At 42.3% G+C, this 61,370-nt stretch overlaps 2 protein-coding genes across 4 annotated transcripts; one reads left to right on the plus strand and one right to left on the minus strand.

Moving 5' to 3' along the window:
- Window positions 1–493: 493 nt before the first annotated feature.
- On the plus strand, window positions 494–20,235 carry LOC124149033. The gene is made up of 7 exons (XM_046520363.2): window positions 494–893; window positions 4,203–5,965; window positions 6,712–6,843; window positions 8,460–8,620; window positions 12,723–12,840; window positions 13,716–13,851; window positions 14,243–20,235. The coding sequence occupies exons 1-7, from the start codon at window positions 731–733 to the stop codon at window positions 15,514–15,516; spliced, it is 3,747 nt and encodes a 1,248-aa protein (XP_046376319.2). The 5' UTR covers window positions 494–730; the 3' UTR covers window positions 15,517–20,235.
- On the minus strand, window positions 19,309–36,339 carry LOC124149022 (carnitine O-acetyltransferase-like). Of its 3 annotated transcripts, XM_048389983.1 has the most exons (15): window positions 36,235–36,339; window positions 35,215–35,395; window positions 34,540–34,620; window positions 31,697–31,815; window positions 31,287–31,340; window positions 30,355–30,523; window positions 29,845–30,016; window positions 28,698–28,879; window positions 28,227–28,327; window positions 27,324–27,446; window positions 26,164–26,286; window positions 24,832–25,030; window positions 23,695–23,832; window positions 22,078–22,301; window positions 19,309–22,033 (listed from the first exon to the last, which is right to left on the minus strand). In XM_048389983.1, the coding sequence occupies exons 2-14, from the start codon at window positions 35,335–35,337 to the stop codon at window positions 22,089–22,091; spliced, it is 1,797 nt and encodes a 598-aa protein (XP_048245940.1). In that variant the 5' UTR covers window positions 35,338–35,395; window positions 36,235–36,339; the 3' UTR covers window positions 19,309–22,033; window positions 22,078–22,088. The 3 variants fall into 3 exon arrangements, with proteins under 3 accessions (XP_048245940.1, XP_048245941.1, XP_048245938.1); XM_048389984.1 differs by having other exon boundaries at window positions 19,309–22,301; window positions 31,697–31,725; XM_048389981.1 differs by having other exon boundaries at window positions 19,309–22,301.
- Window positions 36,340–61,370: the final 25,031 nt, after the last annotated feature.

Below are 61,370 nucleotides of genomic sequence, written 5' to 3' on the forward strand. Positions count from 1 at the left end.
GTTAGTTGCCTCTTACGACAAGCATGGGTTGCTGAAGACTAGTAGCAACATGTACTCAATCACTGTAACATGTACATTTCAACAGTCAATGATATAGACACCCTTAAGTTCTGATGTTAATCATATTACAGGGGGTATATATCATCCGCGTGTTTGTCTGCATATATAAATGTATCATTCATATCAGAGACCGTATACTGGTACCTATCTGTAAATGGTTTTTGTGCATATCCATTTTGCCCCCCTTACCGCGCAGAGACAATGATTTAAGACAGATTTGACAGAAAGACTTGATCACTTGATTTACAAAACAAAAACCGCGAAAAGGTCTTTTGATAGAAATCGATCCTGAAATGCGTTAATTGCGTTTATTTTGAGCGCTTCGTTACAAATAATAGAAGTCAAGAGTGGTCTCCCGTGCATATTCGATCCGATATTATCCGAGGTTAAACAATCTCCGTTACCACTCGTCTTTTCCGGAATCAGCCGAATGGTTGCTGACGAAGGGACACGGATTAACGCGAACAAGTGGAGCCCTCTACCGACAAGATGTGAAGATCCGGTTTTAGCTGACAGCTGAGGTGGTCCGAATGTTTTGGTATGCGTCTGTTTTCCTCCCAAACTGAGGAAGTGTGGCGGGCAATGCTGGTCTTGTATGGATCATTAGAAACCCTGTGATACAACAACATCGGAATAAGTGGTCAAAAGGACGCCAGACGCACAATTCACGATGACAACGCCATACATATCAGGAAAGCGAATGCCTCTAAAAGCGACATTCGTCGCTTCTATTTTGAGAGGCCCCGACATGTCAAAGGTCATCAGACGAGCCCCGATTGCACCCCGTGGAGGGGATGTTTTTGTTTTTTGTATTGAAAACAACGCTCCTCGAGGTAAGTTGTCGAAATCCGTTGAACTTATTCTGGAATAATTGATACGCATGACTCGGAATGACTCGTCATGGTGTTAACGCTTGAGCATGGCTGAGGTCCATGAACAGACGAGATTTTATAGTTGATTTATGTTTGTCAAACTCCTTATACTCAAAAAATTTGAATCAAGATGAGTGTTTTGAAAGAAAGATGTGTGAATTATTATTCTGTAGCGATGTGGCCATGCCAGTACTCGCGGTTGTTCGAGTCCAAAATGTATCTAAATTTTCATTGTCAAATGCTTCCTCGTTTGAGAAGGAAATGACTGAAGGGGGAATCCCCGTGTGTCGAACTTACACGCACGGTTCAATCGTGATGAACAATACAGTGCCCACGAAAGTATCTCGAAATACAGGACCATGTAACAATAAAAATAAAAAAAGTCGCAAAATATCATAGACGAGGCAAACAAGTTTCTGTGGCGTTTAATCAATTGCATCTATTTGCTAGACCCTTCAATGGCAATACAATGAAACAAAAACAAAACAAGAATGGCAAAATGTATTTAACGTTTTGACACTAAACTAAAACATGATTTATGAATCCATAACACAATAAGGTTAACCACATCAAAATGAAACGTGAGTTGTTCTGATGTTTTTACCACAATTATATTTCTTAACTCTAAGCAGGTCACTACCTGCCTATTTGCATATGACACATACCATACATAAGTCTTCTATTATAATCTGTTTCAATATGTCGATTATCAAATGAGAAGTCATCTTCCCGAGGCAAGGGTGTTTTAACTGACAATGAAAGTCCAGTGTCCACCCTTGCGGAACTAGGCTGGAATTTCAGAGTAATATTTTGACTGGACTAACAAACCAAACAAGTCAGCATTGTCCAATCAAAATCGCATAACTAATCACGATTAAAGACACATTCTATTACAATATTGATCTTGATTATCGATCAGATCGTCTTGACTGTTTGCTACCATTTTGTATGCAAGTAATGTGATAGGTGGAATCTTATTGGTCAATAGGAGGGACAAAGAAGGGAATACAGTAATTCGTAATAGCCACCAGTGGTGCTACAATATTTCAGCCTTGTGTGGCAATGGTGGAAACTGGACTTTTATAGTTGGTTAACTTCCTTGCCTCGGGAAGATGACGATTAGTAATCCGATAACAAGAGACAAATGTTGTCAAGGAGATTCCTTATTGCCAGTTATTTGCATTCAATATTGACGTACCATTTCTATAACAGCATTAGAAATTGATACTATTCCTAAAATTCTTATAGTCCTTGCCAAACAGCCCACTAGTTAAGGCATGATCAGGACCAGTCGAATTTTTTTTTAAGGGTTTTGCTACATGTTATCATAATAAGGACTCGTTGGCTGAAACTGTTAGCTTCTATCGTTGCATAATATTTTGTCACTATCAAGTGTTCTGAAGAGAATTGAGGGGGTATTTAATGGTGAGCTTGACCTGTGTGTATTTGAGTGAAATTGCAGGCTCATAACTTAATTAATTTTCAATAGAAATACAGAGGCAGACAATATGTTTCAATTAAATATTTACAATGTTGGTACATGTATCAGTCCAGGTGACAATTCTTAGAGAGAGAAAAGATGTTTTGCCTTGAGGACCCTAAACATGCAAAAACATGTGAATGATAGCACAAAAATATCGTGTGTTATACTGTGACTTACAAAGCTGTGAAGCTGAGAGCCTAAGTGTAGTGCGACTTACATCTGTATCTAGTGAAAACTCAATATTATACATGTTATACATGATCAAGATAAGCGACAGATCAGCAACTGTGGACTGCAGGCTATTGTGATGACTGTGACTAATTAAACATTATGGCAATGGCAGTTGTGACTGTGACAAGTCACTAATCATGCTAATAACGTACTTTTTGTACCAAAGAAAACAAGTTTCAAATGTTGTTTATTTATTATATTTTGATATCCACTTACCTACCAGATACCATGTTTAAGAAAAAAATAATACAAGTATACCTCCTTACTTACCGTATTCGATGTAATAAGCGCCCACAGCGATACTTACTAATATATTGGCTAGTGAACAATGCCAATTAGCACCCCTTACGATTGATCAATGTACACAAGACTTATTTATTTGTGTATAATACGCACTTGTGTGATATATGCACCCTTAATTATGAGCAATTAAATTCTGGAAAATATATCTGTCGTGTATTATACGCACATACTTGTCTTTTGTATCATTTGTGGCTGTCAGCATAAACCACGAAATTTACGATCTTTTAATTCTGTTTTTTTTTCTCACTAAAAGTATATTCTAATAAGAGCCCCATATTTCTAATTTTGAGAGCGCCCTGGGCGCTTATTATGTTGAATACGGTATATCATTTATCAGTTTCTTGTATCAACAACATTTAGTTATTTACTAGATTTACGATCATGCTTACTACATGTACTATTAGATCCTAGGTATCAGCAATATCTCCGCATTTTCTGATTGATTAAATGATTCCCATGGTCAGTAATATTTCTAAAAACAAAACAAAAGTCACATTCATACATGTCCTGTATTGGCGGGGATGTCCTGAGATCTTTTCTTTAGTAGGGTCTAGGGAGAACAATGATCTGATTTAAATGAGATTGAATTCGACCAGTATTTGAACAGTTGAAATAATTTAAACATAATAAATATTAAAAAATTACATCTTGATTAAGTTGAAATAATGCAAACAATTACTTGAGAATCTGTGAGGAGTTATTATTAAACTGAATACGTAAGATCATGAAGATGGCTTTCATTATCTGCCAGACAGTCAAGCAGGTAGGGGAAACTTTCACACATCCCAAGAGAAAAGTTACCTGCCATAAGCAGGCAGTTATTTCACACACTGAAATGGACAGAAGCAGGGAATGAAATGACCACAGTGTGAGAAATATTAAACCTTGGGCTACTATAATATGTAGAACCATGATAATTGATAGAACATTCCCCTTCTTCTGAACAAAACTGGTACGTGGGGATATGATTTCAATAGTCTTTTTACTCTTATTAACATGTGAGATCTCATACAAACATGTCAATTTTGCCAGGATGCCATGGGAATGTTGTTTCACGTCCCAGACAGAATTGAATTGTCTTGAAGAAGCTGGATACCTTTGTTTAGGCAAGTTTCTACTTTGGATTGAAAGAAGAATGAGAAATGCATAGTGTGAGATAGGATAAGTATTATCAATATAAAATTCACAATATATCATTGATATACAATATACAAGTTTGTTAAAGTAAAAACTCATTTATTTAATGATTTCAGAGGCCTGGAAAAATGACAACATCCACTTCCACCATGATGGGACAAGGGGTCAACCCAAGACGAATCCTATTGTGAGGAAGGTATTTTTCTGTGCAATGGTTGGAGATGGCAGGTGGACTCGGGAGTTTATGAAGCATGTGTATACCTTGTATCACAATCCCAACAACTATGTGGTCATTCACTACCTAGGGGATGAGTCCATATCACGAGCTGTTCCTCGGCACAGGAAACCCAGGAGCAACTTGAAGAAGCATACAACTTGCTCCTCTACAGGGATTCAGGTAGACACATCCGAATTGTCTCCCCGTGATGAGTCCTCAGATCATCAGGATGAGGGTATTCTTAGTGGAGATGAAGTTGACCATGAGGATGAGGAAGAGGACTACTCAGGAACAGTGGACTCCAGTGAACCGACAGTGGAGATTGATGTGGCAGAGGAAGATTCAGGTGTCCCTCAGTCGCATATGTTACTTTCCAGTAGTGGCTGCCAGTCGGATAGTCATATCAGTAATGTCACTGAAGCTTCCACGTCCACTGGGCTTCCATTCACATCAACTCCTATTGCAGGAGACACTTACCACGAGTCCGTTCCATTCGCATGTCTGGACATGATGCCTATGACAAATCCATTGGGACTCCTCTCTGAAGTGACACTTTCTTGTAGGCCTTTAGATAATACTACCCATCTCTTTAATCCTAATGAACCCTCCACATCCTTTGCTCACATGAACAGTTACACGGGTGGCGGTGGAGGTAGTGTGTATATTAGTACACCAAGCGAACCTGAACCTAGGTCTGTAATTCCAAAGAAAAGACTTGCAATGAGGGTTGAAGGACAGGAGACTGATGCTATGTTTACAGTGGGGGAAATAGCAACACATGGAACCCCAACTGTACACCATGTTCAGCCAACAGGCCGTCTCCCCAAGAAGAGGAGGCTGGAGTTCACTGAGAGTTCTCCCGTTGATCCAGGTCCCAGCTGTGTGGGCGACCGTTACCATGTACCTTCTGATGACCCTGGAGATGCTACGGACACGGGTCAGTCCAGTGACCAGCATCCAAGTGCCCAACAGCCAGATGGCCATTGCAACAGAACAGATGTGTCCAACCCGTCTCCACCTTCTGACAGAACAAGCAGGCCAAGAGTGAGCCATACTTTGAGAGAGGATTTAGAGAGCAGTTTTCATACACTGGTGCAGAATGTGAGGAACTTGGAGAACATGTTAGGAGAGCCTGGGTTGTGGGAGTCGAATAGGGACACAAGAGAGGTAGGAACTGATCCTGAGGATTCCCGGCCTACTCTGGAGGAGTTCATCCAGGAACTTGTGGCCAGTGGCCAGCTTGCTTTGATTGTATCACATGTCATGCAGATGGCATCCAGCTGGAAACAGAAACCTAGTGCTTTCAATTCACGGACCAACCCATGTGTGACGCTGGTTTATCAGATCTGTCAGGCATGGGGAGAGGACATGGTGACTGCAAGGTCAAGGTTGATGAATCTCCTTGGCAAGAACTCAATGTCGGAGAGTGATGTAAAGAATTACTATCACTTGGTGACTGCGTGTGTTGTTGGGGCGTACCGGACAGAAGTGCCTGTAGCTGTGTTTCTGACAACACTGAGCACCTGGCCATCACACATGGAGGAATGTGACACACGGTCAGATGTGGAGGTGGATGAATCTGTCCGGTGTGCTGTTGCTAGGACCTCACTGACTGGTGGACAGCTCAAGACACTGGAGAAAAACGATGCCATTGATGCACAGGTTCGTATGGAATTGTACCCGTGTACCACAGGGATACAAAATATATAATTTTGTCAAGTGTGCCACATGGCACTCTTTAAGACTGTTTAAGAGTTTGGTATGTTTTGAATTTGAAACTGCAAACATGAAGATAACAATGAATCATCTTCAAACGAGTTGAATATTTCACCATGAGCTAAATTTTGAGCATTTACCATGTTTACAATTTGAAAGGTTTTCCCCTCTCTGTTTAATTGATATTCATATCATCCTTTCTGAATCTGAATCCCCTTGTGTATTTTGTGTAGAAATGATCTTTTTCCATGTGTTTGTCTGGCTATCTGTTTGCCGTGTCCACTCATGCCGAAGTAAAATGATTAGTTGAGAACATAATCATGTTTATCCTCATGATTGTGTGTCATTGTTGTTCCTCATCATCATGATCATAGGCGTACCGCAAGCATAATCATGCTCATGTCATGATATGTAATACTAACAATACTATTACCAGAATTATTAGCAATGATTTTGTTTCAATACATCTACAAGTGTTGTTACTGGGTGAGGTAGTCATTATTGGTGACATGATATGAATAATAATCATTGATGATGATTCTAGTGGTAAGAGGCTGGGGGCCCACATTAATTTCTAAAAATAGTGACACTGCTTTTATCATGTTTACAATGTTGACTTGTGATGATGACAGACATGAAGAGGAATAAATCTGTAGCTTGTGATATACATAAGTTGTTGTCTTGGTTACCAGGTGATAAAGGCGTACCTACAGATGTTGGCCAGTCACTGGAATGCACTTCTCCCACACCACTGCTATGTTCTCCCCATGGCCTTACAGCAACTGTGGCAGAGAGAGGAATACAACAGAGGCATGTTGGACAAGGTACTGTACCCAGGGCCCCCTTCCACAAAGCGATTGGACCCGCGAAGTTCTGCATTAGAATAGGTCTACAGCAACACATGCTTGTCGTTAACGTATCCAAATTGCGTAGATCGATGCTCATGATGTCAACATGATCAATCACTCGATTGTCTGGTTCAGATTTGATTATTTACAGATCGCTGTCATATAGTAATGCTGAGTGTGGCGTTAACAAACAAACAAACAAAGCGATCTTAGCACTACAATGATCATACTTTAATTACTAGTGTGTTAACAATGATTAAGAATGGGAGTTATGATTGTCTTTGCACTAAGATTGCTTTGTGAATGTGGCCCTGGTCCACCTAAGCATTGACTCAGGTTGACAACCCCTTGCTTGAAGTAACCAAAACCTCTGGTAATAGTGAGTTCAGGTAAGATCCAGGGTTGGTTTGACTCCTAACACACATAAGGTACTAAGGTTGATATTTAGTCAGTGTATATTCAGAGCAGTTTTTGAAACATGATGATAGGGTTTTTCTTCTTATTTGTAACATGTGTACATGGTGTAAGGTATCAATTATTTTCTAAATGTTGAAAATCAAATTTTTCTGATTATACATACATGGTATAATTTTGATAATAATGCAAATAGTGATAATGTTATTACGAAAATATCAAGAAAAATAATTGAAACATATTTAACACTGTCAAGCAGCGAGACATATAATATAAACAAAAGTATCACCTTGTTCCAACATGTCCATTGCTCTGCAGAGAAGGACCAAATGCACCATCACATAGTTTATTGGCAAGATTGATCCAAAACCTTTCCCCCAATACACACATTGGGACATTTTTGTATCCTGAGTAAGTTTTCTACCCGGTAAATATTACAGGAAATTTAGGCGAACATATTGTTTGGCCCCACTTTGAGTTCGTTATAACCGTAGTTCATTGTACTTTTGAAGTGTCATCTTGAATGGAATGGAACGCTGCTTTCTTAGTGGCTAATGCTGCCTTCCTATTAGTCATGACTCATTTGATTGGTCAGTCAAAGTTCATGAAAGGTCAGTCGGATGTGATGTGTAATTGGATGTCCTCAGAGGTATCAAGAACTTTTAAACTGATTTTAAAGAGATTGGGGTAATTTAAACATGTGATAAATCTTGTTTTGTTTATTTAATGCATTTATTGTTTATTGTTAAGCAAGTTTATCTCTGCAGCCATTGTAATATGCAGCTACCAGCTGATGCGTCTCACATCAAAACATGGGGCTGTGTACTCGCGGGCAGATGACTACAGGATACACTGATCAGTGATCACTGTGTCAGGTTAACAAGACTGATTTTGCTAATTCGTTGCAAATCAGGTGTGTCGGCGTCAGAGTGCGAGACTGTCGGATTAACAAGTCATTAGTGTCGGATAAAGCCGATTGTCAGATTAACGAGGGTCGGATTAATGAGACTTGACTGTTCAGTCAAATCAATGATTGGCCGAAACATGCAAAATGACACAGCTTATGTTTGAGGTGTCCTTGCAGAAATGTTTGACTTTGAACAGATAATGAGATGCATAGACATACAATTGAATGAAAAAAGAAAAGTAATTGAAAGGTATGGTTGCTATGGTTACAGGAAGTACTGACTGAATACACATGGATCCTGATGCCGTATCAGGCGTCAGACAATCATTGGGTGCTGCTGGTCGCCAATGTACAAGATGGAACAATCCGGGTGGTCAACACAGCACCAACTAAGCATCCCGATGTGACCATTGAAACAGCTGACCACTGGAGGTGGGTAGCCACTCACACATGCTTGATTGATTAATTCCATAAACATAATAGAAACTTTGCAACAGATATATTCATAGATCTAAAAATCCCCACAGTCACCTAGTAACCCTCCTTGAGACATTTGAGATACCAACTTAGCATGCTGAAGGAGGTGGTTTGGTCGTAATCTTTTCTAATGAAGTTTTGTGCTCACTAGACTCGACTACTGCAATAGTTTGCTAGGTATTATCTCTAAGGAGCAGAACATGGCATCAAGGATTGTGTCAAGAACCAAAAAGGACATTTGACACCTGTGCTTCTCGATGTGCACTGGCCCCCCCAGTAGGATGTTTTGACCTGCCCAATAGCCGTGATAGCATGTATAGTGTCATATTTCTCCTACAAGATAGGATGCTCTGACCTGCCCAATAGCATGTGTAGTGTCATATTTCTCCTACATGATAGAATGTTCTGACCTGCCCAATAGCATGTATAGTGTCATATTTCTCCTACATGAAAGGATGTTTTGAAATGCCCAAAAGCATGTATAGTGTCATATATCTCCTACATGATAGGATGTTTTGACCTGCCCAATAGCATGTATAGTGTCATATTTCTCCTACATTATAAGATGTTTTGACCTGCCCAATAGCATGTATAGTGTAATATTTCTCCTACATGATAGGATGTTTTGACCTGCCCAATAGCATGTATAGTGTCATATTTCTCCTACATGATAGAGATGTTTTGACATGCCCAATAGCATGTGTAGTGTCATATTTCTCCTACATGATAAGATGTTTTGACATGCCCAATAGCATGTGTAGTGTCATATTTCTCCTACATGATAGAATGTTCTGACCTGCCCAATAGCATGTGTAGTGTCATATTTCTCCTACATGAAAGGATGTTTTGACATGCCCAAAAGCATGTATAGTGTCATATTTCTCCTACATGATAGAATGTTTTGACCTGCCCAATAGCATGTATAGTGTCATATTTCTCCTACATGATAGAGATGTTTTGACATGCCCAATAGCATGTGTAGTGTCATATTTCTCCTACATGATAAGATGTTTTGACATGCCCAATAGCATGTGTAGTGTCATATTTCTCCTACATGATAGAATGTTTTGACCTGCCCAATAGCATGTGTAGTGTCATATTTCTCCTACATGAAAGGATGTTTTGACATGCCCAAAAGCATGTATAGTGTCATATTTCTCCTACATGATAGAATGTTTTGACCTGCCCAATAGCATGTATAGTGTCATATTTCTCCTACATGATAAGATGTTTTGACCTGCCCAATAGCATGTATAGTGTCATATTTCTCCTACATGATAGGATGTTTTGACCTGCCCAATAGCATGTATAGTGTCATATTTCTCCTACATGATAGAATGTTTTTAGCTGCCCAATAGCATGTATAGTGTCATATTTCTCCTACATGATAGAGATGTTTTGACATGCCCAATAGCATGTGTAGTGTCATATTTCTCCTACATGATAAGATGTTTTGACATGCCCAATAGCATGTGTAGTGTCATATTTCTCCTACATGATAGAATGTTTTGACATGCCCAATAGCATGTGTAGTGTCATATTTCTCCTACATGATAGGATGCTCTGACCTGCCCAATAGCATGTATAGTATCATATTTCTCCTACATGATAGAATGTTCTGACCTGCCCAATAGCATGTATAGTGTCATATTTCTCCTACATGATAGGATGTTTTGACCTGCCCAATAGCATGTATAGTGTCATATTTCTCCTACATGATAGGATGTTTTGACCTGCCCAATAGCATGTATAGTGTCATATTTCTCCTACATGATAGAGATGTTTTGACCTGCCCAATAGCATGTATAGTGTCATATTTCTCCTACATGATAAGATGTTTTGACCTGCCCAATAGCATGTATAGTGTCATATTTCTCCTACATGATAGGATGTTTTGACCTGCCCAATAGCATGTATAGTGTCATATTTCTCCTACATGATAGAATGTTTTGACCTGCCCAATAGCATGTATAGTGTCATATTTCTCCTACATGATAGAGATGTTTTGACATGCCCAATAGCATGTGTAGTGTCATATTTCTCCTACATGATAAGATGTTTTGACATGCCCAATAGCATGTGTAGTGTCATATTTCTCCTACATGATAGAATGTTTTGACATGCCCAATAGCATGTGTAGTGTCATATTTCTCCTACATGATAGGATGCTCTGACCTGCCCAATAGCATGTATAGTATCATATTTCTCCTACATGATAGAATGTTCTGACCTGCCCAATAGCATGTATAGTGTCATATTTCTCCTACATGATAGGATGTTTTGACCTGCCCAATAGCATGTATAGTGTAATATTTCTCCTACATGATAGGATGTTTTGACCTGCCCAATAGCATGTATAGTGTCATATTTCTCCTACATGATAGAGATGTTTTGACATGCCCAATAGCATGTGTAGTGTCATATTTCTCCTACATGATAAGATGTTTTGACATGCCCAATAGCATGTGTAGTGTCATATTTCTCCTACATGATAGAATGTTCTGACCTGCCCAATAGCATGTGTAGTGTCATATTTCTCCTAAATGAAAGGATGTTTTGACATGCCCAAAAGCATGTATAGTGTCATATTTCTCCTACATGATAGAATGTTTTGACCTGCCCAATAGCATGTATAGTGTCATATTTCTCCTACATGATAGAGATGTTTTGACATGCCCAATAGCATGTGTAGTGTCATATTTCTCCTACATGATAAGATGTTTTGACATGCCCAATAGCATGTGTAGTGTCATATTTCTCCTACATGATAGAATGTTCTGACCTGCCCAATAGCATGTGTAGTGTCATATTTCTCCTACATGAAAGGATGTTTTGACATGCCCAAAAGCATGTATAGTGTCATATTTCTCCTACATGATAGAATGTTTTGACCTGCCCAATAGCATGTATAGTGTCATATTTCTCCTACATGATAAGATGTTTTGACCTGCCCAATAGCATGTATAGTGTCATATTTCTCCTACATGATAGGATGTTTTGACCTGCCCAATAGCATGTATAGTGTCATATTTCTCCTACATGATAGAATGTTTTTAGCTGCCCAATAGCATGTATAGTGTCATATTTCTCCTACATGATAGAGATGTTTTGACATGCCCAATAGCATGTGTAGTGTCATATTTCTCCTACATGATAAGATGTTTTGACATGCCCAATAGCATGTGTAGTGTCATATTTCTCCTACATGATAGAATGTTTTGACATGCCCAATAGCATGTGTAGTGTCATATTTCTCCTACATGATAGGATGCTCTGACCTGCCCAATAGCATGTATAGTATCATATTTCTCCTACATGATAGAATGTTCTGACCTGCCCAATAGCATGTATAGTGTCATATTTCTCCTACATGATAGGATGTTTTGACCTGCCCAATAGCATGTATAGTGTCATATTTCTCCTACATGATAAGATGTTTTTAGCTGCCCAATAGCATGTATAGTGTCATATTTCTCCTACATGATAAGATGTTTTGACCTGCCCAATAGCATGTGTAGTGTCATATTTCTCCTACATGATAGAATGTTTTGACCTGCCCAATAGCATGTATAGTGTCATATTTCTCCTACATGATAGAGATGTTTTGACATGCCCAATAGCATGTGTAGTGTCATATTTCTCCTACATGATAAGATGTTTTGACATGCCCAATAGCATGTGTAGTGTCATATTTCTCCTACATGATAGAATGTTCTGACCTGCCCAATAGCATGTGTAGTGTCATATTTCTCCTACATGATAGGATGCACTGACCTGCCCAATAGCATGTATAGTGTCATATTTCTCCTACATGATAGAATGTTTTGACCTGCCCAATAGCATGTATAGTGTCATATTTATCCTACATGATAGGATGTTTTGACCTGCCCAATAGCATGTGTAGTGTCATATTTCTCCTACATGATAGGATGTTTTGACGTGCCCAATAGCATGTATAGTGTCATATTTCTCCTACATGATAGGATGTTCTGACTGTTAATCCCTATAGTGATACATATTTCTCCCATTAATTTTGATGTTTCTCCTATTTCTCCAGGAAGTACATGAAGTATCGCAGCTCCCACACTGGACAGAACCTGACAAGATGGAGCCTGGAGGACTGTCATGTGTTGGAGCAAACAGATCCACCCAGTAGCGGAGTCCATGTTTTGATGGTCAGTATTCACAGACGTCTTCACCTTCATGCAATATGTCACAAGGTCCTCATCCGACAAATATGGAACCTAGTGGTCTTTAAAAAACATAGCTGCCTCCACTCCTTTGCGTGGAACAGAATATGTCCTCAGTATGTTTGTTAAACAAGTTGACTGAGGATGGGACTGACACCATGGGTGACCTAGCTGAGTGTGTCATTGTGCCCTGACTGCACTGATTCATTTTTTACTATGTTGCCAGGTAGGGGTGTGTGATATAACTGGCATACCGGTATATTGCAATACAGCCGTCAGCAAGACATGCATATCAATACAGCCATTGTGTATCCATATTTTCCGATACAGTCAAAGAAGAATTAATCTATAATTATTTAGATCATATCTACTATTTGGCATTTGGATGGACTGGGTTCATATGTAAACAGAAAACATTTTACATTAATATTCCATATTGATGACACAATAGGTAGTCGTTTATCCATACTACCCATCTCGCAATTTGAAGTCGGGATCATTGAATGAAGTACCATTTGAACAGAACAGATATACATAATTTGGGCCCAAATACGTACTGCAGTATGTATCGCAATACAGCTTCTGAAGAAAGGGTTATGGCCTCTGAGGTTTGAAACAGCCAGAGACAACATACAGTACAGCATTTGTCATTTTAGAATGTGTTAAAATGGTAAACATGGTAAAAGTTTCACTATCTTTGTATAATTACAAACTGCAGTCATCTAGCTGGAATATTGCTGACATCAGCGTTTAACAACAAACAATTTTATTAAGCATGTTTTTTTGTGTGAAACCATTTCGTAATCATCATGAGATGGGAACTCATGTGAACTATTGCTAAGGTTATTTTTCTGTTGTAGGCAGCGGAGTCCATCCTACGTGGAGCATCACCTGTAGTAATGAGAAATTGTCATGTCCGACGGTTCCGTCAGTATGCGCTCGATAAAATTCTCAATGCAGCTAACTTTGATATGCAGGAGGAGCAAATTGGTGGACGTATGTATGCGTGATTATTAATTGATTAATCCTTTGTTGTATGCGTGACAATAACTGCAGCAAGGTTAACTTCTAGTTTACAAGTGATTACCAACGATAACAGACGATGTCTTTTTTTTAATATCATTCGCTTAATCATATTTTAGGATTATTTTTTTTCGAATTATTGTAATGTTATGAAATTTCTGGAATATCTAATCATGATTGATTGATTGATTGATTGATTGATTGATTGATTGATTGATTGATTGATTGATTGATTGATTGATTGATTGATTGATTTTTAACCGCAAATGTGAGCCAATGCTTCCAGAGTAATTTGGTCCAGATTAAGGGGTTTCATTGTTTATGACGAACAGCTGACATTAAATGTTTTTCAACTGTGTTTCAGTGGATGATGAGGAGGATCTTCTTGCTGAGGACAACCTGCCAACAGGAGCTGATGGTTGTCCAGAGTCCATGGACAGAGACATCTCCTCTCGGGGTGCTGGGTCCAGTCAGACATGCATGTCAGCCAGTGCTGTACCCTCCTGCAGTTCAGCCTCTGTGTCAGGGGTGCAAGGCAGAGAGTCACCAGTTGGGAGGACCTCACCCCAAAGTCCCCGGAAGAGGAGGCACTCATCTGGAGCTTCTGTGATTGATAGTCAAGACAAGGCAATAGATTTCTCCCTGGCCCAGAGCGGGGGCATATCTGAAGATGGACAGCCCAGGAGCTCAGATGATGGTAGAAACTGCCGGAATCGCAGTCCCACTCAGTTTGTCGGCTCGCACCCTAAAGAACATAACTATGCCAATCGAGTGTCAGCCGCACAGGGAGCAGCATTCCTGAAGCCCACCCCCCACACTATTCCAAGCGCTGACAACCTAGAGAATGTTCCAAGGCAAGTGATAAACCCTGTTCCTGTGTTCAGACCATCGGGGTATTTGTTCCAGAGTGGATATGTTCCCAAACATCCACCTCCAATGTACCCAATAGACAATTTATATCGTGGACCTGGCCCCTTCCCGAATCCCCTCTCCTCCTCAACTGTCCAGGAGAAACCATGTGATATGAGTATGCAATCTCAGATAGCTCTAGACTCTCAACCAAGCACATCCTCTCAGTATAGTTATGCGCAGATGAACTCAGAGGTTGAGGATCTAAGAGTAAACCCCTCCAGCAGCTTTAACCATCCTCATCTACCCCCTCCCTACCAGGTGTCTGAGTCAGCAGGGGCAACTTACACCGAGCTCTCAAATGTCCGCATCTCTGATCTGCAGTCAAGCAGCCTCATCACAAGCTCACTGACCATTGCTGAAAACGAGAATCTGGTGATGAAGACAATTGTGAGGGATGCCTCCCCATCCCCGTCAGCATCATCAGATAGCAGTAACATCACCATCCATGTTGTATCACCGGCGCCAGATCAAAGACTAGCTGGTGAATCATCAGAAGATGGATTTGCTCATGTGACTCGGCCTTCTACTAGTAGAGTTGTTAGTGACCAAGATCTGTTCCGGGCATCTGGGAGTGGACAAGGATCTGGGAGTGTTGAGTCGAGGGCAGCAGGAGCTGACGGTCACTCTGCACCTCCATGTAGTGACTCTGAAGACAGTGATGGGGACAAAGAGGAAGATCTTAGTAATCTGAATATGCTTAGTGCAGTAGCATCAAAAGATGCATGATCTTTGTTTTAGTTATTTAAAAAGTAACCTGTAATATTGTTCAATGAATTTATGGTACCATGATGTATGCAGGTTAAAGGAGGAGATGAGTATCTGATGGACTGCTGCAGAAGTGTCCGGGGTCCAGCTGTAGCAACAAATTCAGGGATAAATTAATACATGTATAAATGATTGTCCTGAAGCTTCATGTCTCACACAAATCTTGTAAACCTGCTTACATGTTGGACATTCAGGTAGAAACTGTAGACATACCAGGTCTTCACTTGAGCAAATGTCACATCTGTTCATCTGTTCACCAAATATGTAACGCTTTATCTAATAGTGCTTGGAATATGTGGAAGTGTGGTAACCATTCTGACTTTGCTGAAGTAAAATTTTCATCCTGTTATTGAATTCATTACGTTCCAGTACTGTATGTTCATCAAGTTAGGATCCATTGTTGTGTTATATTTTAACATGTTCACCTTGTTTGATGTGTCTGTAATTAGTTTGTGCACTAACGGACTATGTGCTTTTTAATTTATTTGTTTTAATGTTGAATTTTTAAATATAGACGCCCCCACCCCTCCAACTGTTCCAGTTTTACACTTTGTTTTGTTAATAGATCGAAACAGTCTTAGAACATCTGAATATTTGTAGACTTCCTAACTCATTTAGGAATAGTTTGATAACATAATATTATGTTTCTCACAATTACTTACAATAAGATCTAAATTGGCTAATAAACCCTGGATGAAATAAAAAAAGACATGATTATAAGAGGCCATTAATTGGATCAGGTGGTCAGGCTCACTGACTTGGTTGATGCGTGTCATCGTATCCCAAGTGTGTAGATCGATGAAAATGATATCAATCACTTGATTGTCTGGTCCACACTTGATTATTTACAGATGGCCGTAATATAGCTGGATTATTGCTGAGCATTAAACAACAAACAAACAAAAACATATTGATGAAAGGGTGAAATCTTGTACCCCGGAAGGTTGTGTTATGCAATTTCTAGCCATAGCAAGCTTACTGTCAACTGTATGAAGATTGAAGAAGTCAGATATGTTCTCAAAAACAAAAAAGTGATCATTTAAATCTATTGAGAACTGATTTGATTTTCAAATTTTGAATTTATGAATTACAATACTTCTGATCTGTAGAACAAATATGGGGTCCATTTTCAGCTGAATTTAAATAAGTATGCTTTAAATTTTCAAAGACTAAACAGCATTGATCTATGTTCTTCAGTCCAGTGTTGCATATGAGACTTGGCAGATTCATCTTTGATCAAACTCAAGTGGTATTCAGAACAAAGCATAACCTCCAACCCTACTTCAGGTGTCAGTCACTAAGTCAGATTGTCAGTACAAGTGTTTCCGTTGAAATGCTTCAATAAGTGTAACACTCTTGGGTATATATGCCTGTCACTCTTCATAGTGCTTTCTTGTAACCTCTTCATCAAACACTGTATGCACTTAAGGTTCAGGGAGTTGAGTGAGTATGGTTTTAGCAATATTCCAGCAGTTTCACTGCGGAGGACACTGGGACATGGGCTTCACACATTGTACTCATGTGGGGAATCGAACCCAGGTCTTCACCGTGACGAGCCAACCCTTTAACCACTAGACTACCCATCACCTAGGGTAGTTGCGGGTTACTGTTGTCATGGAAGATTTGATTTAAGGACATGTTTATGATAACTGATCATGAAGTTTATAGATACATAAAATACTTACTATTTCCAGATGATGTATATATAATGTATAGAGGTGTATCTTATTATGTAAATGTAATGTTTTCAAAGTCAGTGAACAGATTTGATTGAATAACTATAACTGTATTGTCTTAGTTGTCATGGTCAGATGCAATATATATATGTGTGATCATTATCTTGTAGACGTTTACAAGATCTATTTCATTATGTTTATAATTGTACAAGTAGCACGTGTGTAGCCCTTCTGTTAGTCTCCCTGTCTGTACAACAACAGTGAAACTCCTAACCAACCATCACACAGTGACACCAGTCTATCCATGTACAAGCATCCACATGACAGCTGCAATTACACCTCAACAGTAATTCTGCAGTCCACATGCAGGTGCACTCTGCATCCTAAGCAATAATTCAGATGGAAGTATTTTTTTGAATATTCATTCACAACCGAACATACAGTGGTCAGAAGGAGCTTTTTCTGTGTTCAAGAATTCAATATAAAGGTCAGTTGGTTCCTGTCATAACCCTCCTATTGAAAATTGTAGATCGGTGGTACTTTTATCAAAGTATTTAATAAAATCTATGATGGAGACCAGGACCCTCTCAATCTTGAACATTTCTTTTCGATGCATTACGCAGCGGATGTGCATCACTTTGTTTGTGTACACCGTAAGCTCACTCGAAACGGTCGTGTAAAGTTATGTCATGGTGTGGTGTCCGTCTACCTTTAGCTCTACATTTTCAACATCTATGAAGCCGAAACTGGTGATACCATCGATGGTTTGTCTCAAAAGTGAAACAGAAATCAGCCATATTGAAAATAACATTTAGTTCCAGTACTTGTGTATTATTCAATCATTCTTACATTGGGTATGTGTAAGGACATGTTACTTGTTGACATGATCTGTTCTACTCTATGGCTTCATCATGCACCATATTCTCATTGTTGCCCATCAGGCATCCGCTGTTTTATTTTGCAATTCTGGATTTGCCAAAAAGAGCCAGAATCTCGCTAGAATACAGTACTACCAAAATCAAACAAATTCTAAAACTAATGTAACAGCTGTAGGCTTATCCTCAAGCTCTAGTTTACCCCCGTTCACTATACCCGGGTATTAGTTTCTTGAATGATAATTGATAAAATGTGTTGTTTATCTGGCCACTGTGGACCTCTAATAAATAGGACAAAGCATTCTCAAAAGTAAAGACATGTTGAGCTTCACAAGATTACAGCCCTATTGTAAAAGTCCTTTTGGTCCATTATTCAGCTGTCTGCATACATCACTGTGGAAAGCAAGTATGTTGGTGTGCAATACCATCTGATATGTCTCAATCTGATCAACGGAAACCTTCAATCTTTGTTTAAAGGCAGCGTTAGAAATTGTCACTAGTCCTGTAGTCCTTGCCAAACTGCCCAATAGTTAGGTACCACAAAGGACTAGTAGAAATTTGCCATTATTAATGTTTTTACTATATATTATCAGTGAGTTCAAGAGCCTTATGGCTCTAATATATTTATCTCACTAAAATGTCAAGGTTAGTCATCAGTTCAACAACAAAAGTGCAAAGAAAATTCGTGAACTTGAAATATTCACAATAGTATTGTGGAAATAAACTATCAGTGATCTTTTGTTACATCTGGTAGATTATATTAGCTGTAGGTGGGAATGACGGACAATCGTTTACCAGCAGGCAATAATGACTATTGATGGTCCAACTTTTCATGGGAAAATACAAACCAAATAAACAGAAAGGGTAGTCTTTGATCAGTGCATGAAATATGTAGTGGGTGGTGCATGTATTCATGTTTGTGTAACTGTTCATTAATAAGCAGCACGAAATAGGTGGCACTTCAGTAGGTTTTCCGATAACTTTTTCAAAAAGGTGTATTAATTACCGAGAGATACATGGTTTGGTATAAACATAAGAATGTGGTGTTTGGGGTAGTGTAGTGGTAAAGCAGGATCGCAGAGTTCCCTGTGTAGTTGCATCCCCTATATGTGCCAGGATCTACTAATCACTGGTTCAAGTCCATCTTTGTACTCTGTGTGCTTTGTCAGCTCCATACCCAAGCTCAACGTTTTTCATGCTCCTTGGGCTTTTGGTTTTACATTCTCAGGCTGTGATGTTACCGAAATACTGTTCTAAACACAAGTCAGTCACTCGTCAAAGCATTGGCTCATCCGGCTGAAGAGCCAGTAGGAGTGCCAGGTCTCTCCAAGCCTATGTTACGGGAAGCTTTGCAGTCAATGGATGTTGGATAAATCATCTATCACCCATCAATAGTTGTATGACTAGTACCACCACAAGGTGGAGGACTGCTCTTCTGTAAACAGATATAGCAAATTTATATGACTTTTTGCTTTATCAAGGACGTTTTTGTTTGATTGAACCCTGCCATGGCTAGAGTACACATACAGTGGAATCTGAAAACACTGCACTGCACAGACTGGAGGCTGACTCTTTAGGTAATATTCTAGCAAGAGTTATATCCTTGGTAACACTGGTGGACATTCCAAAGTCTATTTGTGTGGTCATCTAAAATCGTAACAATATACAGTAGATTGTAACTTGGAAATAATTGTTGGTTTGTTCATATTCTAAAATATTTATGACAACTAAAATGTGTCTTGTCCTTTTTGTTGTAAACAAATAGTTTTGGACAGGAGTAAGTGTGTAAATTAATAAGTGTGAAACAATTTTGATCAGGGAACTCATTATATTTTTTTATGATAGCCATCTTTCTGGGACCACAGAGTAGTGTTATAGTGAAAGATTCCACTGTATTATTGTTAGGGGTTGGATTTATGTCATGTTTTTTGTTCATAGTATTTCATTATTTCACCTTGATTGAATTTTCTATGTTGTGACCTAGATACTGTGCCATGCAAATAGTTGTTGATTTTTTGGTTAAAATAATGTGTATTATCTTCAAATGAAGCACTTATTCATGTGGAGATTCTCAGATGTTATTTTATGTACATTTATGACAAAAAGAATAAATGTATCTTTATCTTAAATAGCTGTTTTATGGTATTTTGTAACTTGTGTCAATATTTTCTTCACTTATACAATGTCTGGAGTTTGCTTTAATGAAGCCCCATTGAATTACTATAGTAGAGACGCGCCATTGAATATTCTTGGGATTTTTGTAAGTGACAGGAATTATTTGCTTCAAAACACATTATGTTTATGTGAAAGGTGGACCCAAGCAATTTAATTGTGTGGAACAACTCCTAATCTGCAGGATTAGGTTAGAAAAGGTCCCCACCAACCCATGATTGTTATACGGGTTGACATGATAGATCGGGTGGTTAATTCTGGTATCGTACCCAAACAGCAATGAACCTTGCACATATATCAATCACTGGTTTGTCTAATCAAGACTTGATTATTTGCCGGCTGCTGTCATAGCATGAACATGGCAGCATAACACAACAAACCAACAAACCTTGAAACACCCAGATCACATGGTAGCTTACACCTGGCTCAGGGCAGTTGATGAGCTCCTTGTTACGATGTTCAAACACTAACGACTGTGACCAGTTCACGAGTACCTTCGTTGCTATGTTCAAACACTAACGACTGCTGACCAGTTCACGAGTTCCTTCGTTGCTATGTTCAAACACTAACGACTGATGACCAGTTCACGAGTTCCTTCGTTGCTATTGTCAAACACTAACGACCGATGACCAGTTCACGAGTCTCTCCGTTGCTATGTTCAAACACTAACGACTGATGACCAGTTCACGAGTTCCTTCGTTGCTATGTTCAAACACTAACGTATGTGACCAGTTCACGAGTTCCTTCGTTGCTATTTTCAAACACTAACAACTGTTCACAGTTGATGAGTTCCTTCGTTGCTATTACAGACACACACGACTGAAGAGAAGTTCACGAGTTCCTTCTTTGCTGTGTTCAAACACTTAACGACTGATCACCAGCTGAGGACTGCTCTGTTAGATTAAACCGTTCCAAGTCACCAGTCATCAATCATGTGAAAAAATGTCAGATATGAAAACATTTTTAATAACCACCAATGCCTCGTTTCACAATACGATAATAGCACAGAGACGATGTAATTTTACGCCTTACCATAGCCTCTACGTGTAATTTGCTCCTCGACCAATCTGTGCATTGTGATACTTGTGAAGCAGGATTAAGCGTCTTGTCCCAACCTATCACCACCACAGCTCCCTGACAATAGGCCGAGAAGGTCGAGTAATTTCTGTATGTCAACATCACAATACAGTGACGCTGACATTCTTTAAATAAGCCCATGGAAGGTTCACCGGAAGTGCACAGCTTGAGGAACGACATTGACTTTATGGAGCAGTTCAAAATTTCAATGACAGATAAAAAAAACACACCTTATTCCTGAATGTTTTATAACATTTTGGGTGGGTGGGGGATGTTTGGGTGGGAGAGGTGTAATAGATCTTCAAGTTTTCCATCGGACAAAACATAATCGTGGGGGGGAACAGGTTTGACACTTCTAATCGTCCCATAATCGGCATCTCAATTGTGGGTAAATAGTTTTGAAATACATGGTAGTTTTAAAAACCTTATTAAGTGTGTTAGTGTTGGAAAATATGCAATGGTGAAATACTTTGTGTGTATTTCTTTCAGAAGGAATCTTGCTGAGGATATCAACATTATCACTGTTGTTAAGTATTAACGTGGAAGGGGTATGTCCCAAAACGAGAGTGTTTTTTTAACCAGTAACTTTTAAACTGCTACCTAAGGTCGTCCTTGTTAAGTCTCAGGTATGTATGTCATCCTTGTTCAGACTTTGGCGTGATGTCCTCAGGTATGTATGTCATCCTTGTTCAGACTTTGGCGTGATGTCCTCAGGTATGTATGTCATCCTTGTTCAGACTTTGGCGTGAGGCCCTCCGAGTAAAGTTTGTATGTCGTCGAGACACTGTTTCATGGTTGATGCTAAACGTTTTGAGTCGGTCTGTGGACAGCTGAGGTACGAGGAGACCGAAAAGGCTATCCAGGAGGCGTGGGGACTGTAGCACACACCGTACCCATCGGGGACCACAGCTCCGAACCCCAGAACCATGTCGTGCAGCACGGGAACCTGACAAGGAGTATACAAATGGTCAGTCCCTCATTTACAGGTTGTTTCTCCCAACCGAGTTTGTGTGTTAATTGTTTAACGCCAAACCCAGCAATATTCCAGCTATATGACGGCGGTCTGTAAATAATCGAGTCTGGACCAGACAATCGGAGTAAGTGAGTGAGTTAGACTTAACGCTGCGTTTATGAGTATTCAGTGTCAGCTTATCTAGGGAGGAAAGCCCAATGTGTCCAGGTCACAGACTGTTGCCACGTTCAGGCGCGTAGTTGCTTATATGCACAAAAGGCACGTACCTACACTTAGATATTTCTTAGGGAAATATCTTTTTATTTTTATAAATGTTTTTGTAGCTGGGTATCAGTGTACTAGTGAGAATGATCTCCCCTGTGTTTGAGTGAATGAGAGTATGGTTTGACGCCGCTTTCAGCAATATTCCAGCAATATCACGGCAGGGGGACACCAAAAATGAGCTTCACACATTGTACCCATGTGGGGAATCGAACCCGGGTCTTTGGAGTGCAAGCGAACGATTTAACCACTAGGCCGACCGCCCCCACCCTGTGTGTGCACAAAGACATTCCTGTTAGCATTCAACAAGACATGGAATAGTTTGCTGGTTTGAAAAACAGATGCCTTGACTTCATTTGAGATTGAAACAGACTATGGAAGACTGCAGAGTCTTCAGGCGTGACCTTCCCAAGCAGGAAGCTCTTCTATGACTCTCTCCTATCTAGCAAAATAATTGGTTCACAGCTTATCTATAATAATGCATAAGGGTTAATCTGTTTCTTAACATCTGAATTAGCGCGAATGAGACGGGTGCAGAAACAGCAATGGTTGTATTGCAATGATTGAACATGTATATATGATATGTGAACTAATTGCGAACGTTTGTTCAACCCCAAAGAGCACTAAGTTACAAACACGTCAAAACGGTCCATTTGAGCCCAAATGGTACATTCCTGGTGTAATTGAGTCGAATATAGAAAACAGACCAAAATAAAGTTTACCTTACTGCTTACCTCCAAACCTAAAATGTCAGAGTTGGTTGGTTGGTTGGTTTGTTGTTTAACGCCGCACTCAGCAATATCCCAGCTGTATGACGGCGGTCTGTAAATAATCGAGTCTGGACCAGACAATCCAGTGATTGATATCATGAGCATCAATCCACGCATTTGGGATCGATGACACGCATCAACCAAGTCAGCGAGCCTGACCACCCGATCCCGTTAGTCGCCTTTTACGACAAGCATGGGTTAAAATGTCAGAGAGAAATAATACTTCGAGTGATTGCTAACTATTGCTGATTAAAAAGGCAAGGGAAATCTTGAACTTCTACTACAACCCCACTTGTGCATAGGGCCAGGATAATTAGAGTGAATTACAGTACTACCTGACTTGTGGATAGTTTGAAGTAGAAGAACTTGGAGTAACCGACGTCAGAATGGAGTTCAGGTACGCCAAGACCGGCTTCTGCAGCAGCGAGCTTCCAGCCTAGTAAATGACGGTCAATGCCATTGCCACTGATGACCTGTAAAGGAGTCACACTTTCCACTACAACACAAGTACACTCACTACCAACAGAATAGTATTTGTTGACTGAAACCTCACATCTTCGTCGGTTATCCATTGATTATATCTCCATACCAATTTCATTAAAATTAGATCTTAGTGTTCGCCACCGCCACACAGAGGTCAGAGTGAGTGAGTATGGTTTTAAGCCGCTTTTAGCAATATTCCAGCAATATCATGGCGGGGGGAGGGGGCACCAGAAATGGGCTTCACACATTGTACCAATGTCGGGAATCGAACCCGGGTCTTCGGCGTGACTAGCGAACGCTTTAACCAGTAGGATACCCGACCGCCCCCCACCGAGGTCTGAGGACATCCCTTTACAGATCACACCAGAACGACCTTCCCAAATTTTGAACGACCAATGAAATGACTAAGAAGAAGTTGACAATCATTAAGCACTTTTCTCAAGCGTTACGGTACTAGTTTCAAAATGGCGACTGAATGTATCAAGACTAACCTTTTAAAAATATTTTGACAAAGTTCTCAAACTGAACAAAAGAAAATTCCTGAATATCTAACAGATGGCCGAAATACTTCCCACCGGCTATGGAAAGTCTTTCCGTCACAAATGTTTGTCCCATTTAAGCGAGAGGTAGATGACATTACCGGAATTGTCATTAGGAGTACCCCCATGTTAACGTGGCATGAGGTTGCATGATTAGAAAACATATTTTCTGTCTGTCACTTTCCGGATCTGGTAAGCGACGCTCTGATTGGTAGGATGAAAGGTTGTTCTGACCTCGGGAGGACACACATTGAACTTGACAATATAATACAATGTAAATTGTCAAACATGTTATGATAACAGGGTATGTTCCATATCACGCGGATACTAGTAATTTGGATAATATTTATTTTATAAGAAATAAAAATAACTGACACACCGACGCCCGAGAAGTAATTCTTTATTTGCCTGAGTTAATATTACAGACTCCGCACACCAACAAGTACCTACCTGATCGGTGTATTTCCGGTGTGCTACGACAGCCTTCTTGAAGAGCTCCACCTTGACCTCGCGAGAGACGGACCGGTCCTCCATGGCCCGGGTGAAGTTGTGAGAATCCACGGAGCAGGACCTGATGGTGTCTGTCCGCCCCTGCTGGAACCTGCGCAGCGACCCAGACTCGTACGTGGCACAGGGCTCGTCATACAACCTTCACAGAGGACAACACAGTATTAAAGGCTACAGGTCTGGTGGAGGAGAAAGACTGCACATAGTGTGACTGAAGCAGGTCAGCTGTGTATCACCTGAAGTAGGCCAACTGTGTACACACCTGAAGTAGGCCAACTGTGTACTCACCTGAAGTAGGCCAACTGTGTACTCACCTGAAGTAGGCCAATTGTGTACCCACCTGAAGTAGGCCAACTGTGTACTCACCTGAAGTAGGCCAACTGTGAACCCAGAAGTAGGCCAACTGTGTACCCACCTGAAGTAGGCCAACTGTGAACCCACCTGAAGTAGGCCAACTGTGTACCCACCTGAAGTAGGCCAACTGTGTACTCACCTGAAGTAGGCCAACTGTGTACTCACCTGAAGTAGGCCAACTGTGAACCCACCTGAAGTAGGCCAACTGTGTACCCACCTGAAGTAGGCAAACTGTGTACCCACCTGAAGTAGGCCAACTGTGTACCCACCTGAAGTAGGCCAACTGTGTACTCACCTGAAGTAGGCCAACTGTGTACTCACCTGAAGTAGGCCAACTGTGAACCCACCTGAAGTAGGCCAACTGTGTACCCACCTGAAGTAGGCAAACTGTGTACCCACCTGAAGTAGGCCAACTGTGTACCCACCTGAAGTAGGCCAACTGTGTACTCACCTGAAGTAGGCCAACTGTGAACCCACCTGAAGTAGGCCAACTGTGTACCCACCTGAAGTAGGTCAACTGTGTATATATACTCACCTGAAGTAGGCTACTGTGAACTCAGCTGAAGTAGGCCAACTGTGAAATCACCTGAAGTAGGCCAACTGTGTACTCACCTGAAGTAGGCTACTGTGAACCCAGCTGAAGTAGGCCAACTGTGAAATAACCTGAAGTAGGCCAACTGTGTACTCACCTGAAGTAGGCCAACTGTGAACCCACCTGAAGTAGGCCAACTGTGTACCCACCTGAAGTAGGCCAACTGTGTACTCACCTGAAGTAGGCTACTGTGAACCCAGCTGAAGTAGGCCAACTGTGAAATCACCTGAAGTAGGCCAACTGTGTACTCACCTGAAGTAGGCTACTGTGAACCCAGCTGAAGTAGGCCAACTGTGAAATAACCTGAAGTAGGCCAACTGTGTACTCACCTGAAGTAGGCCAACTGAAGGACGACCTGTACATAGCCATCAGGACTGAGTTGGACAGACTTGGGGAAATCCCTGCCGTACCTGTCGTACACCCACACCTGCATGTCTACATCGTTCACCAACCTGAAACAGATGTAGAAATCCCAGTCTTCAGCTAAGTCACTCGGATAACCATAACTGCATCAGTTTGTGGATTGCCTCACTCATGGATTGTCCAAGCGTTCAGTATCTGAGGACCACAAACCACCTCATCTTTGGTTTAGGAAGGGTTCTGCTTTAATGACATCTAATGACCCCACTAATGACTCATACATTCGGACGCTTTATAGGAGATCGGGTGTACTAAAAGTAAAAATGCACTGCAATTAAAACACTTTGAGCCGCTTCTAGGCTCGATTGTAACAAGTATTTGCAAACATTATAATACTCCGTTTCATCTCTGGTTAGATTTTACAAAATGGTAAGACCTCCGCCCGTATCCCCCTCCAAACGTTGTATATGTATGCATAGCCGCTCAATCCTTTTATTTATATATACTTTTGAGGGGGGATACGAGCGGAAGTCTTACCTGAAATAATTATTGTTTTTTTTCAATTAACCGATCATGCACTTATTGTACATTCGCATCTGAATTATTGTCTTTCACATTGTTGAAAGTTATAGCTGCGTGTTGCAGGGGCGAAACTGACACGGCAACGGCCGAGTCCACTTCTGTTTAGTGGAGACAACTCAAATATTGATTTTGCTCTATATGACACATTTTCGCAATCTCTTTCGACATATTTGATAATTGGTATCGGTATCGGTTTCTAAGATAGATAATCGGAAATGCGGGTGATTGTAACCCTCGTCAAGAGAGTGAGTGCGTATTTTTTACTAAACCCCGCATCAGCAATCTTGCAGCTTTTCGCGGCGCCTCGTCAAGAGAACATTTAAGAGTCTCGCCTTCTCCAGTCTCACTTTCTCTCAAGTCGTTGGTTTCAAAATCACGATCAAAACTTCGGAGTCATGTTTGATCTCACTAACCTTGCTTACTATCGATCCGTGAACCTTTGACCTTGTTCAACACCTCACCTTATCAAACCCCCGTCTGCAACCCACCACCCAGACGTAACCATTTCTGTAAAACATGGTATTAAAGACACAACTGTTATTATTACCTATCTGCTTCAACTTTACTTTCAGCAATATTTCTCAGGATATCGCCAGACAGTTCAGTTAGTAGTTTCCTAGGCGCGGTCATCGCGCCGCTCGCCCTCAGACCTGGAGCTTGGTGCTTCTCACTGTGAAACAATAAATACTGCATGTGATGTTGGTTGGAGCCAGGGCACGAACCCAGATATGTGTGTTGACTACAAGTGTACATAATGGGCGGGAACAACAAGAACGTCGTCAGCTGTATCCATTGTCACAGCTTGGCTTTAGCATGGGAACAGTTGTTTTTTTCTACAGGCACTCATGACTAATGAGTTCAATATCACATATGTAGACAAATCAGGAGTATTGAGTCATTGTGCTTATCCTGAGTTTCTACACTATGCTATAAACGCACCCTGACTGTCCCAGTAGATGTCGAATGTATCCCACATATATCCTATGAAGAACACCTCTGACAACACTAATACCACTCATATGTGTGTCCAGTTTAATTATCATTATAAAGATAATAATACACCGAATAATCGAGAATGTCTGAGGTGAAATATAGTTAAACGTCATGCTCAAGATTATTTCACTTAAATAGCAATTATATGCATGTATGTGTGGCAACTTGTACTGGTCGGAACTAATGCCAGTTTTATGATGCTAGCCCACTGAGTTTTACCAACTCTTATTTTATCCTTACAATATGGCCGAAATACTACAAGTGAATGGAAACAGCAGGTATACTCCCTGGAAGTAGTGTGTGACATATTACCTGTCTACAACTACACTCTGGAGTGCACCAACTTTGCCTTTATAAAGACTACTCTCGGTAATATAAATGGGTTATGTCCTTGTGGGAATCTGTCCACATAACATTATAAATACATGCCACGATATGGCTTGTCCAGCTTACTGACCAGAATGCTAGAACGTGCTGGGCAATGGCAGCTATCGGAGGTCCATCAGCAGGCGTGTGTTCCAGATTCAAACCACAAACTCCTTTCACGCCAATGATGAACTGAAGATAAAAAAAATAGTTGCTTTTATCAGTAAAGAACTGTCACAAATAGACACATAGAACTGGCTCATGTACCCAAGTACAGTTCATTTGAATAGCATATTATTTATATGTGCTTACATATTTATGTCATAGTAAAACAGAAGATCTTTTGAGAGACAAAACCGTGAACTCCACTTTGTGCACCTTAAGGAACTAAACCGTTATACCATACATCGTTGTATTGTCCGTTTACTTCACAGAGAAGTGTTTTAAACAGTGAGATGCAGGTACCAGACATGTAACAAAGATCAACCTGGCAAAAATCATACAACCTGGCACGAATGATATCTGCTGTCGCATTTTGAATGCGACATTTGAAGAAGCGAACCTGCAGGATCTTGTCAAAGAACCGGTTGGCAGAGTTCCAGGAACTCCCCCCTCCATGTAACATCTGGGCGAGACCGAGGCTCCGGGCGTGGTCACTCCCTGCCGGCGGCTGACCCTCACCGTCCACACACAACACACATATGCTCCTCTGTATGTCCTCCATTGCCGACCTGTTAGCCTGGTCTGTAAACATACGGACGCCTTTTAACGGCAATACTGGTGTTGCATATAATATATCATACTGACGCGCTTATATGGCAAACACGGGTTTAAGTAGTGTTTCTAAATGGTGATCATAGTTTTGCTGGTTTGTTTATTGTTTAACGCCGCAATACCCCAGCTATATGACGGCGGTCTGTAAATAATCGATTCTAGACCAGACAGTCCAGTGATTAATATCATGAGCATCGATCCACGCAATTGGGATCGATAACATGCATCAGCAAAGTCACCGAGTCTGACCACACGATCCCGTTAGTCGCATCTTACGACAAGCATAGTAGTCGCCTCTTACGGTAAGCATGGGTTGCTGAAGACCTATTCTACCCCGGATCTTCACAGGTCGGTGATCATAGTACATACAAACGTCTTTAAATGGTACCGAATTCGTTTCCCAAGTTTAAAAAGCCAATTAATGAGGATCGGTTGATTTCAAAATGTGACCAGCGGTCGTTCTCATAAAGCGATCTTTGCTACGAATTTTGAAACTTTAACACAGACCTACACATCGTTGCGCTACTATCGATGTACAAGTGGACTCTGATTGATAACGTGTCACCGAATGACAACAATGCTAACTGAGACACAAAACTCCCTTGAACGGTGAACACCCTGAAGGGTTCCTATCTTCTGACGACACCCTACATTAGCTGTAAGGATGGCGGCGTAGGATGGTGAGTAAATGTTGGTCAGTCGCCTGTGTTTACAGAGTAGACAACGATAACCTCACGAACTATCCCATTGTTCCCAACAGTCGATGCCCTACTGGCTGCGACGATTGAGGACTCAAGTTATGGAGTAACTGAAAGCTTTTCTGCAAAACAGTTTCAAAATGTTACGTAAACTCCTTTGATTTAAAACTAATAAGAACGAATGTTTTGAGTTAATTACAGCAGTTCTTGTGACGTTGTGCATCAGTTGAGGCTTACCGCTGATGATGGTGCTGTAGTTTCTGGCCCAGCTGGCCCTGTCCCTCGTGGTGAGGATGCCGATGGAGGGGACGGGCTTAGGGGACATCTCCACAATGGTCTCCAGCTGCTGGTAAAGTTGCACAGTGTCGAGAGGCCGGCTGTCCTCCCCATACACGTCCAGAGAGAAGACCTGTAGCAATGACTTTAATGATGCTCAGCGTTTGCTTGGCATCATGTCACACAGTCATGCATGTAGTTAGATATGTTGCAGAGCTGACAAACGCTATCAGACTTTTAACATGAATTCGGCTTCCATGAGAGGATCCCTACATGAATGGGCGTTTTCTTTGTCAGGTTATACATTCGGTCTTGGTCCATTTTGCAAGACATAAATCATTGGCATACCGCCAATTTCATAGTGGGAGTTAAAAACATGTTGTACCTTTCACAGTAATTTCGAGATGAAAAAAGAAAGACGGGCAAATAGTAATGCTTTCATGGATGTGTATTGTGTCTGTGTCAACCTACTTGGTTATTGTGAAGCACCGTGATGTGTCTTGGTGGGTTGGGTCCCGTTGTTGGATGTAGCACGTGGTTATCCAACTCCACCCCGGGAATACGACAGCCAGAAAGCATCTGAGAGTGTTGTGACATGCATAGCCTCTGGCCGCCCATCATGTCCACGGTTAGCGTCTGCCTACACAGTTGCGAGGGCGAAGCAAAGTTACAAAATGGCGGAGATACCATATTATGAAAGCAGAAGAATTCCGCTTCTTGAATGTATGTTTCAGAGTACAGGTCGGTAGGCTAGACTCATTTTTTAATTGTGCGGTAACTTTGCGCCTTAAGGAAGGCCAAGAATAGGTACTTAGTGCGCTAGGACTTACCTGTCTAAAAAACTGTGTCGTCAAGTGAAGGCATCGAGGCCGCTACGCCTTACCCATCTATAACACTGTGGTCAAGTGAAGGCATCAATGTCGCTAGGAATTACCCATCTATAACACTGTGGTCAAGTGAAGGCACCAATGTCGCTAGGAATTACCCATCTATAACACTGTGTGGTCAAATGAAGGCATCAAGGTCGCTAGGTCTTACCCATCTATAACACTGTGTTGTCAGGTGAAGGCAACAAGGTCGCTAGGTCTTACCCATCTATAACACTGTGGTAAAATGAAGGCATCAAGGTCGCTAGGTCTTACCCATCTATAACACTCTGTGGTCAAGTGAAGGCAACAAGGTCGCTAGGTCTTATCCGTCTATAACACTGGTCAAATGAAGGCAACAAGGTCGCTAGGTCTTATCCGTCTATAACACTGTGTGGTCAGGTGAAGGCACCAATGTCGCTAGGAATTACCCGTCTATAACACTCTGTGGTCAAGTGAAGGCAACAAGGTCGCTAGGTCTTATCCGTCTATAACACTGTGTGGTCAGGTGAAGGCAACAAGGTCGCTAGGTCTTACCCATCTATCATAGCTTTATAGTCCAGTACTGCAGCAACTACCTTGGCAGCGAATCTGAAAGCGATATGGAACACTCACAAGAAATTGATTACTGGCAACTACCTTATTACCATACTATAAGCTAACTTACTGAATCTACATTGATTGACTAGGGACATCGAGTACCTCGCCATTTTAACACAATAAAGAAATGGTGTAACAAGACCTGTTTACAAATAGCTAAACACGTTTACACAGCTGGCGTTAAAGATCGTTACCATGTTTCTCATCTCTATTTTGTCATAAAATGTATTTTTCATACTTCCAAAGACAGCACAAGAAACAGTAAACTGATAAAGAGTAAACTGATAAAGAGTAAACTGTTTTGTCATCGTTTTTTAATTGTAATTCTTAAGGCGGAATGATCAAACCTCAATTGGCCTTCCTTGTCAGTATAGTCCTGTTTCGGGAAGAGAACGGCTCCATTAGAGTAGACGACAACTGGAGTTCGGGGCTTGAGGTAAGCTACCTCCCTCCACCAGTCAGACAACTTGCGAGAAAACAGAGTGCATGCAAACTTAATTTTAAAACATTTAGTTGCTATTCCTTCAAACTGCCCAATGTTATCGCAAGATCAATAGCGAAAGACGTAAAAACAAAAACAGCTTAATGTTTTGTGCATTTGGGGCAAAAGGAAAATCGGAAAGTACCATTCATAAATTTGAATATGGTTTTCCTTATGTCAAGAAAGACTCGCTACATCCTCGATTATTCAGTGTTTGTTTGTTTGTTGTTTAACGCCACACTCAGCAGTATTCCAGCTATATGACGGCGGTCTGTAAATAATCGAATCTTTAATCTTTAATCGAATCGTCTTTCGAGTTAAAGTTAATTATGCATTTCCATTGTGTTTTAGTACAATACACTGGATTAAAGGGGATGGTCTCGCCTTCATTTCGAGTATGCCCTCGGGCCCTGCTTCACCTTGTTCACGCAAACAGTTAACCTTGTTGGTATCTACCACCTAGTTCACGCACCAAGTTAACCTTGTTGACATCCCACACCTAGTTCACGCACACAGTTAACGGTGTTGACATCCCACACCTAGTTCACGCACACAGTTAACGGTGTTGACATCCCACAAGAAGTTCACGCACACAGTTAACGGTGTTGACATCCCGCACCTAGTTCACGCACACAGTTAACGGTGTCGACATACCACACCTAGTTCACGCACACAGTTAACGGTATTGACACCCCACACCTAGTTCACGCACACAGTTAACGGTGTTGACACCCCACACCTAGTTCACGCACACAGTTAACGGTATTGACACCCCACACCTAGTTCACGCACACAGTTAACGGTGTCGACATACCACACCTAGTTCACGCACACAGTTAACGGTATTGACACCCCACACCTAGTTCACGCACACAGTTAACGGTATTGACACCCCACACCTAGTTCACGCACCAAGTTAACGGTGTTGACATCCCGCACCTAGTTCACGCACACAGTTAACGGTGTTGACATCCCACACGAAGTTCACGCACCAAGTTAACGGTGTTGACAACCATACCTAGTTCACGCACACAGTTAACGGTGTTGACATCCCACGCCTAGTTCACGCACACAGTTAACGGTGTTGACACCCCATACCTAGTTCACGCACACAGTTAACGGTGTTGACATCCCACGCCTAGTTCACGCGCACAGTTAACGGTGTTGACATCCCACGCCTAGTTCACGCACACAGTTAACGGTGTTGACATCCCACGCCTAGTTCACGCACACAGTTAACGGTGTTGACATCCCATACCTAGTTCACGCACACAGTTAACGGTGTTGACATCCCACACCTAGTTCACGCACACAGTTAACGGTGTTGACATCCCACGCCTAGTTCACGCACACAGTTAACGGTGTTGACATCCCACACCTAGTTCACGCACACAGTTAACGGTGTTGACATCCCACGCCCAGTTCACGCACACAGTTAACGGTGTTGACATCCCACACCTAGTTCACGCACACAGTTAACGGTGTTGACATCCCACGCCTAGTTCACGCACACAGTTAACGGTGTTGACATCCCACGCCTAGTTCACGCACACAGTTAACGGTGTTGACATCCCACGCCTAGTTCACGCACACAGTTAACGGTGTTGACATCCCGCACTTAGTTCACGCACACAGTTAACGGTGTTGACATCCCACGCCTAGTTCACGCACACAGTTAACGGTGTTGACATCCCACACCTAGTTCACGCACACAGTTAACGGTGTTGACATCCCACGCCTAGTTCACGCACACAGTTAACGGTGTTGACATCCCACACCTAGTTCACGCACACAGTTAACGGTGTTGACATCCCACGCCCAGTTCACGCACACAGTTAACGGTGTTGACATCCCACACCTAGTTCACGCACACAGTTAACGGTATTGACACCCCACACCTAGTTCACGCACACAGTTAACGGTGTTGACATACCACACCTAGTTCACGCACCAAGTTAACGGTGTTGACATCCCGCACCTAGTTCACGCACACAGTTAACGGTGTTGACATCCCACACGAAGTTCACGCACACAGTTAACGGTGTTGACACCCCATACCTAGTTCACGCACAGTTAACGGTGTTGACATCCCACGCCTAGTTCACGCACACAGTTAACGGTGTTGACACCCCATACCTAGTTCACGCACACAGTTAACGGTGTTGACATCCCACGCCCAGTTCACGCACACAGTTAACGGTGTTGACATCCCACACCTAGTTCACGCACACAGTTAACGGTGTTGACATCCCACGCCTAGTTCACGCACACAGTTAACGGTGTTGACATCCCACGCCTAGTTCACGCACACAGTTAACGGTGTTGACATCCCGCACCTAGTTCACGCACACAGTTAACGGTGTTGACATCCCACGCCTAGTTCACGCACACAGTTAACGGTGTTGACATCCCTCGCCTAGTTCACGCACACAGTTAACGGTGTTGACATCCCACGCCTAGTTCACGCACACAGTTAACGGTGTTGACATCCCTCGCCTAGTTCACGCACACAGTTAACGGTGTTGACATCCCTCGCCTAGTTCACGCACACAGTTAACGGTGTCGACATCCCACGCCTAGTTCACGCACCCAGTTAACGGTGTTGACACCCCATACCTAGTTCACGCACACAGTTAACGGTGTTGACATCCCACATCTATTTCATGCACACAGTTAACCCTGCTGACACCCCACACCTAGTTCACGCACCCAGTTAACGGTGTTGGCAGCTCTCCCTTCCAGCATCAGCTGCAGCCGAGGGCCGGGGGACTGCTTGAACCTCTGCACAAGCTGACGATGAGAGAAACCTCTTAGATCTACCGACATATGCACCGGCGGTTTCATGAAGACTAGAGTTGTCAGACAAATAGAGTGAGTGACTTGGTTTTAAAGCCGCTTTGAACACTGCTCCAGTTATATCACGGCATTGTAGGCTTACGGGGGAGAAAAGCCCGAAGTCATGCAGGTCTCCTCCACTTGGGTGAAACCCATGAGCACGGGTATGGTGCTGACAAACCTAGAAACATAATCGGAGTGAACCGGGGTTCGAGCCAACGATCATAGGTTCCTAGCGTGCCCAAGGGATGCAACTCCACCTAAGACAACGTGGCGACCCGTGCCTCCAAATAAATAGAGACTGACCCTCCATTGTTGTCAGTCAATTTGTGAAAATGTATTTTCTACGATACAACTTGGTAAGGTCGAATAGTGTTATCATGTTGCTTTCCAGATGAAGGATATCTCCTGTATAAAGAAAACACATTTATGGGCATTTATTTCTATAAAAATACCATCCCACAACAAACAAATGAAAATCTTTTCGAAAGAGAACTTGTTCCGAGAATACTCTATGTCCTTTGACCCTTGATTAGCGCAGAAGTTTACCTCCAGTGTGTGGCTATATTCAGCATCACTGAGCAGCGGGCGGACTGCACGCAGGTACGTCTGCAGGGTTTGTTCAATGGTGGGTACGGGGAGTCTTGGCAGCGTTTCCTGTATTCCCCTCATCGTCCCCTGTGGTGTCGTATCGACCTGTAGCTGGGGTGGCGTCCGCCCAGGCTTGTAACTGTGTGGTAAAAGGTGAGATGGTTCAAGCTAGCAAAATGGTTCAAGTCCCATTGGTTCATTGTGTTACGACGATTGCAGTTCTGTGATACACTGGAAACTCGGCTTACCCAATGGCGTGGCCATTAGCTGTGCATGATGCGCAAACAAGGTTTCAATTTAATCAATTGAACGGTAATTTAGTTCTGATGAGTGAGTGCGTTATGGTGTATGCCACAATCACCAATATTACAGCTATACATCGACGGCCTCTTAATGATTGAAGCAAACGGGTGGTTTATACCATGAGCAAACATCAACGATGTACCAGTGAAGACCGGGGTTAGGATACTTGCCGTAAAAGGCGACTATGCTTGTCGTAAAAGGCGACTATGCTTGTAAGAGGCGACTAACGGGATCGGATGGTCAGACTCGCTGACTTGGTTGATGCATGTCATCGTATCCAATTCTACCCAATTGCTCGGATCGATGCTCATGATGTCAATCACTTGCTTGTCTGGTCCAGACTCGATTATTTACAGACCGCCGTCATATAGCAGGAATAATGCTGAGTGCGGCGTTAAACGCCAACCAACCAATCAAACATCCACGATGACCACAATGAGTCGGATCACACACTGTAACCCTCCGGTCCTCATCCTTCATGTCACCTATGGTGTATCTGCATTTTAGAGGACATACCGGTCGTGTTGCCTCCAGACGTGTTAGCTTTCTGTGCAGAACGTTTCTAACGCCACGACATACAGTTCTACACAGAACCTTTCTAACGTGTAAATGTACTCACGTACGGAGCAGAGATAACTTAAACGACAGGTGGGTGGATATCAATGTTTATCTTACCATAGAACTGCTTCGCAAATTCAGTGGTGAAGCACCTTGTCATGAATTCGCATAAACCCTCTCCTCGCGGTTTGAACATGCGGCCTGCCTCGTCCATTATCGAGAACACACAAAGGATTGCTGACATTTCCATCGCTTGCACGTGTGCTTCATGCGTTGATCACGAGACTGCACTGAATCCGTGCAATACTCAGTGAGTGTCATGACACGTGGTCAGATGTCCAAGAATGAAGACAGCTGTAAATTCCTTTGTGAAGCATTTAAAACCATATAAATGCACTTGTTTAGGTTTATTTTTCAGGTAGGCATGGTTTAATTCCTTTGGCTTGAATATGCACTGTATTTCATTATTGAAATAAACAGAGGGTATATTCTAAGACTTGATTGGTTGGTTGGTTGGTTTGTTGTTTAACGCCGCACTCAGCAATATTCCAGCTATATGACGGCGGTCTGTATATAATCGAGTCTGGACCAGACAATCCAGTGATTAATATCATGAGCATCGATCAACGCAATTTGGATCGCTGACATGCATCAACCAAGTCAGCGAGCCTGACCACCCGATCCCGTTAGTCGCCTTTTACGACAAGCAGTCGGCCGTTACTATGGGGAGGTGAGGTGAAATGGGGTTTAACGTCGTAGTCCAAGGGAGGGGGACGCAAATAAGATTATTAATTACTTATTCAAGGTAACGTGTGTTTGTCGTCAGCCTAGTGAGATACTATGCCGTAGTTTAACATGAATATACTAGTCAGACACAGTATACTGACTCCGACCAGTCCTTAGCCCCTTTATGTCGAGCGTCAGGCAAAACAATGAGTGCAGTCTTTTAATATCTTTTGGTATGACGCGGCCGGGGATCGAACCCCGAACTTTCCGCTCTCCGGGCGGACTTGGCCACAGAGGACATCCCAACCATTAGATATTCTGGGGGTTGCCTGGGATTTTGTACCGAGAATAGACATTTTTCAGCTACAGCTATGCGATCAATAGTGCTCGATGTGGTCCTATATCAAGTGCATACCTGCCCCGTGACATGGATGTCAAAATCCAAATAGCCAGAGTGAGGTACACGTGAGAAAGGCACGGGGAACGCTTTTCACATTCATCACGTTTGAAACTAGATCCATATAGCTACAGAAAAGGTCTTTCTGATTGGCTAATGTAGACTTCATGTTAGTCATTTCATTTGTCGATCAAAGTTCGCAAAAGGTCGTTCTGACGTTAGTCCAAAATTATTATTCAAACTATTTTCACATTCTTCATACATTCCTTCTTCATATCCTTCTAATAGCCTTTGCACCTTTTATAAACACTGTCACACATTGCAATCGAATTCCGATCTATTTACTGATCGAAAACCGGTTAAGAACTGAGTAAAGTCGTCGAGCAAAAGCATCTTTCCGGGGAAAGGGCGAAACGGACTCTAAAAGTATAGTTTCCACCCTTGCTGAACTAGGCTGGAATTCCGGAATTACATGTTGGCTGGACTAACGAGTCTATGCATAGCCGAATCAATCCGGTTCGTAAACAACATGGATTTCAAAGTGTAGATTTCGGTTGACTGTAGCATCTCCAAAGCATGTGTGTTATCAACTATGGCCTTGCAAAGGCCTTGCGCTGTCCATTGCTGCACTAAAAGGACTGTCGGATATGCTAGAAAAATGCTTTTCGCCCGTTAAACCAAGATATAATATTTCAGAGACTGTGAAAGTACCGATCTACCTACCTGTGGTTTGAAGTATTTCAAACACAAGGAGTCCTTACGGAGGAAATGTCTCTCGTTAGTTACCAGAACTATTCACTCGTTTCATAAAGTTGGTATTACACGGGAGCTCGATGGTTGTTACTGTCCCGATACAAGATAACTTTCATCCAGAGGATCAACACGGCGCCAAGACATTTTGTAGCATACATACCTGTTGACTCAAGTAGCGTTACAGTCATTAAGCGCACATATGTAATCCAGAGGGTGAAACAAATTGTAATTTGTAATGTGGTACTTTCAGAAGCAGGAAAAAAGAACATGACACATTTGAGTTTAAATACATATCTAATATAAAAATAGAAAAACATACAAACATATCATCAAAACAAGTACTAGTAATATGATTCACAACAATAACATTTGGTATTGCTTTCAAGGACATGCGATATTAAGTTGACACAATCCTAGTGGTATATATTATAAATGAAATGACATAAAAACTCTTCTGCTGGCGCATCACACGTCAGCAGCATATGTTGCAGTGTCTAGAATTGAACGAACACCGATACCAGGGACACAATGACTGGACAGAATGGCATACAAAGTGTTTTGTGAATATCCATTGGTAAAGATATTAATATTTGTTCATAATTTATCTTTTCTAAGTAATTGTTACATTGTTGTAATATTATTTTATAATGATCTAGATCAGTGGAAACTTGCAGAGATTGTAAAAATTGAAAGCCACAACGTTATGAGTGCGTAGTTTTTATATCACCATGAATCCTACTTCTCTATGAGAGTTACCTCCCTGAAACTTACCGTATTGTATGTGTACTCGTGTATCCTGACACGTCAGTTATTTACGCTGTACAAAAGTGCTCATACCTCGCTCCACAAAAACTCGGTCAACGTTTCCCGCCTGTCCCCATGACTAAGTTGTTGTTCCTTTGATAATTGTGCCCGAATAACACAAACAGGTTTCATGTAATAATCTACAGTTAGGAATGTTTTACAAAATATTTTCATAATGATTTATGCATTTCATATGTACACATATCATTATGCATGTCCGTTTTAAGATTTTGCCCGAATAACACAAACATGTTTAGTTTAATAATGTACAGCTGGTAAGGTTTTACAAATATTTTCACAATTACTTATGTATTTCATATGTACACATATCATTATGCATATGCGAGATAAAGATAAGGTTTCTTTTGAAACATCCACCTCATCTAAATTCGCTTGGTGTTTTATGTCATTAATTATGATGTGAAAGGACATTAATTTATAACGAAAATCATGTTCGTTACTATATTGATAAACATTATAGTTAGAATTTTCAACAAGGTTTGAAGAGTAGTCTCCCTTCGATCCCCAACGTCAACGATGGTAAAGGCCAGGTTTTCATTTAATGTACAATATATACTGAACCGCAAAAGAAACGTCGCGATGGATAGATATATGAGAAACCTTACTTGTCCAAACACTGTAAACATAGTTTGAGACATATTAAGAAGATGAAACATGGCAAAACTGATCATCAAGGTTGAAATTAAAGTGTCAAATGTTCTCAAAGTGAAACACAACACTAGTCTCTGAGAAAATGGCATCACAATGCAGTGTCTCGTGTGTCCATGGAATGGATGAGGTGGTTGATAAAGGCCATAGGCACTTGAGCCCACACTCTGAGGAACGCCTGACGCAGTTCAGCTGCAGTTGTCGGCCTTGGTCGGACACCATTCAGCCGTCTTTGAATCTCGTCCCACAGGTGCTCAATGGGATTTAAATCGGGACTGAGGGAAGGCCACTGCATGGTTCTCATGTCATTCTGCTGGGGGAAGTCTCGTGTTGCTCTCGCAGTGTGTGCACGGGCGTTATCATGCTGAAACTGGTTGCGATGTGCCAAATGATGTATGGCGTGTGGACTCAAGACTTGATCAATGTACAGTGCTGCTGTGACACCATTGTCTCTCCCTGGGCCGATGTTCCGGAAGACCACAGGGCCGACCCTCTGTGCAATTCCACCCCACACCATGATGCTCGGACTACCCAACGAGTCTCTCTCAACAACACAAGCCTCCGAATAACGTTCCCCACGGCGTCGCCAGACTCTCTCTCTGCTATCTGCTGTTGAGATACAGTAACGGCTCTCGTCTGAGAAGAGGACTCTCCTCCACTGCTGGTAGCGCCAATGCTGGTGCTGTGTTGCCCACTGAAGACGGTCTCGGCGATGACGTCCTCGGAATGGGTCCTCGGTGTGGCCTGTGACAGTGGAGGTGTCTGCTCGTCAATCGTCAACGCACGGTGTCCGCACTAATGTGTCGCTGGTGTGTCCCCATGGTCTGTCGAGCAGTTTCCGCAACAGTAACAAAGTGATCTTGAAGATACTGTCGCACAAACTGACGACCCTTGGTCTTCCACTACGTGGTCGGTCATCTGTAGTGTTGGTGATCTGGTACCGTTGCTGGAGCCTGTATATGGTCCTCACGTTGACTTGAAATGCAATGGCTACTTGCCGGGCAGTTTGTCCAGCTTGCAATCGTCCAAGGGCTTGGTGTCGGCTGATTTCTTGTCAATCTTGGCATGTGTTAGCAATTAAATAACGAATTAATGTTATCCGATCTGGGTGGATATTTATGCATTGGGTTACCATGGCCGTTGCAGTGATGCGTTTGGGCGATCGGTTTTATTGTCATCTGCTTTGTTTTTTTAATCAAATTTCATTTTTTCCGGTCAAGGTAATGTTAAATTTTAGAAACTTTGACAAAAAATACCCAGATATTTTAATGACAACTTTTCATGCAATGTTACTTGGGGTGACGTTTTTTTTGCGGTTCAGTATATATACTAGCAAGTGTAAATCTTTTGGCATAATATACTGATCAACAAAGGTTCCTGTGACAATGAATAGTGAGTGAGTTGGGTTTAACGCCGCTTTTAACAATATTCCAGTTATATCGCGGCGTGTCAGCTTAATGTGGGAGGAAAACCCGAAGTGATGCAGGTCTCCTCCACTTCGGTGAAAACCATGAGCACGGGTATGGTGCTGGCAAACCTAGAAACATAATCGGAGCGAACCGGGATTCGAACCCATAATCATAGGTTTCTGGCGTGCCCAAGGGACGCAACTCTGCACAGCGAATCGGGGCGCCTTAGACGACTGGGCCACCCGTGCCCCCATGACATTGAATAAGATTTAATGCAAAGTTATGTTTTTACCAAATCTGAAACAATTTCGGTTTGCAACAGATAAAAGACTCCTATAAGTGTTCAAATGGTTTTATTTGCCATGTTCACTTCAGAAAATGCGTGATTTCATAAAAAAAAACATGAACATGCCAAAAAGTCAATTTACAAATCAATAGCGTGTGTGTCCACCTCTGGTTGCGATGCAAGCAACACATCTTCGTCTCATGGAATCGACCAGGCGTCGCACAAAGTCCTGTGGGATATCTGTCCATATCTGCTGGAGCATGTTTCGAAGTTCCTGGAGTGTCTCTGGAACACGTGGCTGACGTCGAAGGCGCCGATCCATCTCATCCCACATGTGCTCGATTGGTGAGAGATCAGGGAAACGAGCCGGCCAGGGGATGACATTCACGTTGTTTTGTTGGAGAGAATCCTGAAAAAATATATGGTTTTGTAATCTTAGCTCAGGGCTCAGGTACACCTTGATAAACACTGTCACACATTGCAATCGAATTCCGATCTATTTAGTGATCGAAAACCGGACAAGAACTGAGTAAAGTCGTCTGTATGCCTGGCAAAAGCGTCTTTCCGAGGCAAGGGCGTTAACGGACTCTAAAAGTCTAGTTTCCACTCTTGCTAAACTAGGCTGGAATTCCGGAGTTACACTTTCGCTGGACTAACGAGACTATGCATAGCACAATCAAAATCGCGTAACGAACTAGACATCCGGTTCGTAAACAACGTGGATTTCAACGTGCAGATTTCGGTTGACTGTAGGATTTTCAAAGCATGTGTGCCGTTAATTGGGCGTCGACAGACATTTTGTAAATCTTTTCATGGTCTTAATCAATTTGCTCAAGTGAGTTGATGCACTTCGCGGGGTAAGACCCATTTTATTACGAAGACAATCTTGATTATCGAACATACTCTATTGACGGGGTGCCGCCATTGTGTTTGAATCAAATGCAAGTGATATGATAGGTGGAATCTAATTGGTCAACAAGAGAGACATACAAGGGACATAACCCGTATTCGCCATTGGTGGCGCTACGATCGAATCACGAAATTGCAGCCTAGTTCGGCAAGGGTGGGGGTCCTCGGTTGATTGGGGTCTCGGGCTGATATGGGTGTCTTGGGCTGATAAGGGGGTCTTGGGCTGATATGGGGGTCTCGGGCTGACATGGGGGTCTTGGGCTGATATTGGGGTCTCAGGTTGGGTTGATATGGGGGGTCTCGGGTTGGGTTGATATTTGGTTCTTGGGTTGACAAAGGGATCTCGGGCTGACATGGGGGTCTCGGGCTGATATGGTGGTCTCGGGCTGATATGGGGGTTTGGGGGTGACATGGGGGTCTTGGGCTGATATTGGGGTCTCGGGCTGACATGGGGGTCTCGGGCTGATATGGTGGTCTCGGGCTGATATGGGGGTCTCGGGCTGATATGGGGTATCACATGAAAACTGCCAAAAAATAACCTCTGAGTATCATACTACACCCTGATTGCCCGATAAAGGTATAGTCACCAATTTGATAGTCAGCCACAAGTCTTCCATTCACAACATGTGTGCTCAGAATTGAACACAATTCCAATGGTGTTTTTTCAAAGTTATTTATAAATTTGTCACATGAATATCTTTCCATGTCAACTTTTCTGAAGAAATCTATTAAGTAATGAGTTCCTTCAACATGGTAAATATCAGTGTTCTCCATATAGTCTAGCATCACACTGGTTCTACCGTTCATCGCATCCTTGTACAAAAGAACCTTAGCGCTACGCACGACTGTCGCACGGCTATGTTTGGTAAGGGAGTTACCATAACCTTAGCACCCAGCCGTTTCACGACAGCCTTTTAGCGCTACGACCTCCTAACCACTACACACAGTTTACGACCCTCTTTAGGGTCTCATTACGACCGTTTCACGAAAGCATCTTAATGTTGTTAAGTCAATCTTAAACGAGTAAATCGCGAGACTTACGAGACAGCAACGGGACCCGAGACAGCAACGGGACCCGGAAGTGAATGGGCACCTGTCAGTTTGATCTGCACATGAACAATTGCCAATTGTGTAAAACCGATGCCAATCACCCAGAAGAATTGTGCAAGCACCTGGAAAATAAGTTGTCTCACAATCTGACATCACTGGCAACATTAGAAATTACGTAAAATTAACATTAGTCATTCCAGAATGCTTTGATAAAGGAATCCAAAACTAACGTGTATATACGAGGGGCGTTCAATAAGTTTAGCAACTTTAATATTAGACCAAGTCGCAGAATATCTTTTGCACTATTACTTCTCAATATAATCTCCATTCACCTGAAAACACTTATTCCATTTGTCTTTCAAGCTTTTAATACCACTTTTATAGAAATCCGCAGATTGGCCCTCTAACCACGCCTCTGTGGCAGCCTTTATGTCCTCGTAATCATGGAAGCATCTTCCACGTAGGGCAGATTTCATTTGCCGGAACAGGAAATAGTCACTTGGGGCTAAGTCTGGACTGTCGGATGGGTGATTTAACTGTTCGAACCCAGACTTAGCCCCCAATGACTATTTCTGCACACTGTGGAACAACAGGCCTAGGGCATGTAGGATAGTTTTGGTTAGAAAAAGTGACTCATCCACAACATATTGCATTGATTTTACACGATTAAATCATGAATGACATGACAGTTGGAGACAGTTTTCCCAAGAGCTGATGACAGTTTGGTGTCTCTCGGTGACACGGGACTCGTCAGTAAACAGTACATTTCTCCACCTTGCACGTGCCCATCTAACCCTCTGTTGGCACCAAAGCAGACGGTCCGCCAGATGACGTGGGGTCAATATATGACGTCGAACAGGTCTTCGTGCAAAAAGTCCAGCCTCCCTCAGTCTGTTGCGTACCGTTTGATCTGATATGCTGCGTACCCAAGGGATCTGTGTGGTTGTAGACGTGGCTGTAGTAGTGCGGTCTCGGAGGTGTCGCAGCCGGATGTATCGATCTTGTGCTTGGGTTGTCACCCTTGGTCTTCCTGACCTTGGTCTGTCGTCAACTCTGTTGGTGTTGTTGTATCGGGTCAACAGTGCGGAGATTGTCTGTCTTGATACACCAAAGTGCCTGGCCACTTCTTGCTGAGTTGCTCCAGCTTGTGATCTCCCAATGGCGTTGTTCCGTTGAGCTGCATTCAGTCTTGGCATACTGTCACCGGCCTCTACTGCCGTTATAAGGACTGTATGAACAGCCGTTGATGTGGATTTTTATGCCCATTCAGCAGAGGGGCCTGCATGCCTAAATGCAGGATCCTGTGCTGCACGTTTTTTAAAGGCGGTTGCGTTTGGATGAAGCTGTAAAATTGATCCCCAAACGCTACGTTCATGTGCTTTGCATGTGTTTTCGTGAATTATAGACACATCATCTTTCTGTTTGACTTATTTGGTTCTCATTTAATGTAATTATTTTAGATATTTGGCAAAAAGTGGTTTTACATCTATGTAAAGTTTCTTTTTTTTAAGAGAATATATTGACACGGAGGATAAAATTTTAAACTGCAGAAATAGTATATTATGTGCGAGGTTGAATTTACAGTTTGATTTCACCAATAAACATCATTTGTGTCAGCAGTGTGGAGTTCTGCTTATAATAATTTTATGGGATGGTTAGTGATCATCACAATGGTGGGAGTCATCCGTGAAGCTGGACAATTTTACAAAAAGAAATAAGAAAGGTCGTCGTTTGCAGAAAGAGTGATTTCTTTTCTTCTATGAAAATGAAATTCCGAATGAACGACCAAGCTGGATTCCTTTCCATGAACGGCAGCAGAACACATTGAGAGCTAACGTCTTTACTTTCGCCTGCGAGACCGCAAGACCACAGATTGGATCACTTAGTGACGCGTCTACAGAATCACTACACTAGTCATCGCAGAAAGATACAGATTTCACAAATGGATGCAAAGTTAAAGTGAAACAGTTGTGCAATATTTGACTGCATTGAAGGGACCTTCCCAAAACTGTGAGTTCTATTGCAGTTCAAAGGAAATTATTAGCAGAAAATGATCTTACTGTTGACCAGGTATTGTCAACTGCAAATTCTAAGGAATTAACTGCTGAGGACTGTGATGATCTCAGCCGAGGCGAGGTATTTTCGTTCGTATTGGTGCGATAACTCATTTCATCTTGCCAAAAAGTGCAGATTAAAGGATACAGTGTGTTTGTTCTGAAACATCTGTGGCCGTCTACAGGCAGTTTGTGGAATGAACACAGGATCAAGTTCCAGGCCAATTGAAAGGGCTATGTAACCAATGTCAGTAAGAAACACAATTCTCCTGTAAATGCCATTGACAAAAGTGACAATGATAATAAGGTTATTGTCAATGATTTATCTGAGTGTTTGAGTCAGATGTTTTCCATGGCAGTAGTGACCTGAGAATGGAACTGGATACAGGTTCACGAAATTCCATCATAACTGAAGAAGTGGACAAGTCGACAGTACCTTGGAGAACTTACACAGGTGAGCGTGTTACAAACTTGGCATACCGAAAGTTGATGTAGCAAATGGGAATGATGTGAGCAAGTTTTGAATGTTGTGAAAGGGGAAGGGCCCCCTCTGCTAGATAGAGCATGCCTACCATATTTGGACATTGACTGGAAAAAGCTAGGTGATGCCATACTTATGTGTAGCGAAGATACAAGCCAAGAAAAGTTGGAAGACATACTGATGTTTTCTCTGAAGAAATTGGTACAATTAAAGGTATTGAACTTCACCTATCTGTCAAAGAGGGAATTTCTCACAGGTTCATGAAAGCAAGACCGGTAGCTTATGTTTAAGAGGACAGGGTGAAGGAAGAGATTGTGCAAATGGAGAAGAAAGGAGTGTTGATTAAAGTGGTCCACAGTGGGTGGGCAACTCTGATTGTACCTGTTGTCAAAGGGGATCTAACAGTAAGAATGTGTGGGGACTTCACGTCTCCACTGAACCAAGCCCTGAATGTCAACAAGTACCCATTGCACAAAATAGAAGATTTGTTTTCTACTCTGGCTGGTGGAAGAAAAATGTCCAAATAGACTTAGCGCATGTATATGAATAGATGGAAGTTGGTGCAGATTGTCTGAAATATTTGACAATTAACACATCAAAAGGACTTTACAGGTATACTCGTCTCACGTTTGATGTTGCCCCAGCACCAGCCATATTTCAGGCCACAATGGACCAGATATTGCAAGGCTTGGAAAAAGTATTGTGTCATCAAGATCACATTTTGGTGACCTGATCAAGTGATGAAGGACATTTCAGAAATATAGAGGCAGTCTTCGAAAGGTTGCAGGTTGCAGGTTGACTTCACACTGCTAAGGATAAGTATTTTGGGGTTTGTTGTTTAACGCCGCACTCAGCAATATTTCAGCTATATGACGGCGGTCTGTAAATAATCGAGTCTGGACCAGACAATCCAATAATTGAAATCATGAGCATCGATCCACGCAATTGGGATGCGATGACATGCATCAACCAAGTCAGCGAGCCTGACCACCCGATCCCGTTAATCGCCTTTTACGACAAGCATAGTCACCTTTTACGGCAAGCATGGGTTGCTGAAGACCTATTCTACCCCGGAATCTTCACGAGTCCTATTGATAAGGTACAGGCCTTTACTGATGCTCCAAGACCAGAGAATATATTGCAGCTGCGTTCGTTTTTGAATGCTGTGAACAATTATGGGCGTTTTTTGGAGTATTTATCAACAGTACTGCATCCACTAAATCACTTGCTGAGGAAAGATAAGAAGTGGGGGATGGTCTTTCCTGTGTGAAGAAGCGTTCAAGAAATGTAAGTGCATGATTGCCATCTTAATCTTCACTACCCATACGCCTGGTATGGTGTTGGAGCAGTACTATCACATGTTACAAGTGACAGTTTTGGCCCAGTGTATTTGCTTCTGCACACTGAAGAAAGCTGAAAGTTGGTATTCTCAGACAGACAAGGAAGCTTGGGACTATTGTTGGTGTGGAACCTTTTCACCACTACATTTATGACAGACAATTCACATTAATCACTGATCATCACTGACTGATTTGTTTGGAGCTGGACGATCGGTGCCTACACTTGTTCATCATACATGATTATGAGATAGAGTATATGGCATCAGAGAAGCATGCAATTGCTGATGTGTTATCCAGACTTCCACTTGTCACTGTTACCAGGGAGCAGAGAGAATCACCAGATGACGTGGAGATATTTTACAACCGACGGTTTGAGCAACTACCAGTTACTGGTGCTGATGTGAGAACCGAAACAAGACGTGATCCTCTACTGTCTCAAGTGTACACAGCAGTGATGAATGGATAAACAAGAGAGCATGGAAAAGATTTTAGAATGAAAACATACCACATTCGTAAGTTTGAACTCGCGGTGCACATGGGCTGTGTGACGTGGGGGTCCAGAGTAGTAATTCCCTCTAAACTGAGAAAGACTGTTACAAGAATTACACCATTTTGAAGTGGTGAAGATGAAATCTGTAGACAAAAGTAACGTTTGGTAGCCTGGGATAGACGATGAAATAAAGGAAATTGCCAAGACATGCTCAACATGCCAGAACACTCACAACAATCCACAAGTAGCCCCTGCACACCCATTGGCTTGGCCTTCACGTCCATGGACCCGCATTCATCTTGACTTTGCAGGGTCATTGTCGGGTCATATGTTTTTGTTAATTGTAGATCTATTTTCAAAATGGCCAGAAATATTAGTAAAGACTTCTACAACATCTAGTGCTACAGTGAAGGAAGTGCGAAGGCTGCGTGCACAGTTTAGTTTGCCACACCAAGTGGTTACAGATAACGAATGCCAATTTATGTTAGAAGAGTTCGAAGCATTTTCAAAATGCAATGGTATCAAGCATATTTTGTCAGCTCCATATCATCCGGCTACTAATGGACAAGATGAGAGAGCAGTAATTGTACCATCTGGCAAGAAAAACATTAATGCATATTCTTATGGGCGGGCATCCGGTCCAAAAATACAAAGTTGAAATAAAGGACAAACCTACGCAATAATTATGTGATGCATAAAAACAGCACATTTCGACACACCAATAAAAGTACTGTGCTACAATTTATCCCTTTGTCTTTTTGAATATCTGAACAACATAAATAATATACTACGCGTTAAATGAATGTTTATTGGAGGTTGTGTACTAAATACACGTACTATAGACAGATGTCGGATGACACAGAGTATACTATTTATCAAAACATGCCGCCTGTCTGTGACTGAACGCTCAATACGAGAACACAACATGTATAGATAGAATATGCACACATTATATATATGACGTCATACGATGAGTGCACACAGAATGACGTAATACATCGAGCACTTCAGCATGCATTTATCATATACTCGGCGGAACAAGCCAATTTAACTCGGAATGTTTTACAAATTGCAGCGCCATCTGGCGTTCTTCATATTGTCAATATTGTCCTTAAGCAGTTTAGTGTCCTTTTTCCTGTGTCCTGGTGTTCTTTAGTACCCATTGTTCTTTCTTTACATATGACTTCTTTTGTTTGCGAGTTGTTCATTGGTATCGTCTTTTATGTTAAGTAAATAATGACCTTTATCATATAATGGGTTGGTTACCCGGCAGGATAAAGCCCACTGATAAAAACGATATCCATCGGGGTCACATGCAGATAGAGATGCAAATATCAAAGGTCAAGTTGTGACTACTTTCAGTGTTTACAAACAAACATGGCGTCGTCCTTGTCATCCCAGTAGTTTCTCCAGATGCCCGATGGTAAATTCTGAATTAACCATCGGGAATCTGGAGAAACTACTGGGATATTTGCTATCATTATCAAAAGTCTGAATATCAGTGTCTAACTGTGACGTAGCTAAGGCATTTTGCAAGTTTTTTTTCAACTTTGGAGATATTATTTGCGAAACAATTTAGCGAGGACACTAGCCTAGTGCCAGTAGCAGGATCAGTTTCCATATCTTAGCTTGTAAACCTCTGCGGCTTGGAACCTTTTTCCCAGAATAAAACAGTTTGATTTGGCCGAAATATGTATGAACTGTTACTTTGTTTCGTTTTGTCACTATGTGTATATCTGACTGCACATCGTAACATTATGACAGAACAGGCAGATTCTAGACAAACGTGATGTCTCATAGAGGAACTTTTCTTTGATAAAGGACAGTTACTCTAGCGGACAGACCGATGGATTGCCGCGTATAAGTAGAAACAATAGGCAGTTGTTAGGCAGTTGTTATTTTGCCTATATGTAGTTACTCTACTGTATAAGAAACAGGTTTCAGATGGAACAATATTCAAAGCTCAAGATAACTTTTTGAGCAATTGAGTTTTTACTCTAGGGTTTCTAATTTAATTAGGTTATTACATTTTTAAATGGATAACCAATATTTTTTCACTCAACTATTCATCACTCTACAGGATTTTTCCCAAAATTAGTGAACATATTAAGATTTAAAAACAATGAAATATTGTTTTAGATGTATGCATGCTGAAAAAGCTTCATTGGGTATTTACGCGAGCTGTTTTTATACATTTGAGTTTTTCATTTAATGCATGCGTTTCTGTACGCAAGTTAGTTGAAAGTAATTGGGTTTTGAATATTCTTGGGGGGGGGGGGATTTTACGCAAATGCACTGCTTATCTGTAGCTCTGTATATTGAATGTCACTGCCCGAAGGACATGTCACTTACCTTCTGACATAATATATATTAATGGGCACATTCCAGGAGAACTTGGCAATGTTTAGATAATGTTTGTTAGAGATGTGAAGTGAGTTTTCGATGACAGAATTGAAGAATGACATTATATGAAAAAAGAGGTTATCACGCTTGTGTGTTTAGCTATGGTAAATATATCCAGTATTAGGAATAAACAAATTATATCCAGTATTAGGAATAAATCTATTTAGCTCGCCAAGGCTGCTAAATACAATGTTTATTCCTAATACAGGATATTTGCCATCCCCAAACACACTCGCGTGATAAGCTCTATTTATTTGTAACATCCTTTATTCGTAACTATTATTATGTATGTTTGTCCTTTATTTCAGCTTTGTATTTTGTGACCGAATGGCCTCCCATGTGTTGTGATGATTTGGGTAGAACATTGAATGTTGGAAGGCAAGTGTGTGTTGTCCCTAGAAGTTACCATGGTTACAAGACAAGCTGTCAGGCAATCAACTAGGACACACTTAATCTGTACTGCCATAGATCCTATTGTATGCCGGATTTTGCGCATCTGTAGAAAACCAAAAGTGTTGTTAAGTTAAATTACATGATTAAACCAGGCATTCGTTTAGTGTTAACTCATTGGGTTGGTGCTAAAAGTTTGTTGTAATGGATTGTTTTGTTTGTTCATCACAGAGGTGTTAGATTTTAGTTTAAGGGGGGAAAACGTTGTCTGAGGTTTGTTTACATTATGTGAGCGCCAATGTGCACGCACTATTACGCTATTATGTCACGTCCCCAGCATCGGAAGTGAGGTCATCACCATGTACCTCGTGTCAGTTACAAATAAATAGTTCAAACCAGGGCTGCGTTGCAAAGCGCCAGTCGCTTGCAAGCGATGTACAGTGATTTGCCTAACAACGGGGCGCTAACTTTTAGCCGCTTGCAATGATATCAATCGCTGACGGAGGTCGCTTCGTTCCCAAACCAAAATGGCGTCTGAGTTCGTCAGCGGAAGAAGAAATACTTGACTGGATCAACTGGGAAATGAACAAAGGCAGCTAACATCCCACCATCCCCAGCCTGCGCCATTCCCGTGAAGATCCGGTTTAGAATTGGTCTTCAGCAAACCATGCTTGCCGTAAAAGGCGACTAACGGGATCGGGTGGTCTGGCTCGCTTACTTGGTTGATGCATGTCATCGTATTCCAATTGGGTAGATCGATGCTCGTGATATCAATCACTGGATTGTCTGGTCCAGACTTGATTTATTTATACAGACCGCCATCATAGATGGAATATTGCTGAGTGCGGTTAAACAACAAACAAACTGTCTGCCTCACATCTTCAAAGTGGTCATAAATTTCATCCGTATGTCATCGAGCCTCTTCAATTACGTTCTTCATTAGGGCAAGGCAACCAGGTGGTAGTTGCCACGCCATTTTAGAAGAGTGCGCAAGAGCTTCGAACTGTTGCAGACCCCGGGATGAGCGATTAATGTGCTTACGCTAAGCAAAGACGTATAATTCTTACACACCTGTGGGTGAGAAACCCATTTAAGATAACTGGTATCAAACATATGTGTGAGATCGAATTCCAGACCCGTGATTGGCTACTCCATGGTGATGACGGTCACATTATTTATGAGTAGTAAACAGTAGCCTGCAACCTCGGGGTATCGCGGTACTTGTCATGTAGCCTGCAACCTCGGGGTATCGCGGTACTTGTCATGTAGCCTGCAACCTCGGGGTATCACGGTACTTGTCATGTAGCCTGCAACCTCGGGGTATCACGGTACTTGTCATGTAGCCTGCAACCTCGGGGTATCGCGGTACTTGTCATGTAGCCTGCAACCTCGGGGTATCACGGTACTTGTCATGTAGCCTGCAACCTCGGGGTATCACGGTACTTGTCATGTAGCCTGCAACCTCGGGGTATCGCGGTACTTGTCATGTAGCCTGCAACCTCGGGGTATCGCGGTACTTGTCATGTAGCCTGCAACCTCGGGGTATCGCGGTACTTGTCATGTACGCTGAACGGAACAAAATGCACTCACTAACCTTTATGTTTATTCGTGTTCTCTATATCAGATGGCATTTATTTGATCTAACAATGGATATTTTACTGATAAAAGTTCATTATTTACATTAGTAGCTCCGAGTAAAAGCCGGGCCTCGCGCTCAGTTTGACAAGGGAGAGAACTCCATCGTATCGCGGTACAGAGAAAAGTTGTGTATTGAGGTCCGAATTGGACAAAAAGAGGACATAATTCTACCAACAACTCAGTATGATCATGCCAGATATTTTGTTGTTGATTTTTTAAATATTTTTCTCTTACTTTTCTGTAAATATGCATTGAATACCTATTGCAGATAACACATTTAGAATTTTACTTGTGCTGTCTTTGCACTTGTCTGGACAAATCACTGATATCATTTTTTCTCGCTCTGTGCCCAGAATCTATTGGGCGATCATAAGGGCCATAATGCCAAACTTAGAAATACGTTCTTCACTGGTAGCCATATATATAAAAAAAAATTGGATGACAATAATTTGTCACATAATGAAAAAATGTTAAACGTTAACAATAAATATATAAAAAACACTCCTAGTATGCCCCAAAGTATGTTTTTATCTTTTGGCTACTAGTGAAGAACGTATTTCTAAGTTTGGCATTATGGCCCTTATGATCTCCCAATAGATTCTGGGCACAGAGCGGGAAAAAATGTGCGGACTACGTAACTTTCGTTACCTTATTGGTCGCTACGAATATGCAGATGATCTAGTTCAGGTCGATAGAGAAAGTTTACTTGGGGAACTGCGGGTTATATCGTTGGCCATAGATAGATGGGGGTAAGGCAATATTACAAAAGATGCTAGAAATATGCATCAACGCATTAATAACTCCTTACTTACAGCAGACGGAACATTCCGAGGAAATTGAAATTGTTTTCTAAGTGTGCACTTCCTGGTTACTGATTTGCATTAATAGACAGCTGCTAAGATGAGGTGAGGTGAAATTGGGTTTAACGTCGCGTCCAAGATTATTGCACTTATATAGCGACGTGGCTGCTTGTACTAGTCCGGACTGATGCCGATTTATAGTGCTAGCCCACTGAGATACAATGCCGCAGTTTAGCATGAATACCCCACTCAGACACAGTATACTGACTCCGAGCCGACCAGTCCTTGTTTTAGCCCCTCATGCCGAGCGCCAGACAGGGTAACAACAAGTACCATCTTTTAATGTCTTTTAGTATGACGCGGCCGGGGATCGAACCCCGGACCTTCCGCTCTCCGGGCGGACGCTCTACAACTAGACCACGGAGACGGTGACAGCTGCTAAGAGGCGTGTCCCGCGTGAACTATCGGAAATCACAAATGCCGCTATACGATGAATGCCGCGGTACCATGGGGTCCGAGTATACATGGAACGACGTCACTTATGACAATGGTGTTATGTATTAATGCGCCACTGCGATAATGAGAATATACAAAATGCATCGATCCGATGCTAAAAAGGTGCGATTTTAGGGTGTGTAAGAAACAGATTACTGTACTCGTGCCTGTCAGATAACATTACCTTCCAACTCGTTGTTAAAAAGCGTATCTAACTCGCTTTCATTCGTTAGATACGTTTTGAAACAACTCGTTGTAAGATCAATTGCATCTGATTGACACTCGTGTAGTAATCTCTATTTATCATGTAATGGGTAGGTTTCTCGGCAGGATAAAGCCAACGGATAAAAACGATATCCGTTGGGGTCATATGCGGATAGAGATGCAAATATCAAAGGTCAAGTAGGGACTACTTTCACTGTTTATAAACAAACATGGCGTCGCCCTCGTCATTCGGCGATCGAGTCTGATTTAACCATCGGGAATCTGGATAAACTATAGAGATAATTGCTATCATTATCAAAAGAACAGTCTCATATACTGTAAATCAGTGTCTAACTGTGACGTAGCTAAGGCATTTTATAAGTTTTCGCAACTTTGGAGATATAAATTTCGACACAATTTTGCGAGGGCACGAGGCCTAGCCAAGCTGCACTGTAGATATCGCTGCAATGAAATTGCATCACAATGCTTTGCAGAACATTGTGACGTCATTGTGACCATGACGTCACAATCAAATGACATCAATAATGATTCTGCTATTGAAGCTGTTAGCAGTACTTTTTACACTTAATACACTGCTTATTACTGTCTACAAACTGAAAAAGTTGGAAGAATGATGTTGGGTGATAAATAAAATCTCACCCTCGTATCTTTTGAAACTCGTTGATAAATGTGGAAAAAATCCTCGGTAAGCCTCTGAGTTTTCCCACGTTTATCAACTCGTGTTGATATATTTGATATCAAAAGACACTCGGGTGAGATTCTCTATATCTATTTATTACCCACGTGGTGAAGATACAGGTGGTAAGATACTAAATCCGTACGTCACACGTGTGTCGTACAAGGTTGACCTTGTTTTATTCGTTTTGATTGGATAACCGTGACCTCTGTCACACCAGGACTACTTTTTTCATTCATAAAAAATCGCGAGACGTCATTCATTTTGCGATTACAAGGCAGAACTGAAGAAATTAATGAGAACGAGAGATATTTACAAACACTTTATTAAACCAAACAAGATAGTCACACGCATCAAATTCGGTTTGCATTCTACATAAGTTATGCATAGAGGTCCTACAGACATATAATAGAGCTAGATCTATAAATCGATTAACAATGTACGACTGCCGATCGAGCGCGTCCCTTGAGCGTGACGCACCCGACCATTTTCGCAACTTTCAATTTGATTTAACGTAAAAGGATAGGCTTGGTGAAATGAAGTCTGTTTAAACTATCTGGACAGATATCTAGACTTACTTGGGATGATCCGGTTGTGCCATCGGTGTCCCCCTTGAAGCGTATTTTGTGGCGCTGTTTCGGGAGGTGTTGTTCATGAATGAACGAACACGACAGCACGACCAGATCACTTAAGTCCACAGTTCCGATACAAATCATTCGAAAACTCCGTGGAAGTGTGCTTGACTTCTGATTTTGTGGCCCCAAACATCCCAAATGTGAACAGTAACATTCCCTATCTCTAGCGTAAAACGCTGTGAGTGGATTGCGGTTGTCTTTTCTTATTCTGGTGGCGACCTTGCCCTTCGATCGTTCGAAGCTGTCACTGACATGCAAGCAGATTTGAGTTTGTTGATTTTCACGTCTTCAGTAAATAGGGTGGTACAGTTAACATGAATGTCTTTGGCGAACAGTCTGATTTCCCTCTTCCAAAATGGTACGGACATGATATAAATTCAGCTGATAGATCAAGGAAACCGAACCATTTTGACTGCACAGACGGGACCCCGGCAGTGTGATGCGTGTGACTGTTGGTCCGATATTCAAAGCGCGGCGCTAATGTGACATTTCAAATTTTCTTATCGGTGTCCTGCGTACTAACAACATGGCGCTTAAAATTAACATAAGTTGAAGACTTTCTTCCAAAAGGATCTTGAGCGTCGGTGCTGGTTTGTTTGCAAACAGAACAGCAGGCGCATGTTGTTAATGCGTATGCATAAACATGTCAACAATGCCCATATTTGGTCATATATCAATATTCATGCGCAACCAGATTTTGCAACCGGTTTCAGTTTGGTCTGTCAACGAACGAAAGTTGTTATGTAATTACACTTAAATATATATTTAACGTGGGTAATAAATTAAATACCACACTCATTCTCGTTAGATACCATTTTTACGAAACTCGTGAACTTTCTATGGTATCCCATAGAAAGTCCACTCGTTTCGTAAAAATGGTATCTAACGAGAATGAGTGTAGTATTCTCTATATACGTCTTTGCGCTAAGGGATTCGTGGCTTGCAACGCGCCCCTGACGGTTTTTTGCTTGATAGTATTCCCAGTTCAGGTCGTACAAGTATCCCCGTGTTATGGGTTTTCGGACGCCAAGAAACACGCGTAGGTCTAATCACATTCACTTTTAAAAGACAATTTTCTCTCAAAAACAAGCCACCATCTAAGTATTTACAAAGTCAGTGCGATGATACACCCCCCGTTATAGCGATAATTATAGTAATCGCGATAAACATGGACGGCCGACAACCTGTAACCCGACGGTACCCGAGCATGATACACAACATGTACCAAACATTCGATCACTAACCCTTACTCTGACCCGTGAAGATCCGGGGTAGAATAGGTCTTCAGCAACCCATGCTTGTCGTAAAAGGCGACTAACGGGATCGGGTTGTCAGGCTCGCTAACTAGGTTGATGTTGTCATCGTATCCCAATTGCGAGGATCGATGCTCATGACATTAATCACTGGATTGTCTGGTCCAGACCGCCGTCATATAGCGGGAATATTGCTGAGTACGGCGTTAAACAACAAACAAACAAACTTACCAGTTACTTAGCTTAGAATTTCCAGTTTTTACATTCATTGTCACTTCCTGTATCTAGAGTTATCTCCCTTTGACCGTAAGCGTTTCTAGCTCCTTCCCAGCGCGTGACACCTTTGTTACACTCTCGTTAACATCGCGATAGTATTGAGAGCTCCGCGAACGGGCTATCGCTGTGAGGAGCTTGGTAAGCGTTTGTAGCTATAACCACCTCCGTCACTTTGCTCGGCTCCAAGCAATGTTAGTTTTTCTTCATGTTGAGACTTCAGGTCATAGCAACTGCAATGCTGAGGATCTCCTTTTCCGCGTTGAGAAAATTGGCTATTAAATAAAGGCCTCAATTTCATAAGAGCATGTTGGCTAATTCGGTGTGCACGAATGACATTCTGTAACACAAATGAATAACACGATCGAGAAGTCTTCAAAGTGTTCACTCCGATTGTTAACGAGGTTGTAGTCACGCCACGTGACTCCGGTAGCTCACATGCGGCCAATGGCTCTCACCCACACTTCCAGCCTATCAACTTCGTCCTTACGTTTCTCGTTTTTGTCGAGTTATGAATGGGCTGAATTTTCTTCTCGATATCGGTTTCCCGACACTTATTTCTTTTCATTCTGCAGATTCATTGTCAGTAAATGCAATAGAGGTTAAAAAGTAGGTTTCCTATCTAATTCCTATATCAACGCGACATGCATTCGTTTTATATTTTTAAAACAGATATATGTGATGAACAATTATGATAATACGCTTTTACGAGGGGCGTTCAATAAGCTTTGCAACTTGGGCATTTGTGTTTATATCAACAATGTCAACTTGTGGCAGGTGTGACACTATTCATAACATCAGGTTGACACGTGTCATAACAAGTTCCAGACACAACAATAAGTTAGATGTGATGGCTTCATTCACCTAAGGGTGTGCCTTCAGATGCCACCCAACCGGAAACCATTGCTGCTATAGAAAGAAGAATTTTGTCTGACCGACGAGTGAAAGTATCTGAACTTTCTAGGGAATTCCAAATATCAGTTGGAACTGTTGGAACCATTATTCATGAGCATCTTGGTATGTCCAGGGTATCTGCAAGGTGGGTACCTAGAAACCTCAGAGCTCAAGATCGCCATCAGAGAACTGAAAGTTGTCGAGACCCCCTGGATCTCTATACTGCTGATGAAGCCGGATTTCTTTCTTGTCTTGTGACAGGTGATGAAACATGGATCCGCTACTGGGACCCAGAAACTAAAATGGAATCCATGCAATGGAAGCCCCCCAATTCTCCGCCTCCGAGGAAGTTTCGCACTTAACCATCTGCTGGCAAGGTAATGGCCACCATATTTTGGGATGCAAGAGGCATATTACTGATTAATTACATGACACCAAAAACTACAATCAATGGACGACAGTATTATGCTAATGTAATGAAAGAATTGCGAAAATCTATTCGCCAGAAACGCCGTGGGATGTTAACACGCGGTATTCTACTTTTGCATGACAACGCTCCGGTTCAAAAGTCGAGAATTGCACAGGCCGCCATACGTGAATGTGGATTCCAACAGTTAAATCACCCACCCTACAGCCCAGACTTAGCCCCCAGTGACTATTCCCTGTTCCGGCAAATGAAATCTGCTCTACGTGGAAGACGCTTCGAGGTGTCGAGGACATAAAGGCTGCCATTGCGTCATATCTACCCCAGTGTCTCACTGCGTCATATCTACCCCAGTGTCTCACTGCGTCATATCTACCCCAGTGTCTCACTGCGTTATATCTACCCGTGTCTCACTGCGTCATACCTGCCCCAGTGTCTCACTGCGTCATATCTACCCCAGTGTCTCACTGCGTCATATCTACCCCAGTGTCTCGCTGCGTCATATCTACCCCAGTGTCTCACTGTGTCATATCTACCCCAGTGTCTCACTGCGTCATACCTACCCCAGTGTCTCACTGTGTCATACCTACCCCAGTTTCTCACTATGTCATATCTACCCCAGTGTCTCACTGCGTCATACCTACCCCAGTGTCTCACTGCGTCATATCTACCCTTGTCTCACTGTGTCATATCTACCCCAGTGTCTCAATATGTCATATCTATCCCAGTGTCCCACTGTGTCATACCTATTCCAGTGTCTCACTATGTCATATCTACCCCAGTGTCTCACTGCGTCATATCTACCCCAGTGTCTCAATATGTCATATCTACCCCAGTGTCCCACTGTGTCATACCTACCCCAGTGTCTCACTATGTCATATCTACCCCAGTGTCTCACTGCGTCATATCTACCCCAGTGTCTCACTGTGTCATACCTACCCCAGTGTCTCACTATGTCATATCTACCCCAGTGTCTCACTGCGTCATATCTACCCCAGTGTCTCACTATGTCATATCTACCCCAGTGTCCCACTGTGTCATACCTACCCCAGTGTCTCACTATGTCATATCTACCCCAGTGTCTCACTGCGTCATATCTACCCCAGTGTCTCACTGTGTCATACCTACCCCAGTGTCTCACTATGTCATATCTACCCCAGTGTCTCACTGCGTCATATCTACCCCAGTGTCTCACAATGTCATATCTACCCCAGTGTCCCACTGTGTCATACCTAACCCAGTGTCTCACTGCGTCATATCTACCCCAGTTTCTCACTGCGTCATATCTACCCCAGTGTCTCACTGCGACATATCTGCCCCAGTGTCTCACTATGTCATATCTACCCCAGTGTCTCACTCTGTCATATCTACCCCAGTGTCTATCTGCGTCATATCTACCCCAGTGTCTCACTGCGTCATATCTGCCCCATTGTCTCACTTTGTCATATCTACCCCAGTTTCTCACTGCGTCATATCTACCACAGTGTCTCACTGTGTCATATCTACCCCAGTGTCTCACTGTATCATATCTACCCCAGTGTCTCACTATGTCATATCTACCCCAGTGTCTCACTATGTCATATCTACCCGAGTGTCTCACTATGTCATATCTACCCCAGTGTCTCACTGCGTCGTACCTACCCCAGTGTCTCACTGTGTCATATCTACCCCAGTGTCTCACTGTGTCATATCTACCCCAGTGTCTCACTATGTCATATCTACCCAAGTGTCTCACTATGTCATATCTACCCCAGTGTCTCACTGCGTCATACCTACCCCAGTGCTCACTGTGTCATATCTACCCCAGTTTCTCACTGCGTCATATCTACTCCAGTGTCTCACTGCGTCATACCTACCCCAGTGTCTCACTGTGTCATATCTACCCCAGTGTCTCACTGCGTCATATCTGCCCCATTGTCTCACTTTGTCATATCTACCCCAGTTTCTCACTGCGTCATATCTACCACAGTGTCTCACTATGTCATATCTACCCGAGTGTCTCACTATGTCATATCTACCCCAGTGTCTCACTGCGTCGTACCTACCCCAGTGTCTCACTGTGTCATATCTACCCCAGTGTCTCACTGTGTCATATCTACCCCAGTGTCTCACTATGTCATATCTACCCCAGTGTCTCACTGTGTCATATCTACCCCAGTGTCTCACTGCGTCATACCTACCCCAGTGTCTCACTGTGTCATATCTACCCCAGTTTCTCACTGCGTCATATCTACTCCAGTGTCTCACTGCGTCATATCTACCCCAGTGTCTCACTGTATCATACCTAACCCAGTGTCTCACTATGTCATATCTACCCCAGTGTCTCACTGCGTCATATCTACCCCAGTGTCTCACTATGTCATATCTACCCCAGTGTCTCACTGCGTCATATCTACCCCAGTGTCTCACTATGTCATATCTACCCGAGTGTCTCACTATGTCATATCTACCCCAGTGTCTCACTGCGTCATACCTACCCCAGTGTCTCACTGTGTCATATCTACCCCAGTTTCTCACTGCGTCATATCTACTCCAGTGTCTCACTGCGTCATATCTACCCCAGTGTCTCACTGTATCATACCTAACCCAGTGTTTCACTCTGTCATATCTACCCCAGTGTCTAACTGCGTCATATCTACTCCAGTGTCTCACTGTGTCATATCTACCCCAGTGTCTCACTGCGTCATATCTACCCCAGTGTCTCACTATGTCATATCTACCCCAGTGTCCCACTGTGTCATACCTACCCCAGTGTCTCACTCTGTCATATCTACCCCAGTGTCTCACTGCGTCATATCTACACCAGTGTCTCACTATGTCATATCTACCCCAGTGTCTCACTGCGTCATATCTACCCCAGTTTCTCACTGCGTCATATCTACCCCAGTGTCTCACTTTGTCATATCTACCCCAGTGTCTCACTGCGTCATATCTACCCCAGTTTCTCACTATGTCATACCTAACCCAGTGTCTCACTGCGTCATATCTACCCCAGTGTCTCACTGTGTCATAACTACCCCAGTGTCTCACTGTGTCCTACATACCCCAGTTTCTCACTGCGTCATACCTACCCCAGTGTCTCACCGCGTCATATCTACCCCAGTGTCTCACTGTGTCATACCTACCCCAGTGTCTCACTTTGTCATACCTACCCCAGTGTCTCACCGCGTCATATCTACCCCAGTGTCTCACTGTATCATGTCTACCCTAGTGTCTCAATATGTCATACCTACCCCAGTGTCTCACTGCGCCATACCTACCCCAGTGTCTCACCGCGTCATATCTACCCCAGTTTCTCACTGTGTCATACCTACCCCAGTGTCTCACTGCGCCATACCTACCCCAGTGTCTCACCGCGTCATATCTACCCCAGTGTCTCACTGTGTCATACCTACCCCAGTGTCTCACTGCGTCATACCTACCCCAGTGTCTCACCGCGTCATATCTACCCCAGTGTCTCACTGTATCATGTCTACCCCAGTGTCTCACCGCGTCATATCTACCCCAGTGTCTCACTGCGCCATATCTACCCCAGTGTCTCACTTTGTCATATCTACCCCAGTGTCTCACTGTGTCATACCTACCCCAGTTTCTCACTGCTTCATATCCATACCGTGTGTCCACTGCGTCATATCTATACCGTGTGTCCACTGCGTCATTGCGTCAAGGGCGTCACATCATGTTTAGTGTCCGTCTGGACAGATGGCCAGAGGCTAGAGACCCGTAGTGCACCACAGTACAGCTCCACCATTAGGGTAGTGGCTCAGTGATTATCACCC

This window comes from Haliotis rufescens, unplaced genomic scaffold (genome assembly GCF_023055435.1).
Source record: "Haliotis rufescens isolate VD_foot unplaced genomic scaffold, xgHalRufe1.0.p SCAF_8, whole genome shotgun sequence".
Taxonomy (NCBI): domain Eukaryota; kingdom Metazoa; phylum Mollusca; class Gastropoda; order Lepetellida; family Haliotidae; genus Haliotis; species Haliotis rufescens.

What these genes read in the sequence shown, in the direction of transcription:
- LOC124149033 (XM_046520363.2), top strand. Translation starts at nt 731, where the DNA reads ATGACAACGCCATACATATCAGGAAAGCGAATGCCTCTAAAAGCGACA. An exon ending in GCGGAGTCCATGTTTTGATG is followed by an intron (nt 12,841 to 13,715) that starts GTCAGTATTCAC and finishes TTTCTGTTGTAG; the next exon opens with GCAGCGGAGTCCATCCTACG. An exon ending in GGAGGAGCAAATTGGTGGAC is followed by an intron (nt 13,852 to 14,242) that starts GTATGTATGCGT and finishes ACTGTGTTTCAG; the next exon opens with TGGATGATGAGGAGGATCTT.
- LOC124149022 (XM_048389983.1), bottom strand. Translation starts at nt 35,337, where the DNA reads ATGAGGGGAATACAGGAAACGCTGCCAAGACTCCCCGTACCCACCATT. An exon ending in CTGCCAACACCGTTAACTGG is followed by an intron (nt 31,816 to 34,539) that starts GTGCGTGAACTA and finishes TTTTCTCGCAAG; the next exon opens with TTGTCTGACTGGTGGAGGGA. An exon ending in GACAAGGAAGGCCAATTGAG is followed by an intron (nt 31,341 to 31,696) that starts GTTTGATCATTC and finishes TATCGCTTTCAG; the next exon opens with ATTCGCTGCCAAGGTAGTTG.